This window comes from Scaptodrosophila lebanonensis, unplaced genomic scaffold (genome assembly GCF_003285725.1).
Source record: "Scaptodrosophila lebanonensis strain 11010-0011.00,11010-0021.00 unplaced genomic scaffold, SlebRS2 tig00000001-arrow-pilon, whole genome shotgun sequence".
In the NCBI taxonomy this organism is placed as follows: domain Eukaryota; kingdom Metazoa; phylum Arthropoda; class Insecta; order Diptera; family Drosophilidae; genus Scaptodrosophila; species Scaptodrosophila lebanonensis.
In genome coordinates this window covers 18,077,900-18,149,057 of record NW_022060529.1, presented here as the reverse complement: position 1 = coordinate 18,149,057, position 71,158 = coordinate 18,077,900, and the positions used below count along the sequence as shown (strand labels likewise).

At 38.0% G+C, this 71,158-nt stretch overlaps 8 protein-coding genes across 10 annotated transcripts in view; 5 read left to right on the top strand and 3 right to left on the bottom strand.

Annotated features, from left to right (window-relative positions):
* Window positions 1-7,394, bottom strand: part of LOC115620033 (uncharacterized transmembrane protein DDB_G0289901) — a 13,244-nt gene extending 5,850 nt beyond the window's left edge. Inside the window, exons 1-6 of one of the 3 annotated variants that reach the window (XM_030513139.1) lie at window positions 7,098-7,394; window positions 4,730-4,982; window positions 1,824-4,554; window positions 1,395-1,512; window positions 189-1,329; window positions 1-124 (exon numbers count right to left, since the gene is read on the bottom strand). The exon at window positions 1-124 is cut by the window's left edge and continues 987 nt beyond it. In XM_030513139.1, coding sequence (XP_030368999.1) covers window positions 1-124; window positions 189-1,329; window positions 1,395-1,512; window positions 1,824-4,554; window positions 4,730-4,982; window positions 7,098-7,148 — 4,418 coding nt within the window. In that variant the 5' untranslated portion in view covers window positions 7,149-7,394. Of the gene's footprint in view, window positions 125-188; window positions 1,330-1,394; window positions 1,513-1,804; window positions 4,555-4,729; window positions 4,983-5,181; window positions 5,435-7,097 lie in introns of those variants that run through there. The other 2 variants (XM_030513140.1, XM_030513141.1) reach the window with 2 other exon arrangements.
* A 7,265-nt stretch (window positions 7,395-14,659) lies between these two features.
* On the top strand, window positions 14,660-15,379 carry LOC115634197. The gene is made up of 3 exons (XM_030531785.1): window positions 14,660-14,725; window positions 14,793-14,945; window positions 15,001-15,379. The coding sequence occupies exons 1-3, from the start codon at window positions 14,660-14,662 to the stop codon at window positions 15,334-15,336; spliced, it is 555 nt and encodes a 184-aa protein (XP_030387645.1). The 3' UTR covers window positions 15,337-15,379.
* A 1,833-nt stretch (window positions 15,380-17,212) lies between these two features.
* Window positions 17,213-17,894, top strand: LOC115629009. Its single transcript, XM_030525338.1, has 3 exons — window positions 17,213-17,279; window positions 17,348-17,500; window positions 17,559-17,894. The coding sequence occupies exons 1-3, from the start codon at window positions 17,214-17,216 to the stop codon at window positions 17,892-17,894; spliced, it is 555 nt and encodes a 184-aa protein (XP_030381198.1). The 5' UTR covers window position 17,213.
* Window positions 17,895-20,314: 2,420 nt separating this feature from the next.
* On the top strand, window positions 20,315-21,030 carry LOC115628918. Its single transcript, XM_030525221.1, has 3 exons — window positions 20,315-20,385; window positions 20,450-20,602; window positions 20,695-21,030. Exons 1-3 carry the CDS (start codon window positions 20,317-20,319, stop codon window positions 21,028-21,030), a joined length of 558 nt encoding a protein of 185 aa, XP_030381081.1. The 5' UTR covers window positions 20,315-20,316.
* Window positions 21,031-27,549: 6,519 nt separating this feature from the next.
* LOC115634487 lies at window positions 27,550-28,275 on the top strand. Its single transcript, XM_030532243.1, has 3 exons — window positions 27,550-27,630; window positions 27,695-27,847; window positions 27,940-28,275. Exons 1-3 carry the CDS (start codon window positions 27,562-27,564, stop codon window positions 28,273-28,275), a joined length of 558 nt encoding a protein of 185 aa, XP_030388103.1. The 5' UTR covers window positions 27,550-27,561.
* Window positions 28,276-31,169: 2,894 nt separating this feature from the next.
* LOC115634192 (GSK3-beta interaction protein) lies at window positions 31,170-32,317 on the bottom strand. The gene has a single exon (XM_030531780.1). The coding sequence runs from the start codon at window positions 31,984-31,986 to the stop codon at window positions 31,666-31,668; it is 321 nt and encodes a 106-aa protein (XP_030387640.1). The 5' UTR covers window positions 31,987-32,317; the 3' UTR covers window positions 31,170-31,665.
* Window positions 32,318-39,133: 6,816 nt separating this feature from the next.
* On the top strand, window positions 39,134-39,776 carry LOC115634240 (HMG1/2-like protein). Its single transcript, XM_030531834.1, has one exon. It carries the CDS (start codon window positions 39,168-39,170, stop codon window positions 39,708-39,710), a length of 543 nt encoding a protein of 180 aa, XP_030387694.1. The 5' UTR covers window positions 39,134-39,167; the 3' UTR covers window positions 39,711-39,776.
* A 22,568-nt stretch (window positions 39,777-62,344) lies between these two features.
* Window positions 62,345-63,123, bottom strand: LOC115634385. The gene is made up of 3 exons (XM_030532070.1): window positions 63,011-63,123; window positions 62,788-62,940; window positions 62,345-62,726 (listed from the first exon to the last, which is right to left on the bottom strand). The coding sequence occupies exons 1-3, from the start codon at window positions 63,074-63,076 to the stop codon at window positions 62,391-62,393; spliced, it is 555 nt and encodes a 184-aa protein (XP_030387930.1). The 5' UTR covers window positions 63,077-63,123; the 3' UTR covers window positions 62,345-62,390.
* Between the last annotated feature and the right edge of the window lie 8,035 nt (window positions 63,124-71,158).

Below are 71,158 nucleotides of genomic sequence, written 5' to 3'. Positions count from 1 at the left end.
TGCGAATTGGGCGGCTGTTGTTGCTGCTGCTGCTGTTGTTGTTGTTGTTGCTGCTGCAGAGCAGCTGCCATTGACGTGGCCGCGGCACCATCGGGTGGGCCGAATCGCAAGACACCAGCTTTCACTACGAATCAAAGAAATGGAATTAGATGGAATTTCGAAAACATGTCTATTTAGTAACCACTTACATGCACTTTGCTGCAACAACGCTTGCTGCTGTTGCTCGGAGAGGAGCGTCGGTAGGCCAGTGGCGCCAACCAGACCGCCTAGCAGTTGCTGTTGTTGTTGCTGGGAAAGCGCCTGGCTGGAGATGCCGGCAGTTATGCTGCCACCAGCAACTGCTGCATGTGCTGGTGTTGGAGACGGCAGCACGACGCTCGGATTGGCTGCGCTGGGGGTCAGAAGCGCCTGTTGCGGCACTTGTGGCGCGGAGTTGGCCACCACTGTGCTCGGCATGCTCGGATGCGTGGCTGTGGTTGCAGAACTAACCACCGGAATGCCTTCCGTTGCTGGCTGACCGCCAGATGTGCTGTTGGGTCCAGTAGGTGGAGATGCTACTGTTGGGGCAACTGCTGTTGATACTCCTGCTGCCGTAGCCGATGTTGTGCTTGCGATCGCCGCCGTTGTTGGCTCGGCGGGGGGAACAGATGAGGCGCCAGCTGATGATGGTGTTGTGGGGACATTGCTGTTGCCATTTGTGGTAATAGCAGCGGCATTGGGGGTGCTGGGTGTGGAAGGCGCTGCTGCCGTGGGTACTGATGGCACCGGTGAGGGAGGCGTGGGTGGCTCCTCTGGCGCCTGCATGGAGTCCTCGTCCATGGAACCGGCACCGCCGTGCGCATGCGACTGGTGATAGCGCAACCCATTGGCATGCTTGTACTTCTTGCTGCAGTCCTGCTCCGGGCACTCGAGCAGCACCGGCGAGATCGCACAGGGTGAGGCAGTCTTACATTTCTTTGTGTTGATTTGCACATTTAGTCCGGTCACTGGGTTGAGCAGGCTCTGGGGCTGTGTGGCCAGGCCACCGCCGCTGGCCGAGATGGGTATCCCACTGGCGTTCACCATGCTCGTTGCGGCAGCATCTGACTCGCCATTGAGTGGCGATGGCGCCTCATCCTTGGACTTGCGCTTCTCTGGACGTGGCGGCAGAAATGCAGTTGGCGAGGTGCTGGGCGTGGCTCCGCCACCATTGCCCGAGGAGGAGCTGCTGTTGGTTGCAGCGTTGTTGCTGTTGTTATTGGAATTGCCAGAGGCGCTGCGCGTGGCGCCACGTCCTTTGGTCGCTCCATTGCGCAGCTTCGAGTGCACCTGAGCGTGTGAGAAGTAAATCTAAAAGCAGAGGGAACAAACACAGTAGAAGCAAGACCGTTTGGGGATGGTGGTTGATTACTCACAGAGCTTCTGGTCTCGGTGAAGTTGCTCAGGTCGGGTGTGAGACCAGCACTGCGTCCGCGCTTGCCGCGTCCCTTTGGAGTTCGAGAATCTAATTCTTCAGTTGGTGAATCACAGAATCTGAAAAGCATATACAATTTTTGTTTTATTTCCAAATCTGTGCATTGCTTTCTACCACAGACAAGGAGGAGGTAACTTTTCAAACTGTTTCCACACACGAGGAAACCAAACAAAAGAGCAAAAATCATAATGTTTAAAAGACAAATGTATTTATTGTTCATCAAATTCCGATATATCGCTATAATCTAGACTAATCTTGATAAACCACTAACTAAAAACTTGAACACGTGCGGTGAGGCTGACACATTTTTATTTGTACTTCGAAACAGTTTGAAAAGCCCCCGAAGCTGGACCCAATTTCTCTCACTCACCTTGGAGGAGCCCAATCGTGGCGCGTACAGTCAAGCAGGGTGCCCACGTAGGTCTTGCCGCGCCACGTCACATTGACGACCAGGACGCCGCCCTCAGTCTCGTGCCAAACGATGCCCTCAAGTGTGACCGAGGTGCCCGGCTCGCAGGGACCCAGACAGTCCGGCTCCGTGATGGTGCCGACGGAGGTGCCAATGCATATGTCGACCATCTCTTTGCCGGAACTGTTATTGTTGTTATTGTTATTATTGGCGCCATGCTCGCTATGCTTGGCACGTTTAGCTGGCGGGGATTTTGAGTCCGCATCGTCCGCTGAGGCTGCGCTACCGGCAGGCACGGAAATGGTGTGATGCATTGTCGCTGAGATCATGCCGGGGGCCATTAGTTTTGCCTGTGCAGCAGCGGCTGCTTTGCTGTCCGGCCCGCTGCCCGTGCTGTTGTTGCCGGAATTGTTGCTTACACTACCACCGGAACCACCGCTCTGGCCACTTGCATAGCTGGAGGCGGCCGCAGCGGCCAGTTGTGCGGCAATGTGTGAGGATATTTTGATGCCACTACCGGTCTCTTTGCCTGGTGGACCCGGCGCATTGGCACCACCCGTACCGCCGCTCGAGCCACTGTTACCGGACTGGGCGGCGGAGGCCACGCCAGCTACTGTTGTGGCTGCCAACAACGAGGCGGATACCATGGCCGCTGGTGAGCCCGCTGAAGGTGTAAAAACGCCCGGTGGTACTCCGGCTGACATGGCAGAGGCGGAGGATGCGTTGCCACTGCCGCTGCCACCACTGGAATTGGACATACGCTGCTGCAGGGATGCATGTTCGCTGGCGTTGGCGCGACGTATGCAGGCATGATGCGAACAGGGAGTCGCACCACTGGAACCACCACCCATGTCGCCATTGCACTGACAGCCACCACCAGCACCATTGCCAGTGGCACTCTTTTCCGGCGTATCTTTCTCTCCGGCCGCTGAGGCGGCAGACTTGTCCACAGACATGCGATTGGAATGTGCATTCTTATCCTTAGTCTTTTCACGTCGATGTCCGGAGCTACCCCGTTTGGTGCCCTGTGGCGTGGATTGCGTGCTGTTGCTGCTGGAACCGCTCCCGCCACCGCCACCGCTGCTTCCATGTGAATTATTTTGACTGCTGCTACTGTTGCTGCTATTGTTGCTGCCGGCACTCGAATTATTTAAGTGCTTCTTGCTGCTGGAACCACTGCCGCTCCCACCGCCGCCGCCACCACTGGAGGTATTGCCGGTTGCTGTTAACGAGCTGTTCGATGCGAGGGAAGACGCATTGGAGCTGCCATCCTCGATGGCAGAGTTTCCGATGGCACCATTTTGCTGATCGGTGGCTTTGACAATCTCATGCTTAGCCTCGGAACTTTTTGTGCCGGGCTTGGTGCGTTTGATCTTCATTTTAAGTCCTTTATCTAGCGTGGCTTGATGATCAATGGACATTTTTGCGCTCAATTTACCACTGGAGCTGCCGCCTTGCGAACTCTGGTTACTGGTGGTTCCTATGCCGCTACTGGCGCCGCTAGAACCACCCCCGCTGCTGCTACTGTTGTTGCTGTTGCTACTGTTGCCGCCGCTGCCGATGCCCGTTTGCGAGGACATGCCGCCAGCGGAAAATTTCGCTTGATGACCACCAGTGCCACCAGTGGACGTGCCGCTGCTGTTGCCACTACAGGCGCTGTTGGTTGCCTGTGCAGAGGAGCTGTTGTTGTTGCTGCTATTGTTTGACGAGGGGCAAGACGATACCAAATTGCCACCTTTAGAAAAGCCCGCAAATGTCGATGAGGACAAGGTGCTTCCAGTTGTCAGAGACGATGAGGCAGAACCAGAGCCTGCGGTTGCAGAGTTGCTTTTACTGCTGCTGCCACCGGCACTGACTGCGCTACTGCTTGTATTGCAGTTGCTGTTGCTGGTGCTGTTATTGTGCGTAGAATTTAGCCCCGGACTATTTAGCTGTGCCACCAGCGCCGATTTAAATCCCTTCGGGTTGTTGCTGCTGTTGGTGTTGCTACTGCTGGCCTGTGACGAGGCGTGATGATGATGGTGGTGATGGTGGTGCTTGCCCGAGGAGGAGCCTTTGTTTGTTGCCACAGCAATGTTGCTGCTGTTGTTGTTGTTGCTGCTGTTGTTGTTGTTGCTGCTGTTGCTGGAGGCTGACGAGCTGGATGAAGAGGAGTTCCCGCTGATGGCGTTGCTGGGGCCGATGGGTTGACGTGTGAACTTAATTGTGGTTGGCGACGTTGCCGACAAATTGCTGTGCAGTGTGGTTTTGTGCGATTTGTGGTGATGCGTTGAGATGCTGATGCTGCTCGTCACTGCCGACGTAGCGGCGACTTTGCTGGCTGATGACGTAGCTGCTGTTGTTGTTGTTGGTATTGATGAGTTATCTGATGCTGTTGCTGCTGGTGCTGTTGTTGTTGCTGCTGTGCTATTTGCCTGTTTAGCATTTATTGCTGTAGGTGTTGTTGTTGCTGTTGCTTGTTGGTTGCCACCACCCGAATTCGCAGTTGCCACTTGCTGCTGCGTTGAGGACTTTTCAATGTCCGCGTCTAAGTCGTCCAACAGCTCTGGTATGCCACCAATGTTCCACTCGTCCTCGTATTCAAAATTCGTATCCTTTGACTCGCTCGAATTAGAACTGCTCGACGATGACGAAGACGACGACGTTGAGTTTGTCGTTGTTGTATTTCCTGTCTTTGTCGAGCCAATTAATTCTGAAGCAGATATAATGCGGGTGGAAGGGTACATAAGAACAAAAACAAAATTAGAGACAATTAAGAAGCAGTTAGCTAGCTTAGCAATGAAGAAGAAAGGCCAGCAGCTGATGTTATAGATATACATATGTACATATGTATAGTGTATATGTAGATATTTATGTGGATCACTTACTTATATGCTTCTTAATCGCGTTCCCTTGCTGATTATTCGTTGCCACTACTGTTGTTGTTGTTGCCGACTGCTGCTGTTGCTGTAAGTTGGCCTTCAATTTATTATTGAAGTTCAACGCGTGATTCGTAGCCGTCGTTGTTGTTGCTGCCGTCCCTGCTGCTGTTACCGCCGCTTTCGATACACTTAAATTAGCTAACAGTTTATTATTCTTAATATTGCTTTCCGTTGCTACGTTGCTGCTATTCTGGGCCACCTGCAAATGATGTGCAAGGACATAGATAAGCAAAGGAGGATCATTTAGTAAAAAAAAAATAAATGTAGTTTACAGTAAAAATAATTTTTATCTTACATATGTATATGTACGTATGTATGTATGTACCATAGACTAATTACGAGCTGATCAAAAAATCGTTCTTGTCCTTTCCCCCTTCACATTTTTTTTCTTCAATTACCTTTTCAACTTTCTTTTCCATTCCATAACAATTGCTTTCAATAGAATTTGCCTCCCCTAGAGTGCAAACTACATAAATCAAGCGATTGAGTAATAAGTTTTGTATTTCACTTTTGCTTGCAAAATCATTATTAAAAATAAATCTAAATTGTACCAAATAATAATAATAAATGAAATTTATAAAATTGTACGCGTAAACTAACAAGCGGTCGGCGTCCTTTTTAATTTAGCAGCGCGGCGACGCAGATGAGACTGAAGAAAAGACGAAGAGCGAGCAACCACCTTTTTCGGCACACACACACACACATACACATGCGAGCCCGTATGTATGTAGAGAGTAAGAGAGCGGGAGATGCAGAGGCAGACAAATAAACAACAAGCCAGCTCTTCTCATTTTACAATGCAAATGGTGTTGGTAAACGCGCAAAAGAAGTTTTAACTAAAATAAAGTACAATTTGTTTGTTGTCGCGCAAAACATCAATTGTAGTGAGCGGCAAATGCAATAAATCAAATTTGAATGAATTTATAACCAGCAATGTTGTCATAAAAAAACAACAAAGACAACTAATTTTTTTAGCTTATCGGTTTTTGCTTCTTATCACGTTGCAAAGTCTAGTGGCCACTTGAAATTTATGAAAAAAAAAAATTTAAAACAGATGACAGTAAAACAATTATAGTCATAAATTGTTATGAATTAAGCTGCAATCGTACATTAATACGGCATGTGTATAACTGTATATCTGTATGTATATTCATGTTTATACATATATGTATGTATGTATATGTACATAAGATGTATGTATATTCTGCTGTACTCCACCACAAACAATAGAATAAATATGCCAAGGCCATTAATCTATGTATGTATGTATGTACATACACACATACATATGTGTGGATACATATACATGCATACATATTTATAAGGAATACTCTACAGATGACGAATCGAAAGAGTTATCTGTCTTGCTATGTTTAGTAACTTTCTCATTTATTATATTTGTTTCTCCAGATCTCTAGTAGGTTTGCATCAGTAAAATAATAAATGCACAATCTAAACAGATTGGCAGAATTTAGAATTAGGAAACATAGGATGAACCTTTTTCTCACTTCTCTACCCTCTCTACCTGCTAAAACAATATGCGCATGTATGTATGTATGTGTGTATTCATTCAAATGCGTATGAGACACACATACATACATACATACATATGTATGTACATGCATTACTTACATAACTACTATTTATTTTTAAAGAAACTAAAAAATAATAATTGTTTTAAGAACTTCAAAGAAAGTAGGCCCTTCGATCTTTCCTAGTAAATTATTGGAAGGTCTTTTGTCATTATTATGGATGTACATAGTATGTGCAACTGTATGAAAAATATAGACTGCTTTCTTATCAAATATGGAAAAAGTTTCATATGTGTATAGACATTTTAAAGAAGCCTATTTTGAGAAACTTAAGCGGACAGACAAAATCTGGCCAATGTAATGCCTCCTTTAATTTTAACCGGTACGACATAGTTCACATAAATGCACGCAAAATATTGGACAGTTATCTACATTATACTGAATAGTATAGTATATGTATGTAAGAATGTCGATGATAAGTGAAAAGCCGTAACATTACTACTAACATTATACTAAGTATTAATTAATGTCTTTATATTTGGCTCCCGCTCAAAACTACTTTAAGGCCAATTTTGATTAAATATATATAATTTCCAAACGTTAACAAAAATGTAACACAACTATTTTCAAGGTGGTTGACATATTTTAGAGAGGTTGGAGAGTGAGAATCTAATTTCTACTGTTAATCTCTTGAGTTCAAGTGCTCGTAGAATTTTGGGACACCTACTATAAGTTACACTAATATGTATAGTACATAATTGGGTGAAAATTTGATGCGTTACCTTATTCGGGTGGTGGCTAGTGTTCGCCTCGCTACGTCTCATTGACTCCATGCAGACGCAAACGATCGGGCCACCGCACTGCGCAGGCCCAAAGTGCTACTAATAGTGCCTAGGAACGTCGTTCTGCTGCTGGTTGGGATTCTTATTCTGGACGCAGCGTTGAAGGCGGTGATGTTCTTGTTTTTAATGTAGTTCTGGCAATTGTTGTAAATGCGTTGCTGGCCTGGTTGTCGACCTGTCGATGTACTTGTATCCAGGCAACGACGGCAAGAGACACAGGGCCTCGGCCCTCGGGCCAAACTGTTCATTTTCAAAACTGTAAGAGAGAGAGAGAGAGAGAGGGAAGAAAATAAACACAAGTTCTAATTAACATGCAATTGAAACTGAAGAATGTGGGACAAGTACGTGCTAAAAATAAATACAGAGTTTGCGACACTCGGAACAGAAATGCGTTCAAGTGGTGGTCTGGTCTGGCCCGGCCTGGCCTTTAGAGATTGCGTTCCATTATCGCTCAACGCATGGAATATTAGATGATGACGACAACGACACTCGAGCGCAATCGGCAATATTCCAATCAAATCAGAGAGCAAAAAAATGGGGAAAAAATTAAAAACTGCATGGCAGGCCACTTCACGTACATTAACGGCTTTATAATTGAAACGCTTTTGCAATTTAGCGATAGGGCGACAATGGTATGACCCACTGCAGTGAGTGAAAAATATGATTTACACAAACCACACACACATATATGTATGTATGTACATATGTATGTATGTCTGTACATAGGTATAGTCTTGTGCGTGTGTGTAAGCACGGTAGCAAATATGTACTGATAAGATATCATCGCAATTGCTACCGCGTAACGACGGACTCGCCTATTTCACAGACAATTCTACAGGTACACACATACATATATGTATGTACATACATATGCATAGTATGTATGTTTGTGCAGGTATTTGCCGCAGTCGCATTTACACAAATTGCCGTTGGCAAATGACGCATGACATCATCACCATCACCATCACCATCCCCCTAAACATCTTTATTAGGAGCAGCTGCCATCATCGCCATATCTTGCAGGTCAGGGTGCTGAGCTTGTTAGTTGAACCACAGACCCGCTGGCCGTAACATAATCAAGCCGTTTTGCCACATCAAACAATAATAAAGAATACATAAGTACATACATAATGTAAGTGTATGTGTGTATATTAACTTGCCTTTACATATAGTAATACTAAAGAAACAAATTTCTTAGCGGCTCATTATCATTTGGTTCTTGGCTTAATACGCTTTGCTTGGTATTTGCGAAACATTAATGCATGGCTTACAAGCACATTTAAATATAAGTAGTTATACACCACCAGACACTTAAATAGTTACAGCTCCAAACTAACTAGAATTACGTTTTTATAGTGAGTGAGCAGACAATGTTGAATTGAAATTTATTGGAAGGCAAATTTCAAACATCTGTTTATATTATACTACTTATCTTAATATTCCGCTATCAATTTTAGATGAAACTCAAGTTTGTATTAAGTATACATTTTAGATAAGAATCCTTGCTTTTTGTATGCAACGCATTTAAACGACGAGACAATTCGACAATGTTCTTCTTTTCTTCTAATTTTTCTTATCGATGGAAGTTTTTGTTCTTGTTGAAAATACATTTAAGTCTTGTCGCTTAAATAAATTAAAAGCTAATGCTGCAAAAAGAACTACCTAATCCTTAAATGATTAAGTTTCGATTTTTCGATCAATTGGTGGGCATATGTATTTAACTAATACTATAGTGTGAATCTATTTAAGTGCCTGCCACTGTTACGAGACGCATTATTGAAACATTTTTCCAGATATGATTAGATATACGAAAGCAGGAAAATAATTCGAAACATGTTCCTTGAATACCCAATTTTTTTCGCTACAGCTGCCAGTGCGCCTATTTTGAAAAATATAACAGATTGTTGCGAGGTACTATAGAACTTAAGATACATGTATCTTTTTTAGCAAAACAGTTGTTAATATTAAGCGTGATATCTGTGACGATCGTTCCAATGGCAGTTATATACATTTTTTTTTCTTTATTTAGACTTGTTATTAATTAAATAAATAGAAAACCACCTTCAAACCAATTTCAAGGATGGTGAATTTTAGAATCTATTAAATATTACAATTATATATTTTTGTTGCGTGGGAACTCTAGTCGACTTACTTGTAGTCCCAGATCTTTGCTGGAACCTACATTCCTCATAGATAGTTGTTTAGTGCGTGATTTGGAAAGATTTTTGCATGAAAATAAATATAAGAATTTACGTTGGAAATGCAAATTTATGGATATAATGATGTCGGGGATGTGGTCAACATTCTAAATTCATAAGAATAAGAATCTACGTTGAAATGCGATTTTATGCATCCAATTATGGTTCTTCTAAAGACAACATTAGTTTCCATTACAGCTGTTGAAAAAGCAAGCTTTCCGGAAATAAAGTCACAATAGGGGAACATTTAAGTTTTTGATTTTAAATTTGCGCGTGTTGTTTGGCATAAACGTAGTAATAGCTCCATAGTACATACATATCTCTGTAGGTGTGTTCAGCACAAACCGTGCATTAACATTAAATATGTATAGTATGTATGTATATAATGAGCATGTACATACATACATAATTGTTAATTGCTAGACAATTTTGTAGAGTGAGCCTCCTTCTCCTCCTCTTGGGTTATTTACGTTATTTAACAGCCGAAGCAACAAATACAACAATAACAACAACAACAACGACTACTGCTATAATATGTCAGCAGAAAAGCTTAATTGATGGATCTGTTGTGTGTATTTTGTTTGGTTGGTTGATTTTATTTTAATGCCCCAGCGGCTACAAAACTGTGGTGTGTGTGTGTGTGTGTGCGTCTGTGTGGAGCGATTTATGATAATTAAATGACAACCGCACATTTGCATGCAAACAAACCCACGCGTTTAAATATGTAAATGAGTATCGTGTGTGTGTGTATTGGTGTGTGGGCTGAATGCTGTCTTTTGTAAAATTTATCAATTCACGTTCATGTTTCAATATGGGGATTTAATTAATTGAGTTGTAGTTGTCGGCCTAACGAGCTTGCTCATTGTTTTACACATCGTGTTTAAATATAAATATCTACATATGTATGTACATATATATATATATATATATATATATATAAGGACATTGGTAAGTACATATACATACATACATATATGTATGTACATATGTACATTAATATATATCGCATGTGTATGTTTGTTTTTGTGCATATTTGTGTACATTTTAAATGCATATTATTGTTTATTGTCAATCAGCATCATTTATTTTTATTTCATTAATTTTTCAGTTTGTTTATTTGTTTTTGCTGCTTGGCTTTCGAAATGTATTTTTAATTTGCATGGCTAGCAAAAAATGTTATTTAAAAAGCACTTTTCATTTGGTGTACTTTTAAATAAACATTTATTTAAACATATTGCCCTGAGGGCGTGAACAACATACTTGTATGAGTGTGAAGATGAAAATGAGCGCTATAATTTAGACAAATCAATAAATTATAGTACGTACTAATAGTTGCCAGCATCGCACTTTTAGCAGAAAATTAAAGGGTGTCCGACAATTTGTTCGATAAACCCCATTCGGGACTGTTGAAAACAGCGAACAATAAATGGGTTTGAAAAACAGTTCCGCAGTTTTATTAACTGCTTAGAGTTCAATACATTCACCAATATTGTTTAAATAAACATAAAAAAATATTAATGGCATTTAAAAGTGGTCTTTATTTTTGTCTAAGAAGACACTAAGTATTTCTTGTTTTTTGAATTATTAGAGTAGAACAGGCAGATTACATTAAAGTTAAAGAAGCATTTTAACCATGTCGCCCGAGAAAAGAATAATTGAACAGGGTATTGGATCAATTAATATTGACAGACACTCTATAAGAACTTTAACACAAAATATTGCTGGACTTAAGAACTTATTCGATTAACTTTTCATTGCGTATTTTCACAAGAGATTTTCATCCTCTTGTTCAGTTGACGTAAGGAATAATACAGAGTACACTGAATTTATATTGAAACAACAGCAAGTGAGTGCCAGTTTATTTAATGACACCTTTGCCAGCATTAATCGCCAAAATTGTCGCACTTGAAGCTTAGCAGATCAAGGGGAATTACTTCAAAATGAAATCCATTGAAAAAGTGACACATTATTTGAATAATCCCATTAATGCATAACATAAATCGGACTTTTTGAAAGGAAATTGCCATATATGGATGTGTTTTAAAAAGCGGTTTAAAAAGCAAATCCTCGCCTTCTCTATGGATGAATGGTCCCCACACATCCTAAACTACTCGAAAATCAACATTAGCTGTTTTATGACTTTTGGGACACCCTTTACATAAAAAATGGCATCTCGGACTGAAGAGGTAAAACGAAAACAACAATACCAAGACTGAGAATATGCGAGCATTCACGGCTCTTTTTCCATTCAAGTAGGCGCTGTGTTGCCTGCTTTTAAATTGGGTTTATGGTCAGATATATCTTTAGAGCTTCACTTATGTGGTGGTTGCTGTTGCTGTTGTTATTGTTATTGGCTCTTGTTATGGTCGCCGCTCCATCCTCCCCTTGTTCGGCCTGTCCGCACGTACTAAACATCACAAGCAGCAGAAGAGCAGGGACGGCATCATTGAAAATAAGAGGAAGACAAGTTCAAGATTTACGACAATGCCGACATCGTCATCATCTTTGATGTTGTTGCTGTGTTGTAGTACAAGATCGATCCGTGCTCCTCTCTTGCCAAATGAACGCCTCTGGGGAGTTGCCAGCGCGCTGCTATTAGCGGTCGGGCGGCTGTCCAGACGTCCCCAGCTTGTTGGCTTGTCGCAACCACAACAAAGAGGCTGGCCAGGTCGGGCCCGCCAGCCAGGCAATGGCAGGCAGGCAGGCAGGCAGTCAGGCAATCAGAAGGAAGACTGCCAGTTGACTGTGAACCTCTTAAGCTCTGCCAACATCGCCTGCACCACCACCACCACCACCACCATCATCGTCATTGCCACTACCACTTAAATCCCACACATAAAATTGAGTTTCGCTAATAATTTTCAGTCCTTCCCCCCACATTTCAGTTTGATTTGCTTCGAGTCGCGATAATTTGATTTTCAGGCCGGACTTATCGTTATACAAACATACATACATAAATATGTATATATACAAGTATATACATATATATACATATGTATATGTATGCGTGTGTACTCGTATATAAATATGGGAGGTGTTACGGTGTGTGGTTGCGGTGGCGGTGGCGGTTTTGTTCACTCGTTGCCAGCGGCATTTTGGCATTTTGTGCGTTCAATTAAATTAAATGCAACCGTCCATTTGTAGAAATGTGTGTGCTAGCTGCTACGGATTTGAGTGCCGATCATGCCCACTCGCTTGCACTCACACACATACCCACAAAACACTCAGCGGGGCACAAACGAGCCACTTGAGCCACACTGGTCTGGCGTTTGTTGCGTCTGGCAATCACTCTCAGTCGACAAGTCATTCAATTTTGTATTCAATATCGATCATTGAATGGTTAAAGTGCCGCAATGGCAATCACCCTAGAAGTGCTGCCTGCGGGCAGCACCACCGCCACCGCCATCATCGCAGCCACCGCTGACACCGCTGCCGTTGGCAAAACTATTCATACGCATATACAGTAAATTTGTAGTATGATGAACTTTCCATCAAAGCGCTTTCAGATGCAATTTTTTACCACACATTTAACCATATGTAAGGCCAGCAAAAAATGTTAAAAACACTTTTAATTTGGTGTACTTTTAAATAAACATTTATTTAAACATATTCATACACATATACAGTAAATTTGTAGTATGATGAACTTTCCATCAAAGCGCTGTCATTTGCAATTTTTTACAATACTATATTTGCAAATAATTTATTTCAAAAACACTTTTAATTTGGTGTACTTTTAAATAAACATTTATTTAAAATGAAAATAAAAATGCGCGCTATAATTTAGGCAAATCAATAAATTATAGTATAGTATAGTATGTATTAATAGTTGCCAGTATCGATGCAATTTTTTACCATACTACATAAATTAAATTGGATATTATACTATTTACACCTGTTTTAAATTCAATTAATTTTGATATTAATGTGAGTTTTTTCTCAGGGCCTAAAAATCATATGATGGCCGCATATTAGTTAGGTTTAGCCCTTACATCTATTAGTTTAATCCCTGCTTATAAAGAGAGTTTGCAATTTCAAAAGATACGGTTCTATCTCTGGGGCATCCTTTCCTATGTATAAAGTCATGTGTGTTCTTTAATTTAATACTAATATGAATTACCGTTTCGTTTTTCAAATCGACAAAATAATCGAATGCTTAAAAATGTGATCTGCAAAATGTAACAATAAAGTATTTTGAAGGGAATTTATGAATATATTGAAAATTCGCAGACACACTCACTATTCAAGCAATCAAATATTTAAAATTGCTTTTAAGCAAATTCAGCTGCGGTTTTTAAAAATGTGCACAAATCACTGCACGTTTTGAATGTGGAATTTAAATCGCATTGAAACCATTTCATTCTTTTTAAAGATTTTTATGAATGCAATTTGTTGCCCTAAGTTTTACTATAAAATATATAAAATAAAATTCACTCACAAGCAGTTTATTTGATTAAATGCATGTATTTGTGAAATGTGTTTTATGTACAATTTCACGTTCTCAGAATCCGAATTCACCAATTTTTTTGGGTGATTTGTGAAAATGCAACTTACCTCAGGTTTTTTATAGAGTATTTTAACTGTAAATCAGAGCACGATACTCTTGTGCTTTGTCGGGTTGCCTTTTCTAGCGACCTATTCAATTGATAATGCATAAATTTATGACTTGATTTTCTCCCATACGCTTCATTTTTCTTGTTGTTGTGATTGTTGCTCCGCTATTATTTATTGTATATAATTTGTCGTTGTCATTGCTGTCGCGGTCGTTGTAGAGGGGGAAGTAAGTACGTTGGAACTCCCGCTACTTACACATGTTGAACATTTCAGCTCATGCTCGACTGATTTGTTGTTGCGGCCACAACGAGCGGAGCCGCAGCAATTAATTTCATATTCAAGTTTCGGCTGCTTGAGTGGTGCTCGATTGTGATTTCGATTTGATTGAAATGTAAACTTGTCGAATCACAAATAAAAAGCAAGACAATGGGAAACAACTACAACTAATCGCAATTCACGTGAGCGATATTCGTGCAGAAAGAGTACATATAAATTCATAAGTATAAAAGCTATTGTATAGCATGTTGTTGTAATTAGTTTGCAAACTGATCGTTGAGGACATGTTAAAAATGTAGGTTTTTATTTGTGTAGATCAACAAATATGTAGGAGAGATGTTAACAAGCTCAATTAGATCAAAAATGTGGTCATAATCTACATCGGGAAACAAACGTTACTTTGTATAAAAACAAAGGCTATCCAGTGTTTTAGAGCAGTACGTGTTTATCATAGCTTTTTGTGAGCATTTCTAAATGTATCCCTCTTTAGTTTCTCTCGGCATAGCTGTCCTGCTGTTGTGTGTCCTTTCTGCAGCAGAAGTGAGTAGAAAGTATATGCAATATTCAAAATAGTGCTCTACATCTCGTTTTTTTTTTCGATGCACAGCGCAATTGGGAATACGAACCTAAGTCCATAACTTCGACCTCAGCAGATGAAGAGAAAGTGAAGTTACATTTTCAAATTGATCGAGTAAATCGGGGCGAATATGCCTTAACGGGGAACATTGAGTGGAAATATGATACCAGTGATGATACAATGGTAAGGAATTCGCTTGCTTCTTAGATACAAAGGTATAGAAACAATTTTTTTTTAGGTTGAAATATTGATCTATCGCAGTCCGACAGGTAGCAGTTACGATTATCAGCTAATGCCCTGGTCTATACCCAATCAAAAGTTCTACGAATATCTCAATACCTTCTACAAGGAAGTAATAAATAATTTCGCAAATTGTTCAAATCTGCCGATATATAAGGAAAAATTCGAACCGCCATGGCCCAAGAATAAATATGAATTTAAACGTTGCGAAGTTGCGGGCGAGGGATTGCCAGAAGTTGCGCCCGAGGGATTCTATAAAATAGTTGTCACATTTTCCGGTGAGGTGGTCTGGACCGTCACAACAATTGCTAAAGTTACGACAAAAATGACTTGAATTGTTCAGTTAAATAAAGTGTGCACTAACGCGGGTGACAGGATTCGGATTTGTAGTTTTATATAGGATACGGGGCGTGATAAAAGCGGACTTCCAGGAATTATTGCAGGTAAAAACATTGACAAGCTGCCAGCTGCAACTGAACTTCAGTTTAACCCGCAATCGAGAAGAGATCGAGTGTGAATGTTTGAAATTATTTGGTTAAAAAGTGTTAAGAGACACCAAGCAGACAAAGTAGCAGTCGGCCAGGAGCGGTAAAAATGTCGACGTTATTTGCAATTCGAGTTTCATTACGAAGTGAAAATGCGTGAAACAAGCACCAGGGTAGAGGGGGATAAGACTTGGCTGCTAATTTATCGCGAATTGTTAAAGCAACTGTGCAATGTTGTAGTTGCCACTGCAATTATTGTTGTTGTTGTTGTTGCCATGGCTTTTACTGCTGTTGCTGGTGGCTGTCACTTAATGGCAGCGCCAGTGTCCGTCTGTCAGTCAGTCAGTCAGTCTATCTGTCGCCTTTTTTCTCTCCTACAAACACACACATAATATGCATGCCGACGGTTAATGCAATTTTTATGCGCACCCATTTGGTCTCCACTCGAGTGGACGGCATTCGCAATTTGTATGGCCAACACGCACATGCCACGAAGGCACGGTCGGGACCGGGCCCCAACTTAGCATATTCCTTTTTATCGCAGTGACAATATCAAATTGATAAATCGCATAAAATAATTACCGACAGTCAGCTCTCGCCTTCTCGACTGCTCGAAATCGTTGGCCATTGGCAGGCGCGATTTCATTTCATTTGAGGCCACATTACTTCACACCATTGCAAGAGCTAATTAACCAAAAACGCAGCCAATTAGCTTGGCCTAACACCAAGAAATGAAACGAGCAACAACACGCACTGACAACTGGGCAGTCGGGCTGGCAGGCAAACTTAAATAATTGACTAGTCCAAAGTTTTCTTCAGCTTCTGAGCTGAGATTATTAGTTTTCTTAAACCTTCCCTTCCGCTTCATCCGAACAATACAAGTAGTTTTCTTTTTTTACTCTTAGCAGCAGTCGGTCGCATTGCTTTATCAATTATTGACGTATTTTTTCGTCAATCCAAGCATAGTTAAAAACAAAGAAAGAAAAGACATAGAATTCTGATCAAGGATACATCTACTTTGTGAGGTCTGTCTCCCCTTCTTCTATGTGTTACATACATTCTCCATTTAGAGGTTCCTTCCTTTATATTTCCAATGCTCTGACGCAGCAGAAAATCTATCTATATCAGACAGAAGGAAGCATCTCCGACCCCATAAAGTATATTTATTCTAAATCAGTATGACAAGAGAAATCGATCTAGAGATGTCAGTCCGTCCGTCTGTGTGGATGAACGCCTTGATTTCGGAAACGGTTGAGCGTACATTAACCAAACTTGGTAGTCGTAGTCTATACGAGTTTATTTTATTTTATTTTTTTTTTTCCCCTTTCCTCCCCAGTCTACAGAATTTCGGAAATACTGACCTACATGAACAAAACTTTGCACACATCATCTATATGCACTTACTACTACTTTTGTTATAAATGTATAACTTACTGATCGAAGTTTGGCTGGCTACAGGGAATTTCACTGTCGTGCTTGCCCGATTGTAGCGTTCTCTCTTGTTTCAACTAGGAGTTACAAAACTGATTTTTATATTTGTTTGCTAACTTGGCTGGAATTTATAGCTATTTAGTTGTAGATGCAGATGATATTATGTTTACACTTCAATTAAATTGAATGGCATCCATAATTAAATAGCAAAACCCACAATAACCAACGATACTCCAACATATAAAATAAGCTTGTTTAGGCTTAAGTTCAACACATACCGTGTATAGAGCTAAACATGTTTTCGCACCTTCTGGTGGCATCGGCTCCTGCCCTCATAACACTCTTCAGATTTTGTGCAGCCGTAAGTAAAATACTATACAACATACTAATTGCATTAAGAAATCAAAAACGATGATTTTCCTGTTGAAGCGTTCTTGGGATTATGAGCCAAAATCTGTGACGGTAAGCTCCTCCGACGAACAGAAACTGAGAATATCTTTTCGGGTGGATCGAATTAACCGCGGTGAATATGCCCTGTCCGGTGAAATCGACTGGAAGTACGATGTCCAAGATGATACTATGGTAAGATCTGAACAAGCCACATAAAAAAGATCTCAACCCATACATTTTGTTATAACAGATTGAGATCCTGTGTTATCGAAGTAATTCAGGCGGTAACGATTGGAAAATAATGCCGTGGTCGATACCCTACCAAAAATATGAAGATTTTGTTAACACGTTCTATAAAGAAATGGTTACAAAAAGCATTGGACATTGTACAAATATGCCTCAATACGAGAAAAAATATCAGCCCCCATGGCCGAAAAAGCTTTATGTGTTTGATCACTGTGTGGTTAACGGTGATGGTTTCCCTGAGCATATGGTTGAGGGTTATTACAAAGTAATTATCAATATTACCGGTGAGGTTCATTGGGTACTTACATTTGTGCTCAAGGTGACATCAAAATTGTTTTAATGCCAGTCTTTGTCTGGAACTAATTTCACAAGCAATTTAATAAATGCTTTAAAGCAAATAAGCAAAACCTATATATCATAATATGGTACCAATTATATTGTAAAATAAGTGGCTGGATAGAGTAAAACAGAATCGATTTTACACATCAATATATGTATTTATATAGTCCGAAAGATCTGCTCCATCCTTTATGTTGGAAATTATATTTATACGTACATGAATATACATGAAATAATGTACAAGAGTATATTAGGTTTGCGGGAGGTGAAAAATGTAACAGGCAGAAGGCAGACCCCACAAAGTGTATATATTCTTGATCAGCGTGACAAGACAAGTCGATCTAGCCCTGTCTGTCTGTCCGTCTGTCAGTCTGCCCGTCCGTATGAACACCTGGGTCTCAGAGACTATAAGAGCTAGAGATACAAAATTTTGAACAAAGATGCCTTGTGTGTACGCTGTGCAAGATTGTTTTATTTTTTTAATTTCCCCCCACTTCCCCCCTATGGAGGATTTCCCGATTTTCCGTTCGTATAATTTCTTATATCTCGGAGACTATAAGACCTAGGGACACAAAATCCCAGATGCCTAATGTGAATACGCAGAAAATGTGTATTTTGGAATTTCCCTCCATCCGACTTTAGCTTCTCTATTTGTTGCTTCTGCTAGAGGCGCATATAATAGAGTGCCGGAAGTTTGGCTAGGTACAGGGTATTGTCGAGCTTACTCGACTGTAGCGTTCTCTCTTGTTATAGCCTGTACTAAAAGGGTAAAAGGCTATACTAGTTTTGTGCAAATGTATGTAAAACACAGAAGGAGGCGTGGCAGACCCCACAAAGTATATATATTATTGATGAGGATGGCAAGAAGAGTCGTCTGTCCGTCCGTTTGTATGAACGCAAGGATCTCAGAATGTATAAGAACTAGAATAACCAAATTTGGTATCTAGATTCTTTAGTTGAGCATGCTCGACATCGGCAAAAGCTATGAAGCTTTTGGGCTCAAGGATCCTATCATAGTGAAGGTGCCCATTAAGAAGGGATTTTGGAAAATTCGAGCTCCAAAGGGGGAAAAGAGCTCCAAAGTTTGTTTCAAAATTCTGCATTTCTGCACCGATCAACTTTAAATTTGATTTTGATAATATATAAAATACAAACAAAACTGCATACTTAGATTTTCGAAAACAAAATGTGAGACACTAATGTGTGAATACATACATATGTACAAATCTATGTACATGCACACATCTATGTATATATGTATGCTCATTCGTCTTGCACTGACAGAGCAAGAAATGTTTATTAATTAAAAATTATTTAACATTTTTAAAAGTAATTTTTTCTTTGTTTACTACATTTGGCATTACGGTTTTCATTAGTATCAACATACATATGTACATATGTATGCCTGTGTACGTACATACTTATGTTACTAGTACATGTTTGTATATGATTTGTTCTAATTGATCTCAATAAATTATAAGATGTTATTATTTAAATTTTCTGTTAATTGCATTCAAACTTCGATGGAATTATTGATTGTATCGACGGATTCAACTATCGATAGTTTTGATGCTCCAACACATAGAGCATCCGACACATGCCCACCTCTGGCATCTCAGCTGATCGCATATTTACAGCGACTTACCGTTTTAGTGTTAGCTAACAACGCTACAAATATACTCTGAACAAATCTAAGAGTCATTTATCGTTAAGCCTATTTTGTGAGTTTATTCATGCGATATACAAAAGCAGAAACACACCTTTTACATTCACAACAATCATATTTGGAATTTGGAAAATTTAATACATACTTATATATGTATGTATGTATATAGGCGGATAACGCCTGCATGAAAAATTTAAATGTATGTACATATCAGCGTTGCCGAACGCTCCAATTTTGGCGGGACGTCCCGATTTATAAATCAAAATTAAATGTCCAGCGTCGGACTTTTCGGGGATAACTCGACCGTGAACTCTTTAAAAAACTTTAGAGTGCGTCGAAAGAAGAATATCATATAGTAATTAAACTTATAATTTTAAGCACATTCTACTTAGCCCAGCAAAGACGGGCAAGACCTGCTAGTATTCTATATTTAATTAATTAATTTAATTTTTTTAAATAATTTTTTTTTATTTTCCTTTTTTTTTGTAGAGTATTTTACTGTCGGGCGTTCTATCTTGTTGAATAGTATGTAGTTACAAAACTGATCATTAAAATTGACATTAGTTTAAGCGACTGGACATGACTATAATTTACAGCTATTTAGTTGTAGATGCAGATGATATTATGTTTACACTTCAATTAAATTGAATGGCACCAATAATTAAATAGCAAAACCCACAATAACCAACGCTACTCCAGCATATAAAAGAAACTATTTCTGGGTTAGGTTGAACACATACCCTAGATAGGCTTAAACATGTTTTCGCACCTTCTGGTGGCATCGGGTGCTGCCCTCATCGTACTTTGCGGAATTTGTGCAGCAGAAGTAAGTTAAATACAATACACTACTTGCATTGGGAAATCAAAAATTTATGATTTTCTAAATAAAGCGCTCTTGGGAATATGAGCCAAAATCTGTGACGGGAAGCTCCTCCGACGAAGAGAAATTGAAATTATCGTTTCGGGTGGATCGAATCAAACGTGGTGAATACGCCATGTCCGGTGAAATCGACTGGAATTACGATGTCGGAGATGACACTATGGTAAGTTGAAGGAGACACACTCCGGCTGCAAAAATGTCGATCTGAACAAACCACATAAAAAATATCTTAACCCATCAATTTCGTTATAATAGATTGAAGTACTGTGCTATCGAAGTTATACAGGCGGTAACGATTGGAAAATAATGCCGTGGTCGATGCCCTACCAAAAATTTGAAAATTTCGTTAACACGTTCTACAAAGATATAGTTATAAAAAACTTTGGACATTGCACAAATTTGCCTCGATACGAGAAAAAATATCAGCCTCCATGGCCGAAGAAGCTTTATGTGTTTGATCGCTGTGTGATGAATGGTGATGGTTTTCCTGATCATGTGCTTGAGGGTTATTACAAAGTAATTGTCAATTTTACCGGTGAGGTTCATTGGGTACTCACAGCTGTGGCCAAAGTGACAACAAAATTGTATTAATGTCAGTCTTTGTCTGGAACTAATTAAGCAAGAAATTTAATTAATTCAACGTTAGAAAGAAAAAAATATATATCAGATTAAGCTGCCAATCATATTGGAAAATAGGTGGCTGGATAGAGCAAAATAGAAAGTACTATAAAGAAGATAAAAGCATTTTCCACAACTCCCATAGTTCTTTGAATTTAAATTTGGTAATTCCATCCAGTTAGAGATGTGTCTATGTGCCAAGTTTCATCATGATAGGTCAATTTGAAAAGAAGTTATAGCTTAAATGTAATCTCTGCCCGCAGCTGTTGTTGTTGCTGCTGCTTTGACTTAATTGTGTAGTGCACACATATACGCACACAAACACGCATGGACACGAATCTGATGTGAATGAATGCTGTTGAAACTGTACATTAACACTTATGTATGCATGTTAGGAATATTTTTATTTAATTTAATTTTATTATTATTATTATTATTATGTGGCATGAACAACCCTATTGGGTGTCTTCAGTCTTCAGTCACTTGGTCCTTCCAACATATGGAATTTCTTCTTCCATCCTAGCCATCGAAGTCTCATCGTATTCATACACCTGACTCGTCAGTGTCACCGAACAGCTCATACACCTCATCGTTCCATCTAATACGGTATGTATGGCCAACGCAAATAGGACCGAAGATCTTGAGGAGAATTTTCCTCTCGAACACCCCAAGAACAGCTGTATCTGATTGTAGATATAAGATATAAGAGCACCGGAAGGATTAGTGTCTTGTAGAATGCTATTTTCGTCAGAGAGCTCTACTGTTCAATTGCCTACCACCTGTTAGCAACGATTATTCGCCGGTTAAAACCCAGGCTAATCATTTGATTTAATTTGATTAATTTACTTATTTTTATACCCTGTACCCAAAGGGTAAAAAGGGTATATTAGTTTTGTGCGAGTGTAAATGTAACACACAGAAGGAGGCATGGCAGACCCCACAAAGTATATATATTCTTGATCAGCATGACAAGCCGAGTCGATATAGCCATGTCCGTCTGTCTGTATGAACGCAAGGATCTCAGAAACTATAAGAGCTAGAATAACCAAATTTGGTATACAGATTCTCCTGAGCCCGAGAAAGGACGAGTTTGTTCATTTTTCCCGATGCACCCCCCCCACTCACCCCCTATTAACGATTTTCTATAACTCCCGTAATTCTTGGATTTTAAACTAAAATTCAGTTAGAAATTATATATCCGTATACCAAGTTTCATTATGATAGGTTGATCAGAAAGAAAGTTATAGCCACATAACCATGCCCAATGCACACGTACATACATATGTATAATTACACAAACACGCATAGGTACGATTCTGATGTAAATATAAATATATGTATGCATGTATGGAATTTTTTAATTAATTTATGAAATTAATTAATTAATTAAATTTAATTAATTAATTAAATTTAATTTATTTATTTTTTGTGGGGTGGTACAGGGTATTTAAGAGTTGAGCCTGCTCGACTTTAGCATTCCTTTCTTGTTCTTTTTAAATTAATTAAAAATTAAAACAAAATTTTTTATTTTTTGTGGGAGGATATTTAAGAGTTGAGTCCGCTCGACTCTAGCATTATATTATTGTTCCACTTATATTCATATTACATTCAATTTTTCAATTCAATATATTCACTTTTCTTTAAACACTATGATTTCACAAGTGAGTTAGAGATATCTTAATGTTAAGAGTACAGACAGCTTAGCCTTTTTTACTTATTTAAACAAAATGGAGAAATATAAAAAGTAAAACAACAATTGACATTGTAAAGCGGGAGAAACTATAAAAAAAAAACAAGAGACCAATCTCGACAGTGAAATATCCTGTACCCAGACAAACACCGGACTCTGAGTTACATATATGGGAATCTAGCAGATGCAAAAGAAGATGAAGAGCGAACTTGAAGCTGCAGTTTGCAGGCGTAGTACTGGAGAGAAATTATTTCGCTAATTCCAAGAAAAAAGTTAAAATTTAACGGCTCGGATGAAACAAAAGTAGATAATTGCATATAGATTATGTTTGCAAAGTTTGGTTTATGTAGATTGTCAAATGTAGACAGTAATGAAAAAAAGAGAAGACGGGGAGAAGACGTATAGACTAGGGAATAAGAGTACAGCGTACACAAATTTATCGGAAGCTATTCTTTTGGATCTAAAGTACCACTACTTTGAAGTAATTCAATTCATTATATTCAAGTTAGCTAAGAAAGCAATTTTTGAACACTTCACCGGATAAAATACCCTAGAGATCCTCAATTGGATTAAGGTCCGGACTCATTGCTGGCCACTTTAAAACTGGAATATTTTTCTCGTTAAAATATTCGGTGGTCAGCTTGGCACTATGTATTGGCGCATTATCCTGTTGAAATGTCCACTCATCGCCGTATAACTGGTCGCCAAACTCCAGCAAGTCCTCGTCCAATAAGTCAACATACATTTTGGCATTCATTCTTGTGGATATGTGGAAGTCCAATGTGTTTGGACTCTTTCCTTTGTAGCAAAACGCAGCCCATACCATTACCGTCCCACCACCATGACCATGACGCTTATAACAAGTGCGCCGATCCTGTCGCATATCGCGCCAATATTTTTTGCAACTATCAAGACCGTCCAGATTAAACTTTTTTCCAGAATTGGTATCTGTGTGCGAACTCAATACGTGCCTTCATATGGCGAGATAAAAGCTTAGGTTAAGATACCATGATAGTATGTTTAAGACTCGGATTTTCATGGATTATTTGAATAATTCTACTCCTTGTTACATTGAGTCCCAATTGAGCCTTAATCTGTGCACTGCTCATTAAATCCACGGCTTCAAGTCGCTGGATTTGACGTTTGCATCGGGTGTCCATATCAGTTGTTTAATGTTCACTCGGATTTTTGAGGAGATTACTAATAGTATTTTTATGATGATTGCGTTTTTTTAGCTATTTCACCATTTTTGGAACCGCTTTCATGCATTCCAATGATTAATCCTTGCTCATACTCCGAAAGGTTATTTCCACGAGGCATTTTGTACAGTCTAATTCACCAATACTTGTATTTAAGCAAATGCATTTTATAACATACATACTTATATGTTTACTCACGTTTAAATTAAGAATAAATAATTCTTGCAATTAAACCTTTTAAAACCAATTAACGAAGCGGAGCAGCGAGCGAATTGTAAAAGACACATACAATTTTTTATAACCAAATGGCAAAGGCAAGCGTACTTTTTCAGCTAACGGTAAACCATTCTCAAAAATAAAGTGCCGTTACCTAATACGCAGAACACAGCAAAAATAGTTTGTCACATATAATCATTTTACTGAGGCATGTATGTATGTACATATGTACATTATGTACGAAAATTAAGGTTATAAAATCGGTGTTTACAAGTAGTTTATTAGCAGCTTTTTATTGGTGGTTACAAATTGATCAATAAAATTGATATTCGAGTTTACGCTAACTTGGCTGAAATTTACAGCCATTTAGTTGTAAATGCTACTGATATTATATTTACACTTCAATTAAATTGAAAACAAGTAAAAAAGCTAAAGTCGGGTGTCCCGACTTTGAAATACTCTGTACATATGTTTACAATAATTATAGAAAATAAAAAAAATTAAGAAAATAAAAAAAAAAAATTTGATCGATTTTACCTCTCTCGGTATTCGAACTCACGTAAAGGGTGTATAATTGCACATTTACATAGCAATTGCGTCTGTGTGAGTGTATGTATGCCTATGCGCATCAATTCGTGTCTGTGTAAGCATTTTCGCAGTCAACCAAACAGCAACATCAACAACAGCCACGGGCAGCGCTTGAGCAGCGCTGCATCAGCAAATATATTTATGGCTATAACTTCTTGTTTAATCGGTCTATCATAATGAAATTTGGCATACAGACACATAATAACTAACTGGGGGTATTTCCAAAATTTTAGTTCGAAATTCCAAGAATTACGGGAGTTACGATTTGCGGGGGAGAGGGGGGAGGGAGGGGAATTCCAAAATATACATTTTCTGCGTATTCACATAAGGCATCTGGGACTAAAATTTGGTGTTCCTAGGTCTTATAGTCTCCGAGATATAGGCGATTATACGAATGGAAAATCGGGAAAACCCCCATAGGGGGGAAGTGGGGGGGAAAATCAAAAAAATAAAACAAACTCGTATAGAATACACGCATAACGCATCTTCGTGCAAAATTTGGTGTCTCTATCTCTTATAGTCTCTGAGATCCAGGTGTTCATACGGACGGACAGACGGACAGACAGACAGACAGGGCTAGATCGACTCGTCTCGTCATGCTGATCAAGAATATATATACTTTGTGGGGTCTGCCACGCCTCCTTCTGCCTGTTACATTTTTCAGCTCCCGCAAACCTAATATACTCTTGTACATTTCATGTACAGAGTATAATGAGTCCATAATTAACCAGAAAGCCCCCCAATAGCCAACGCTACTTCAACATTTAAAATGAGTTCAACACATACCGTGTATAGAGCTAAACATGATTTCGCACCTTCTGCTGGCATCGGGTGCTGCCCTCATCGTACTTTGCGGAATTTGTGCAGCCGAAGTAAGTTAAATACAATACACTACTTGCATTGGGAAATCAAAAATTTATGATTTTCTAAATAAAGCGCTCTTGGGAATATGAGCCAAAATCTGTGACGGGAAGCTCCACCAACGAAGAGAAACTGAAATTATCGTTTCGGGTGGATCGAATCAAACGAGGTGAATACGCCATGTCCGGTGAAATCGACTGGAATTACGATGTCGGAGATGACACTATGGTAAGTTGAAGGAGACACACTCCGGCTGCAAAAATGTCGATCTGAACAAACCACATAAAAAATATCTTAACCCATAAATTTCGTTATGATAGATTGAAGTACTGTGCTATCGAAGTTATACAGGCGGTAACGATTGGAAAATAATGCCGTGGTCGATGCCCTACCAAAAATTTGAAAATTTCGTTAACACGTTCTACAAAGATATAGTTATAAAAAACTTTGGACATTGCACAAATTTGCCTCGATACGAGAAAAAATATCAGCCCCCATGGCCGAAGAAGCAATATAAGTTTGATCGCTGTGTGATTAATGGTGAAGGTTTCCCTGAACATGCGCCTGACGGTTTTTACAAAGTAGTTGCCAATATTACCGGTGAGGTTCAATGGTTACTTACATTTGTGGTCAAACTGACATCAAAATTGAATTAATGTCAGTCTTTGTTTGGAACTAATTTAGCAAGTAATTTAATAAATGCTATATAGCAAACAAATAAAAACTATACTATATATCTGATTAAAGTGCCAAATCGTATTGGAAATCAAGTGGAGAAGCTAAAGTAGGGTTTCCCGACTTAGAAATACTCTTTACATAGGTGTAGAATAAGTAAACAAATTAAAAGAATTAAGAAAGTTAAAAGAAAAGTAAAAAAAATTAATAAATTTTACCTCCTTTGGTATTCGAACTCACGTAAAGCGTGATTAAGTTCACACTAACATGCAAATGCGTGTCTATACATGTTTGTGTTTGTCTGTTTGTGCATCGTGTGTCTGTGCAAAGAAGCAACAACAACAACAGCTGAGGGTAGGGTACAAATATATACATACATATAGGGCTATAACCCTGTTAAATCAGCCTATCATGATAATACTTAGCATATGGACTCATAATTACTAACTGGACGTATTTGCCGAAAAATACAAAAATGGCAAAATACAAATTCCAAGAATTACGGCAGTTATGGAAAATCACGGATTGCGTTTGAGAGGGGGTGGAGTACACATTTTATTCGTATTATTCGCATATTGCATAGTGCGTATTTACATAGGTGATTATACGAACGGCGTTTCGGAAAAGTCCCATTATCTGGGGAGTGGGGGGAAAATCAAAAAATTTCAACGAACTTGCACAGCGTACAAAAATTTGGTGTCTCCAGCTCTCATAATTTCTGAGATAAAGGTGTTCATGACTCGTCTTGTCATTCTGATCAAGAATATACATAATTTGGGGCGTCTGCCACGCCTCCTTCTGCCAGCTCGTGCAAACATAATATAAGTATTTTTGTACAATTCATACCAAAGTATATAAATTTACCGTGAGCTCTTCTTTTGGATCTAAAGTACAAATAACTTTGAAGTAATTCAACTCTTTATATTCATGTTAGGCATGAAAGCTTAATTTTTGAGATCATTCCTGAACGAATATCAAAGAGTTGTCGATAGACGTGCACATATGTATGTGTGTACGTAAATTCAGGTTATAAAATCGGTGTTTATAATTAGTAGTTACAAAACTGATTATTAAAATTGACATTAGTTTATGATAATATGGCTTGAATTTACAGCTATTTAGTTGTAGATGCAGATGATATTATGTTTACACTTCAATTAAATTGAACGACATCCATAATTAACCAGCAAAACCCACAATCACGAACGCTACTCCAGCATATAAAAGAAGCTATTTCAGGGTTAAGTTGAACACATACCCTTGATAGGCTTAAACATGTTTTCCCACCTTCTGGTGGCATCGGGTGCTGCCTTCATCGTACTTTGCGGAATTTGTGCAGCCGAAGTAAGTTAAATACAATACACTACTTGCATTGGGAAATCAAAAATTTATGATTTTCTAAATAAAGCGCTCTTGGGAATATGAGCCAAAATCTGTGACGGGAACCTCCTCCGACGAAGAGAAACTGAAATTATCGTTTCGGGTGGATCGAGTCAGCCGCGGTGAATACGCCGTGTCCGGTGAAATAAACTGGAATTATGATGTCCATGACGACACTATGGTAAGTTGAAGGTGACACACTCCGGCTGCAAAAATGTCGATCTGAACAAAGCACATAAAAAAAATTCTGAACCTGTAATTTTGTTATAATAGATTGAGGCGCTGTGTTATCGAAGCAATACTGGTGGTAACGATTATAAACTAACGCCATGGTCTATTCCCTATCAAAAACTTGATGATTTCCTTGAAAAGTTCTACGAAAATTTGATCGTAAAAAACGTTGGACATTGCTCAAATATTCCGAAATTTGGGAAAAAATATACGCCCCCATGGCCGAAGAATCGATATATATTTGATCGCTGTGTGATTAATGGTGATGGTTTCCCTGAAACAGCGCCTGACGGTTTTTACAAAGTAGTTGCCAATATTACCGGTGAGGTTCAATGGGTACTTACATTTGTGGTCAAAGTGACAACAAAATTGTTTTAATGCCAGCCTTTGTCTGGATATAATTTAGCAAGCAATTTAATAAATGCAAGAGCAAAAAAAAAAAAAAATTTCTTATAATAGCCCCTATTATCTTGGAAAATAAATAGCTAGAGCCATCCTTCATGTTGGGAACAACTTAAATTTTTAAAGCCTGTACCCAAAACAAATGGGTAAAAGGCTATACTAGTTAGTATCTAGATTCCCCTAAGTCCTAGGCAGGTCGAGTTTTTTTTTTATTCTGATACACCCCTCCACTCCCCGCTATTAGTGATTTTGCAAAACTCCCGTTATTGTAATTGTAATTGCAATTTTTTAAGTCAAATTTGGCAATTTGGCGTTAGTGATTATGTGTCCGTATGCCAAGTTTCATCGTGATAGGTCAATTCGAATGAAAGTTATAGCCATAAATATAATCTCTGCCCCAGCTCTGCTCTCTGTTGTAGCTGCTTTCATTTTTTTCCGTACAGCATACGTACACGCATGGACAGGATTCTGATGTAAATGTATGCTGTTGAAACTGTTGAAACATATGTCTCCATTTATGTATGTATGCATTGAAACTTCTTTTAAAATTTAGTTAAATAATTTAATTTATTTAATTTTAATTATTTTTTAAAATATATTTTTTTTAATTTTTTTTTGTGGAAGCTTGCTTGACTTTAGCTTTCCTTTCATGTTTTCTATTCGAAAAGCCGGTAAAAAGTTCGTAATTATTCAAATTAAACTTATATTTTAAATTTGTAAAAGGTTAACATTTAATTCATGCCAGATTCCTTCACATATTTATCTATATTCATATCACAAAGTATAATGTTGAACTTCGTGTTAATTCAAAGGTAATCCAAAATTGAAAATGCCACAAAAAGCTTGGAAAAAACTTGCTAAAAAGAGTCTGAAATGCAATATTGTTTGCCATTGCAAACGTATGTATTATCTTCAGATGAAAGCATTTTAATGGATGAAACATGGAAGCAAGGCATGAACGAAATAGCTGCAACATGTTACCAAATACACAGCACAGCAGCCAGCGGCCAGGAAGGTAGGGCCTAATAAACAACCGACAACAGAATGCAAAGCTTGTTAAAATTCATGTAATGCATTAACAGAGAACAAGAACCACAAATTACACACAAACATATGGATATATACTCGCACACACACACACACACACACACAAAGGTGCAGAGTAGAGGGTTCACTGTTGCAATGAAAAGGCAATTAAAGTGCCGCCCCAGTCGAGGCTCCGATGTGGCCAACGCAGAGTTGGGAGCACCAATTCACAGACAGTCCAAGACGTAGCCGTAGCCGTAGCTCAGGTCCAAGATTTCTGTCTTTATTGTTGTTGCTGTTAGTGGGCTCTGCTTGCTGCTGCTGCTGCTGTTGTTGTTGTTTTTGTTGTTGATTGTCTCTGTGTGTTTGCAGCAATCAATTGCATGCTTCAATGGACAAATATATAGACAGAGCCAGATAGACAAGCCTGATATGACTCTGCCTTCATTTGAGTGTATTTGTGTTTGTGTGTAAATATCTGTCAAGCATTCGTCGCTGTCACTGTCGTTGTCTTTGTCTTTGTCAGACGGACAAATGGACATCTCTGATGAACGCAACTAGATAAAGCCTTAGCACCATCAAGCAATGTTTGTCCTGCCGCATTTGGCAGCAGACCTCGCCCGAACCCGAGGCTCAGTCATGCTCCATACTCCATACTCCGGCCAGCAATGCGCCTTCTTCATCTGAAGCATTCAAGCGTTATGTTGTGCAAAAAAAAAAAAAAAAAAAAAAAAAAAAAAAAAAAAAAAAAAAAAAACTTGTTAACTTTTTCTTCAAAAGATCTAAGCCATAAAGCCCTCTACTTGTACGCTAGTGCATAAACATAAATGCACTGCAGGAAAAAATATAACATTTTATCAAGAGGAACAATTCCATAGAGCTTGACCATTTTCGTAAAACTAAAGATATTCGGTTATTTAACTTCATTAAAGTTAAGATCTGATTAGTTAACTTTGTATGTATATTTGTTTTAGAATACGAACGACTACTACTGTCTGTTCTTCCCGTTGAGGAGATGCTTTCTTTGCAGAAATTAGATCCTTTCGTGGTATGTTTGGTTCTTCCCATCACTAAGTTTATTTTATTTATTTAATATAGAAGTAGAAAAAGAAACAATCTAAATATAATAATAACAATAAGAAATTAAAGAAACTTATAAATATAAAAAGAATTTAATGACAATCATTTCTTATATACGCGTATTTGCTTTATAGGATTAGTGCGTTTATATTTCAGCATCTGATTTATTTGATTTTTTTTTTTGACATCAACTTCAATATTTCATCTGTCTATGAAACTTCTTCATCTTTCAATCAGACTTTTGTGAGGACCATCCATGTTCTAAGTAATTCCTCAGCCTTAATGTTTTTGCTTAATTAAGGCTGAGTTGACTGCTGATTTCAGTAGTGAGCTTTATCGCCTAAAAAATCGGAGATCGCTATTTTATTCTCGTAGTGCACTTTATAGAGACATTGCTTCTTGTGCGTTAAGTCAATCAAGTTGTTCTAACACATATTGCGACAATTAAACAAACAGAGCCGGCAAATGTTCATTGCATTTACTTAATTACTTATTTTGTAAGCAATTTTGAAGCTCTGGACTAGCATGAATGGCTGCTTTTCGACAATTTCATTCGTTTCACGAAAGAGCTGCTTTATTTATATTTTAAATAGAACTTATTTATTCATAAATACCAATAAAAGATACACTGCCTAAGGTAAATAATAATAGCAGCAGCAGTGAAGTAAAGCTTTGTTTGTGGTTTGCCGAGTCTTTCAATGTATTTGCTCCCAACTTACAAATCTTACAAATACTATATGTTTGTAATAATGATCGAATGCGAATTTGAGGCAGCAATGACACTTTAATAGTTCGTTTTCAACGCTAGAAAATTTCCGGTAATGATGTACTCCTGGAGCTGGTGGTCTGTCTTTCGGAGCCATAATCATCGGCAAATAAAGCTTAATTATTGCAATCAAGCCATTTAACTAGCCAGCTCCTTGGCGTCTTCGGCACATAAGAAATCGTTTAATTATCACTTGGCGACAATTAACAAATTTCTAAAAGGCACAACTACCACTGCCTCAGGTTGCATGAATGTGTGTTTGCTTGTTTGCCGGCCACACCCAAAGCTGCGCAAAGCTCCACACAATCTCGCAGCCCCGCAGCCCCACAGCCTCCATACTCTCCTCCAGCGAGGCATGTTCGCTGACCAAAAGTAATTGCCATAAAATTCTTGCTATGAGCACACGCAAGCAAATGGCTGGCAGCTCGGTTGGCTGCCTGCTTGCTCGCTCGGTCGCACAGTGGAGCATCGTTATTGTTATTGTTTAGTTTTTGCTAGGAGCTTCCCCTCTCGTTGTTGCCATAATAGTTGTCATTATCAGGACGTCGTTGAATCTCACTCAGCTTGGCACAAAGGCTTTCGCCGAAGGCCACCACATAACTGGGACTGATTTCGGTGAGGAGCGCTTCGGGAGATTCAAAAGATAGATCTATGAATCCATCGTCTATCTTGTCACTGTCTATTGTGTCGTATTCGAAAGAGACTATTCTATATCCATTGGATGTGACTTCCACACAGTAGGTTTTTTGTTCGATGGTGGTGAGATTTAAATAGGCTTCATAGGAGCCACATGGCAGGACCTTAGACATGAACATGTCACTAACGAACTCCCGCAACTCCTTGATAACAATTTCAGCTGTTTCGGCAGCATGAAAAAACTGCTCCACTGATTTGGACTCCGCCAGTTTGAAATTGAATGTAACTATAATTTAGTAAGTTGTTTCATTTGTTGATTGAATGCCAAACGTTTGCCTACTACGTTACCAACTCGACCCGTGACAATGTGCAGATCGAGCCAGAACCGACCCAAAGCTGGAGCAAGACCAAGACCAAGACTCAGAGAACGACCAAAGACCGGATGAAGAGTGACTTGGTTTCGCTTGCAGCTATAAACGGCAGCCAGGGCCATAAACAACAAATAATGCGGAGCCCATTCCCCGTTCCTTGCTCCTCCAATACTCCGCTCACTCAACAACATTGCAATCTTGTGGCCCCCCTTCGCTGCATTTGCCAGTTGCCTTTTCATTCCAAGACATTTTTCACAGCGCTCCGTTGCGGCGCTTTCCACTCTTTTACAGTTCAAGTGCTGTGTGCGTCCTCCGGGCCTTTTCACTTTACTTGCCGACGTTGCTGCCGTCACCGCCCTTTGCAGCAGCAACCATCAAATGAAAAAAAAAGAAAAAAAAAAAGGGGGAAGACTTAAGACTTGCTTGCCATAAAAATGCACAGCAATGCCAAGACTGTGGCGGCGGCTCAGATGGCGGCAAAAATGCTTCAACAATTCGCGTTTTGCAGCATTGCGCCTCGCTTCTCCAGTTGATGAAGTTGAACAATTTCAGATACGAGTGGGGACTGAAAACGAGCGAGGCGGGTAGACGATGCGTCGAGCAAGCGGACTATGGGGCAAGTTGAAAGACAGCGGGAGCAAGAATTTAAATTATCTTTGCGGTGAATGGATCAAGTCTCTATAAGGTCTGCGAAATAAGTCACCTTATCAGCATATTTTTCCTAATTAAAATAAAAATCTTTGATATGTTGAAATGATAGTCATGTTTCTTTATGAATTTTTAAAATGATAGTTTAAATTCAGTTTATAAATATTTAAGAAAATTATAAGAAACTCTTTTTATATTAAGTGAAAATTTTAGTTTATAAATATTTAAGAAAATTATAAGCAACTTTTTTTATATTAAGTGAAAATTTTAAGTTATCAATATTTAAGAAAATTATAAAAAACTTTTTTTATATGAAGTGAAAATTTTAGTTTATAAATATTTAAGAAAATTATAAGAAATTTTTTTTTATATTAACTGAAGATTTTAGTTTGTTTCCAATGCCTATACATACATTTCCAATGTACAAATGTTATCATTGAATAGTTTTAGACTAAAACAAATTAACGCGACTACCAATGATGTACAGATTAGGATTACTTGTAATATCGATGCTTTTTAGATTAAATTATTATGATACAGATATTCTCAATTAAAATTTGTGAATATTTTATATTATATTTTCGATGCTGAAAAACGATCAGGTACTGCCAAGTATTGTGGCTATTAAGAGTTTTCAATTGCTATTTTTAACATAAAATTTTCACAAACAAAAAAAACAAAAATTTGTCTGGTAAAGCATAATAAAGTGAAGGGTGGGGTAGAAAATATTACTAAAAATATGTTGTTAAAAGAAAAACACCTAAAGATTTATGCGAGTGTAGTTTTCAACAATTTGCCCCATTGTGGTTGCAATGCAAGGATAGACATCCCGTCGAGCGCTCATTTAGTTGCTTGGCATGACAGCTACTAGATTCCCTCGCCAGCACAACAACGGTGGCAACTTTTGCATGGCTGAGGTAATCAAGATCTGTGCGCATTGAGTGAAAAACTTTTAGCACCAAAACTTTCCACCAACAAAGCAACTTGGCTGTCTGGCAGTTGTTGCGCCCGCGCATCTTAAGGAAATTGCATTTTACATATACGAGCCCATACATAAATACATACTATAGTATGTACACTTTGCATAAATGTTTTCGCAAGCCAAATACTACTGCATTCGACTATCTATATTTGATGAGTTATGCGACATGCCACAACATTTTGTTACCCGCCACAAGTTTGGTGCACAGAAATGGAATTGCTTGGCGCCCGTAGTCGTCCGTCGTCGTCATTGCAATTATTTTTAATTATGCACAGTAGTTTAACCATTTTTTTGGGGTCTGTGTGTGTGTGTAGCGTGGCCAGTTAGCAAAAGGGCCGGAACGAGTCGTTTTGCATTTCAATTTGGCAGTTGCTGTTTCTCTTTTTTCGATTTTTTTTTTTTTTTACGCTAACCATAAATAAAAATTACCAAGCGCAACAACCAACAGAAGGGAATAAAATGCAGTTATCCACTTGGCTGTGAGTAGTGAGGGATTGTAATAGTTGTCTGCAATCAAGAGATGAACAGACAGAGGGCTGGGAGGTGGAGGTTGAGGAACGGACGAAACCACACGGTTTCGGACGCTGAGCAATCAGGCTCTTTCACTTTGCCAGCCTCTGCCTGTCTGCCCATCTGTCTGTCTGTCTGCCTGTCTGTCTGTCTGGTTTGCCTTTCTTTTCGAAAAGATTTATGAGCGCCTCTCGCGCATTAAATTGAATTCAATATTTTGCGCGTTTCGTGTTGCCGTTAAAATGTTTACTGTTAAGCATTTTCACGTTGCGCCAAAATAACCATCCAACGAATGTGTACAAGCTGGCGCAACATGTTGCCAGCAACAGCCACAACACCAACAACGCAACCAGCAGCAACAACTGCAACAACAAATTGTAAACAACGGATTTTTGTTGACAGATGCATTTTATGTTTGTGCATTTTTCTTTTGCTTCTTTCTGTTGCTGTTGCCGTTGCCGTTGCTGTTGCGGTTGTTACTGTTTGCTGTTTGCTGTTTTGTGGTCAGACGACTGTGCCTTGGGGAGCAAATTGATTTTTCCTTTTACCTTTTGCTTGTGTGTGGGCGTTGGTTGCCGTTGAAAGTTTATTTGTTTGAATGCACAAAGGCTGGTGCAGCAACAACAATAAATGAAGCCGTCGCAGCGACCAAATTGGCAATGAATGTGGCACAAACACTCACCTGCAACGATAGAGGAAGAAAGGAAAAAATTCAAATAGGTTTCAGTTATAAAATCCAACAAAAATATAAATAGTGGGGCACAAGTTTCGAGCGAGTAAGTCGACATCGAAAAAGTGTTTAAATTTAGTAATAATTTTAGACTAATTGCCTACAAGTTGAGTGTATCATAGCTTTATCCACATTCGAAATCCAGACCTATAAATAAGGATGACAAACAAACGGATGGACATGGCTGCTTCGACTCAGTCCATAAGACTGCATAAGAATGTACACCTAATTCTGTTTTTACACGGTAGATTGGTTCCAGAAACAACCGTGTAAAAAAAGATATTGATCATATGTAAAAAAAAGGTGATTGGTTCCTTATCTCTAAAGAAATATATATGCATTTTTTTATTTTCAAACCGCGTTTTATCAAAATCGTGTAAAAAAAGACCGTGTAAAAACAGAATTAGGTGTACATAAATTGTACTTCTTCTTTACCAACCCGTAAGAATTTTGAGCCACCAATATGTTGCAAGTTTCGCTCGAACAGTCAAAAGTTTTGATCGAATCATCTGATTATGACTGTAAGGCATAAATTAATTATTTTATAGCCCTGAGTGCATGTTGGCCAACCAGTTGGGTTGGTTGGAAATTTGTTGAACCATATCTTCACACTTCAGAAGGTTTAATGTGTGCCATTAATCATTATATGCCAAGTTATGTTGCTCTAGAAACCATACTTTTCAAAATGCAGGCGTTCACACACAGGTCACACATGAAGACAAAAGACTGCATGGGAAAATAGAAACGACTAATTGAAATCGTCTTACTTTATTCATATTTATATTTTATACTTTTTCTCTAACATAAACAATTCATTTAAAAATTTAGAATTCTATGTAGCTTCGTCGTTTGATTGCTGGATATTTAAAGCACTCAGGTTTTCAGACGCGGTGGCTTAGCTGAAAATTTGACTGACAGACATGCCTTCATCTGTCCAAGCCTCCATATTTCGATTCAGACCATATTTACCAAATGTTGCCGCTCTAGATTATAGAATTTTCGAACTGCAGGCGTTCAGACGAGCTAACAAACATGGCTAGCTCGACCCGTCTCATGTTACTCATCAAAGATACGGTTCTGCCACGCTTCCTTTTGCGTGTTACATATTCATAATAACATTTTCTACATAACAATGGGGAATGAAACAGTTTGACAAGGTATGGCTCGTTTGATTCAGTTGTTAGTCAGTGAGTCCGTCAATCATGCAGGCAGTCAGCCAAGCAAGTTAGCGAAAGGTGGCGCATCTCGCTGAAAATGTTTTTATTTTTTTCATTCGAGTGCACAAGAGTTGTTCGTGTTGTAGATGTTGTTGTTGTTGTTGTTGCACACCCGGCACTACATGGTTTTTTTTACATACAATTTAGTTTTTGCATTTTTTCGTTGCTTTTATTCATGGTTGTTGTTGTTGTTTTTTTTTTTGTTTCGCCAGTCAATTCAATTTGAAGCCATTTAGCATCAATTTGCAGTAATTTGACGTATAAATTATGTCAAATTGCCGAGCAGCTTGTCATTGGGTGTATTTTGTAGCTGTTGCCACAGCTTGTAGTTGTTGTTCCCACTCGCTTGTATCGCTTTTGTATTGTTGTTGTTGCTGTTGCTGTTGTTGCTTTTTGCACCTTTTCATTTCGGTTGAACGAGCAACGACGTCGTCGTCGTTGTCGTCGTCGCTGGCAGATTTGGCCCGCCAGGTATAAACCGAGTCGAACATCGTTCATTGTGTACGATTTTTTCCTTCATTTCTTCCTTGTTTTTTTTTATTATCGTTTTGTTCACCTCCTCCTTGTTTTTTGGCATCATGAGTGTGTGAATTTTATTTTCGGCTGTCGACACAAAAGAATTTCACTTAACAGCCAAACACACACACACACACATACAAAGACCGACGGACAGATAGATATAACGACAGACAGCCAGACAGACATTCACACTTACAGAGGCGCTCACAGAGCTCTTGGCATTGAGTAGAAGAAAAAAAAAAAGGGTCCAAAGAGCTGGCTGGTCGGCGAACCAATACAATTATGTCCATCTGTACGATCTGTCCAATGCGTATAGCGTACTAGCAGTCGACACTAAAAGTGCCCATAAAGCCGATTTATACAGGCAGGGGGGCTGGAGGCAACAACAGAAAAGGGCAGGGGCACGGATGTGTGGCGGGGTGCGCAACAATTTTTACGCTTTTGTGAATTTTAACATTTAATGATATCATCGAAAAGTTCGCTGGAAACATAAAACCTGCGCAACACTAACAACAACTACAACACCAATACACACGAAGAAGTTGTTGGCAGCGCGCTTCTGTAGCTCCAGAGAGATGTAAAGATACTTGTACGTGGAGTGGATTGTCGGCTCAAGCTCTTCCGAACCAATAAAATGCGCAGCAGCTACAATCTGCGCTGCTGACTGTGTGCCATTCCCATTCCCATTACCATTCCCCTCCAGAACAATTTCAGCAGACACGACGATGTGTTAAAGTTTTCTTGTTTTTCTTTCTTTTTTTAAGCTGCCTGTTCCCTTCCTCCAGTCTTCTGCCATCCCCCCCTATCGCTATCCGGATGAGTGCGCGTATCGTAAACTCAGTAGCAAATCAGAGGCGCTACTTTGTCTTTCTCTCTGTATTTAGGAACAACAACAACAACAAGAGTTCAAAACTTCCGCATGCGCCTGTGGGGAAGCATTGAGAAGGAAACATGTCATCATCATTGCCGTCATCCATTTGCCCAACCATCCGACCCCCCTCCACACACAACATGCTCCTTTGCTCCCCACCCTAAATGGCAACAAGACCAAAAAAATTTATGAAGGCATACCAAAATTTCTCCTCTCCGTCTCTTCTCCTCTCCGTCTCTTCTGCTCTCCCCTGATCCACTCACACCAACCGTTTGAGTCTGCAGTACGAATGTGTTTTGTCTGTTTATTTGTTTGTTTTGCTCGCTCGCTTGCCTGCTGCTTGCTTGCTCGCCGAGTTATTTGAAGAATTTCCATTTGCATTTTAATTAAGTGAGAGCGCGTGTGGGGTGGGCAGCTTGTTTTTGGGTGGAAAGGCCGCAAAAGTTTGCCTTTGCGTCTGTGTGTCTGTATGTAGGTGTGTGTGTGTGTGTGCCAATGTGCATTATGATTTTGGGGTAGGCGGCTGGCCGATGGGGCAATGCAGAGCTCTATTCCCTGACCGCTCATCTGTAGTCAACGGAGTAAGTATTTTGATATTAAACTCAAAAACTCTGTTCGCAAACTGAAGCAACGATGGACTATGTGGACTCTAATTCAGAAACAAAGCGTACCAACAACAAACCATTACACTTTGTTAGCAAAATGTTTCTTAGGTATTTTGCTAACAAAGTGTGAGTGTTTGTACATGGATTTATATTTCTTTTGTGGGTTTCCTTCAATTGGGTATGTGTCATATAGAAAATGTAATAATAATTTTTTAGTCAGATAATTGTAATAATATTCTTGTATATCTTGTGAAAAACGTAAGGCATTGGCAGCCCCAAATTCGTGGTCAGAGTTTTCTGGACACAATTTTAAGAAATATTTCCTTAAGCTTAATGTAGAGCATAGCTGAGCAGCTAAACATATTATGGTTTAAGGTCATCTTTTACATTAAAATAATGTTCGGTAGTTAACCCTTAATTGCACAACAACTGCCGGTCAAGTTTCTCAGCTTAGAGACTCATATACATATATACATATGTAGTGCACTTTTATTGTACAAATGTACTTGGCATGTCTAAAGTTAACATTTGTATATTCGAGTGAGTGTTTAAAAACAAAAGCTTAGCATAATGATTCGCAGTTTCCCAATTACCACTTTTATGTGCCAATTTGTCTATATTTAGTTGCAATATTTATACATTTATCTAAAAACTGTTGACAGAATGAAATTAGAACTATTTAAAATTGGCTTTGTCTTTTTCATTAAAATTTAGTGCTGAACACAAAATTGTGAAAGTTTTTGAGATAAGTTTTTTGAAACTAAGGTACGCAGCGTCACTAAAGAGTTGGCACTGCCATATTAGAGGGTTGACAGTTTTGAAATTATTCCCATTGTTGACAGTTTTTAAAATATTACAGTTTGAGAAATTTAAGTACGTATAAAAAATTTTGTTTTTGTTCGTTTTAATGGCTCGTTGTGGTGCAGTTCGTAAAAAAGGCCCTTCTTGCAGTTCTACTAAGAAGGCCACGTGCCAAAGATGCAGCAAAAGTAGTTCTATAAGTTCGTTTAAGGGACGCAATCCTTTTATACTCTTCCTTCACGAGTTTCGCAAGCAGCAGAAGGCTAAAAACTGTGATTTGTCAGCTCCGGAACTAGCCGAGATGGCAGGTCGGAAGTGGCGGTGCATGTCACGAGCTGAAAGACTGCCCTACATTAATGCCGCTAGCAGGAACAATTACATATACAGGTCCAGATGCAAGCAAGTGAATTGGGGCGTCGATTTGCTACGCGAAGCTGTGGGCGGTACGAATACTAAGTTGGAGTTCTTGTACGCACTATCAGAGGGTATTATGCGAATGCGGGACAGTGTGGAGGAAAAGCTGCTAAAAATTAAAGATAAAAATGATGAAGAAGAAGAGGAGGAGGAAAACGAGCGTATATGTGAAAAGATGGACATTGAAAATGAAGAGCAGCCGTGCACAGCAAATGTGAAAATCAAACAGGAGTAAAATTAATATCTGTAAATCATTTCATTTCAAAGTGCAATAAAAATGAGCAGTTTTGTCAGCGATACATTTGTAAGAATTGTTTTAATAGGGGATGCAGTCGTGCTAATAAACTATACTTATGGCATCTAGTGTTACAGTATAAAACATAAATAAACGCGGCTACCAGACCAGGCCGCGATGGTTGTCTGCGTCAACGACGAGTCGACTTTATTATCTGGCAGCAATTATGCATATCATAAAACACTTTAAGCATTAATGAGCGTCAGCAGCAACACGCCAACGTGCCGGCAAGAGGCTGATCTGAACAGCCAGCCGTTCCGAGCGCCACGACACCGCCCAGGCCCAGCCCCAAGCTATAGTCATTTATTCATTCATTCAGTCACTCAGTCACTCACTACCGTCTGCCTGCCTGCCAGCCACTGGGACTGCTTCAGTTTGCCGCGGACCAAGTTGGCGAAGTCAGCATGTTGCCACTTTATTGCCTGCTTTACATTTCTGTTAGCTTAGGCCGCGTCGCCGGCGCACCCCCAACCACTCGCCCAGCCACTACACTATAATGTGGAGATACAAGCTGTGCACATTAGTGTGTGAGTGTGTTTGTGTGCAATCGTGTTATGCTTTGCGGCCAAATTAAAATTCGACTTAATCGTTTAAACATTAAAAAGCAAGCAGAGAGCCAGCCAGCAGCCAAGAGGCAGCTATGGAGTTATAGTCGCCATAGTCTAGGTAAAGCCAACACTACTCTCAACGTCCAATTTGCCCCACAGCCGTTGTCGTTTTCCCTCTTTTATTCATTTTGTTGTTGTGTTTTTTGCATGCGCAGAGCAGCATGCGCACCACCAACAACAACCATCTAGCAATGCCTGGCATATCGCCCTCTCCCTTCCACACCATAAACAAACATGGCTGCTGCTCTTTGGCTTCCCAACTCCAACTTCGCTGGGTGTGTATACATGTACATACATATACGTGAATGTGTATGTATGTGTGTGTGTGTGTTCGTTCATTTCGTTCCGTTGCCTTTTGGCTGCTCGCTGATATTTCCCTACACAACACTAAACTGCAGATAGAGAAAACACACGGAATAAATTTAGCAAAAACGTGCTTCAAATAAATTGATGAGCATCTGCTGAGTTCAAAAATGCCGGATGTTGAAGAAGCTTTAAATTTCGCATCGCTAAGTGTGTGCCAAATGAAAATTTCTTCATTAAAAATTCTTCTGCACCTTTCTGGAAAATGAGAGGACATAAGTGTGAAGAACGTACAAAATATATAAATACTCATTAGAAGAATCCAAATAACAATTCCCTGTCTTTTATTTCAGTCACAAATCTTCCCACTTATCCTCTATCCACTGCAATACTTAAGTTAAAATGTCGAGCTCAACCAAGACAGACCACTATACCATATAGCTGTCAGGGAAACTATATGTTCTTGTATGTAATCTAATTGTCGATTGATGACCAAATATGCTTTTGAGATGTAATAAAACGGATAATGTTGGGTATACGATTCTCTTTAGTAAAACGATGTAGATTTAACTTATTTTTAACTTTTTGCGATTAAGATTTAACTTTTGTTTTTGTAAAAATTGTAATTTCGACCCCTCGAAAAAATTTTAATAATTCAATTTCTAAAAGTTGTCCTCTTTGTCAAAATAAGCCTTGTTGGAGGCGATAAGTAATTTCAAGATTTAATAAAAAATATAAACTTTAAAGAAGAGCTCTTTCATAAAGCTTGTAGGCATTGCAAAAAAGCCTTTCAAGCTTCAAAGAAAGTAAAAAATATAAGTGTGCATTCATGTCCATGATACATGGTATCTCTAAAGTAAGCTTTTTACAAAACGAAACAATCCCATTAAGAGAAATACCTATAGTATAGGGAGATTTTATATAAATAACTATGAATCCAGTGTTCAATCAATTATAGTTTTATAACGCGCATATAAACGTCATAAAATTTAGCCTTATCTGACAATCTGCTTGGTTCATCTTAGTTTTAATATAAAGCACCCCTTTTGAAATACACTTACTATGAAATTATTTAACCGATTTTAAACATGTAATCAAGTTTCTTTCAGTGTATGCTAAGTTAGTCAGTGGAGTCTTCTGCAACTATTTTGCCTGCTCAGATTTGTGAAGCAGTTTTGCTTCACTTCGTAGCCCCAAGGGCGGCACAATTCAAATGTTAATTAAAATTTAAAAGCTTAAACTGTGCAAAATTGTTGCAAAAGTGGCGAAGTGAGCAAGCAAGTGGGGCACAGAAGCCGCCACTGCCACTGTTCGTTGCCAAGGCGAAATGTTGCCCCTCATTCTTCATTTGGCTCTTGGTGGTTGTGGCCGACTACTGATTTATGTGCAACTTCGACGGAGGTTGTTTCTGTTATTCTTGCCTGGGATTTTAATGAAATTAATACGTTTTCCAATTTTCGCCCCATCTGTGGGTTGGCGTTTCCTGTACTTTCAGTTTCGCTCAAGCACTTGCCATTCGTCTTTTATTTAACAAATTAATTGCATTGCTGATTGCTCAAGTGCGAAGTTGAGAAGTGAGATTGGAGTTGGAGCTGAAACTCAAACTGAACCTGAAGTTGGGGCGGACTTGTATTTGTCCTCAGACTGACAACAGACAGCAGTCAGTCAGGCAGTCGTTTAATCATTTAGTCTGTTAGCCACTTGTGTGTAATGGCAAAGCCACAGCCCGCCTTTACAAAGGTGTTGGGTAAATATTTGGCGAGCTATTAAGTGTGCATTTGTTTAAGGGATTTACAAATGCAAGCACTTGTAAAAGTGTAGGGAGCGAAAACAAAAATAAATAAAGCAAGTCGTACATTTTGCAATTAGCTTTGTTACGACTGCGACAAAGCTCAGCCCCTTGTAAATACAATGTGACACAACAGTTCAGGTATGCAAATAAGCTGTGGTTCAATTTGTGAAAAGTACATATGCAAGTCTTCGTAATTCTCCAGCTGATATTAATAATAATTTATATATGTGTATTAATGCATGCAGTGGGTTTCGTAACTAAAGACTACTTGATAGGGTCGATAACTTAGGAACAACGCATATTTAATTTGCTGCAAATAAAATATTTCTTCAAATATCAGAGTTTTCAAATTATAGTGCGTTTCTTGTTCTGCTTAAGGCAAGACTATCCAGAAGTTAAAACCTTATTCTCGATTCCAATTTTCTTATAAATGCAATTTCAATTATTTATAGCCGAATAACTCAAAGCATTGGAATTCAAGCAAATGGTTGTCGTTTTAATAGTTTCGAGTTGATTTTGGAATAAAACTAAAAACTGATCTTTAGATTTTTCAAATTGATGGCATGTTTTGAGCATTGTTTTCTTTTTAATATACGATTCAGAATAAGTTACTTATTCTTTTATTAAAAGGTGTTTGGAAATACTATATGCGCATTAAAATATCAGCTTATGTAAAATAATTGCTTAAACGCAACTCCAGAGTCTTTGTTCTTCGATGTGACAAACAAATAAATAAATTTTGAAAGCCACTTCCACATCTCTTCCGTTGTCAGTTCTATAGTATTCCATGTTTGCAGATCGTATTCTGAGTATTTAATACATTTTTTTTTATCAAAAAAAAAAAAGAATTTCCTACGACAATAATATGGTACTGGCGTTTATTGTAGCAGAGCAATGTTTAGAGTTGCAAGGCCAGTGCGATGTCGTATAATTAAAGCAGTTAGTAATAAAAATTGTTAAGTATTCAACAATAATAAAAACGCAATTTGCGGCATTGTACGTGCTAAAAATTGTAAACTAAACTGCGACCAATAAATGTTAAAAACAATTATTAGCACCATTTTTTGTTCTCCTATTTTTTAGTTGCATTGCACAGAGACAGACAGTCGGACGAACAGATAGACAGACACACACATCTATACTATAGTATGTATGTGTACGTGTATTTAGGTACAGAGTGGCGTAATCAAGCGGCAGCGTCAACGACACAGCCACATTTAACACAAAAGTAATAAACTGTCAACAATATGACCATAAACAGTTGCCTTTGCCGTTGCTGTTGATGTTGGCTTTGCTGCCACTGCCAGCTTCAATCGGGCAGGCAGGCAGGCAGGCAAGCCGGCAAGCCAGCAAGCAGGCAAGCAGTCATTCAGTCAGTTAGTCAACGTGTTTCCATTTCAATTACGGCCTGTGCATGGCCTCTGTTTGCGTTTCGGCTTCAGTGGCAGTCACTTGGCCCGTTCCAAATTCGACGCGCAACGTCACAAAAATTAACGGCTGTGACTGCGACTCCGACGACTACTGCCGTTGCTGTTGCTGTTTCTGTTTCTGTTTCAGTTAATGTTTCTGTTTCTGCCGCAATAAACCGGCCAAATGGCCCGCAAAATACAAAATGCCAATGAAATCAGCAATACAAATTTATTATTTTTATGTGATTTTCGTAAACGTCGACTGCCTGCGAGGCAGCCCACCTGCTGTCACAATGATTAGTTGAACTCTGCTTCCTCGTAGCTCATGTGCGTGTGTGTGTGTGGCATCTTCTCCCCCATTGCAGCTGTTTTGCCAATCACATAATAATTACCCTTATATTGCGCCCGCTCTTGCCAAATTGCAATTGTGTGTTAACATTTTGCATGCTCGCAAAAATGATGAAAACTAATGCGAGGGGCGTGTCGTCGCGCAACACTGGCTGGCAGTGGCAGTGGCGTGCGCGGCACGTTTAGTTCCGACCGTCTGATTTATGCAGATGCGAGGCGAATCGATCATGCCCCGGCACGTTGCACATTGCGAAGCCACGCGGGCACAAGTTGAACAGGTGGGATGAGGTCGGGTAGAGTGGAGTGGCACTGTAAGTTGTCAGCACTAGAGAGTATTCGGCGTCTGTTTTCGCTTTCAATTCCATTTACATTTCGATTTAGCAATTATTATCCATTTTTTTCATTTCATTTCATAATTTTGTTTTATTTTCTGCTTTTATGTCTGTAAGTCATGCAATATGTCGCCGCAAGGCGTCATGGCTACGTTATTGTGATTTTCTCTGCATAATCTATTGTGACATTATCAATCGCTCTATATCAGGCTGTAACCCCCAGAAGAAGGGCACACACACACACATAGACAATATTCAAAAGTAGTTGTGAGACATGGTCCAATTAAAAGATTATGGGATTCTATTTGAATTGTTTATGGCGAAAAAAGTTAAAAAAAAAAACAACACTGTTTCAGTCAATTTTTTTTTTCAATGTATTAGGAATCTCGCAATATTGAAGAATTTAAATTTATATTGTAATGAGAGAAACAACACTTTATAAAGTCTCGAAAGATTGAAGAAATGTTACTTTCTTTATATAGAAATTTTACACTTTATAAAGTATGTTTCAGTCCCTATTTTTATTGCAAATTATTTGAAATCTCGAAAAATTGATGAAATATTATTTTCTTTATAAAGAAACGTTACACTTTATAAAGTCTCTTCACACTATTTTTATTTCATCGTATTAGGAATCTCGAAAGATTGAAGAACTTTTCTGAACTTTTCTTTTATAGTTTCACATCAAATTCTATATCGTTTTCAAATTCAAACATCTTTTCTTCCTTGAGAATGAAATATTATTTTTATTATTGGCATATTTTACAAAATATTGAATAATATTTATATTTAAGCAATAATCAAAGTTATATTTTCCATTTCAATGGATTTCATGGATATTGCAGCTTTTATTATGAAATTTGTGCATTTTTCAATAGAAAATTAATGATCTTTATACTGAAAAGTCGATTGTGAACAATTCAATTATCTTTTACAATTTATAATCAAATTATTTTTACGTTTTTTTATATTGATTTGAATTGACAACAATTCAATTTAAAAAGCAACGAAGCTTTTTTCATTGGTATTTCAAGTACAGAAGAAAAACTTTGCATTAACAAAGTATTTTTTGTTTGCTTTTACTAAAATGTTGGAGGCCAATTATTGTCAATCATTGCCAATTAGTTTCTTTGCATTTAACAAGCAAAAAACAAAAACCAAAAATTATCCACAATTTGCGGAGTGATTTCAATTAATTTCTGTGTTGGCTAAATTGATGGAAAAAAAATATATTTTGGAGTAACATTTAACAAATTGAATTTCGAAACTGGCATTTTTCCCACTTCGACATGAGCAAGTTTTCAAATTTAATTCAATAAATAGAATTATCATTGAGTTCCAAAGAGCTCTTCAGCAGGTCCTGGAAACAATTAATTTAATTAGTAATTTGTAGTTGTGGCAATAAAAAATTTAGAGTAGCATTCGTGTATTGCTTGCAATTTAAAATTTATTAAGAGACCATAGGTGTCAGTTTTCAATTTCTAAATTAATGCAACCCGATTAATGTTTTGTATTTACGTAATTTATAGAAGATTTTGCATTTTCATTTTTATTGAAAATAGTTGGTATTTTGTTTGTCTATTTAAAGTTACACAATTTAGGCAAAATATCTGCAACTTATAGATGCCTTTGCGTAATAAGTAGTTATAAAATAAATAATTCTTTTGAAGCATTTTTAAGAAAAAGTACTCGTTTTTTTTTTTAAATTATGAGGTACTCATAGATTTGGCAGTTGATGGCATGGCACTCACGCACTTTCACGCACGACACTATCAAACTGTTATGCATACACATCTTTTTGTTGGTTGAGTGCTTTCCCAGCAAAAGAAAGATGCCCTTATAACCCATTTTTATGAGAGCAGAATATATACAAAAGAATTCTAATTACAGCCAGTCGAGCCCAACCCAAGGAAGGGGCAGTGGCGACATCATCAGCAACGGCAGCAGCAGCAGCAGCAGCGAAATGTTGTTGATAGCAATCAACATCAATTAAAGCAGCTGTCTTTCTGTCTGTCTGTCTGTTGTTGCTGCCGCCGCTGCTGCCGTTGATGATATTGCTGTTGTAGTTGTTGTATTTGCTGCATGCAGTTGTAATTATATTTCATGTTGTTGGTGTTGCTACAGAGGCCGTCGCGTAAATGCATTTTGCGCCTTTATACATACATACATACATACATACATATCACGCTATATACATGCATACATATGTACACATGTCTGTCTTCTGATGGTAGCTCTATGCCACCATCATCATCATCATTATCGTCATCATCGTCATCGTCGTCTTGCCGTTGTCGCAGTTGCTCACTCAACCATTGCGAATGGTGCGCGAGTGAAGCCAACAACAAGTTGCCGCCGTCTCAGCAACAACAGCAACAGCAACAACAACTACAAGTACATCAGTCCCCTTGCCTTGCCGCTCCCGTTCAATGCGACGGCCACTGATGGCAACTGTTGATAATTATAATCCGCTTGTGGTTAAAATGGTGTTGCCTACCTTTTGCGATAAGCGCGCATGAATAATTATGTTGCCAAGTCGCTGTTGCTGTTGTTGTTGTTGGCTTTGCTGTTGCCAATACAAAGCGACAGCGGCAACTCATGAATAATTAATGCAATGCCGCTTTGCTATCGTTTATGTTTACGACAAGCCTCGCTAGCCTTCCGAGCGAGCCACATGGATCTCGTCCGCCCAAACGGGCCCATCTTGTCGACTAAGGTGGGCATAAATATTTTTCAATTATCGCAGGAAATTGAGAATTATGTACAGCTTTTTCCATGCGACAATGTCGGCACAATTGCTTGTGCGTGTGTCAAGAGCAAGGGCAGGCTGAAAAGTCGTCTCTGCATTGCAATCAAATGATTTTAAGTGGCAATAAAAGTGTATTTATATACGCATACAGTATATACACACATATATACGAGTATATACATATGTATGTATTTATATTGCGGACACTATTGCGTGCGCTTTTCATGACGCGTTCAAAGCTGCTGCTGCTGCTGTTGTTATTATTTTGATTAAACCTGACAGCCGCAACGCGTCAACAATGAAAGGCGCTGAGCAAATATTTAATAAATACTCGCACACACACAACGACGTCACATACAGAGAGACACACTGAGGCGGCGCTTTTGAGTAAAATGGAAAAAAAAAAAAAAAAACGGGAAGAAAATATAGGCAGGTAAGGAGGTATAGGCAATTGAATCTCCAATTGACTGGCCGTATGCAGCATCCGCCGGCACCCTGGCAGGCGTTTGACAACAATTAACACTCGTTGCAAAAAAAAAAGGCACACAAAAGGAAAGCGGCGGCAACAACAGCAACAACAAAAGCAACTACAATGCTGCCATTTTTCATGCACAGACAAACACAAAGGAGAAGTGCCACACAATAAGCATTCAAGACTATTATCAACTTAATTTGAATACAATTTATGCAGCACGTTGTTGCTGATGTTGCTGCCACTACTCGTGACAGCAACACTGAAATTCCCACCTTAAATTAAATAAGCGATGAGTTTGTCTAAACGTCCAAAGACGACAATAACGACACAGAGCCAAAAAAAAAAGGGTCAGAAGCCTGAGCCGCACAATTGCCTCTTGAGAGGGGAATCAAGATACAAAGGCAATAAATGCAGCGGCAACAGAAACGGCAACAGCAACGGCAACAGCAACTGCGCAACAACAACAAACAAGCCAAACAAGTTTCTTCTTCTTTGGTGTACAAGTAGCTGCAGCAAAGCAGATAAAAGGCATCTTAGCGCTTACAAAAGGGCAGGCACAGGCACAGGCATAGTAAAGGAGGCGAGCGAGTACAGAGACTGCAACCAGAAACCAAGACTGGGATGCGTGCGTCTCATTGGCATGCTGCCTGGGAATTGAATTCCATTCAAAAGACGCTGAGCTCGCCAACTAGCCAAGAAGTATCTACGACTCCCTGTGTGTGTGTTTTTGTAGAAAAACTTCGTTTTGCTTTTCTTCGTAGTGGCAGTGGCACAACATTTTAACCCATTAAAGGCTGATGTTCCACTCTTCGGACACTGCAATTTTAACTGCCAAGCTGCGAGCTGTTTTCAGCTGTTTGTTTTTTCAAAAATTTAAATTATAGTATTAAGTTGCAAATGAATAAATAAAACGAAACAAAAAGATGCAATGACTTTACATAATTGTTTAAAAATACTCCAAAAGTATGCATTTTTAAATAAATGTGTGCGCTAATTGTATTTCTCAAATGCTCAATAGTTTAAAAAATAAATAAAATAAATAAATAAATTAAATCATGAAGCAACTAAATATTTTAATCGCTCTATATTTCATATAGTTTGTAAATAATAGTATAAACATATTTGTTGCAATTTTTAATTCATTTTCGATTCATTGTAAAGCGCAAAAGGTTTGAAAGCTGTTTGTAATCGTTTTATTGAAAGTACTTTATTATTACAGAGATGAGTTGAAAACAGTAGAAAACAATAAAAAAAAAAAAAATAATAATAATAAAACAAACTGGTATAGCGAACACACATGAGGCAGCTTTGTGCAAAATTTTGTGTCTCTAGCTCTTACAGTATCTGAGATCCAGGTGTTCATACGGACAGACCGACGGACGGACTGACAGGCGGACAGACAGGGCTAGATCGACGCGGCTTGTCATGCTCATCAAGAATATATATACCTTCTGCCTGTTACATTTTTCACCCCATGTACAGAGTATAATGATGTATTCAGACTATGTTTTTCTACTGGATACTTTTCCACTTCCGGGACATAGTATGGTATAAATATTTACCTGTTAAATCAAAGTCTGGCATTCCTACACAACTTCAAGACTATTTACCCATGAGCGAGCCCTTTTGTGTTGGTATTTCAAGTTAATAGCATGAAAAAGAAGGGATTTTGGACGCTGTTTCCCTTTCCTACAATTAATTTACAATGCGCTATAGACCTGGGCAAAATTTTGGCTAAAAAGCAGCATTTGTCTTATGAGTGCTGGACATTATGGATCAGCGAGGGGAGCAGGCAGGAAGGTAGACGGACGGGCGTGCTGAGGTGTTCTGCGATTACATCTTGCATACAATTACGGTGGCCAAGGCGGCAGGCATCACCACCACAAGCTATCTTGGTGGCAGCACTTCAATGAATGCCTGCTTGGCCCAATGCTTGGACGTTGCCGACGAAGCCAAAGCCGCCACCGTTGCTGTTGCTTTTACTGCCTTCAGTCGATGCTGTCGCACTGATAGCCTCAAAATTGTTGGCAGTTGCAATTTGCTGTTTGGAATTTTAAGCGAGTCAAACAAAAAACGTAGTTGTGGCAGTTGAAGAAGAAGAAGAAGAAGAAGAGGAGAAGGGACCAGACAAGGAGGCAGTATCTAAAGAATGGCCGGCAGTAAAACACCAACTAACCAACCAAGCATCATTCTCATGCTCATCAGCAGCAGCTACATTGCTGAAAAGCAACAACAACAGCAACAGCAATGGCATCGAAGATAAAGCCAAGCTGTTGCCTTTGTTGCCCAGCTCACGTCTTCTGGGCGCTTAAGCTGACTACAGTCTCCAATATGTGCAAGAGCAGAGAGTCCAACTTGTCCACATCGTCCTCGTCATCGTCGTTGCCTTCTTTTGCATTTTGTTTCGGGTTTTCATTTAGTTTTTTTCTTTTTTCTCTCTGTGCCTTTTGGCTTTGGCTTGAATTCATGTCCGATTTGTACACCCTTCACTTGAAATGGAAAGGTATATAATATTGCATTTGTAATGCACAGAAAGAGGCCTTAAATTGTACATACATAGGTAAGACGAAACGATGCAAGAAATGTTGCTAAAATAATTCTACAAACGATACTGGACAGATGTCCGTCTGTTTGTCAGCCTGTCTGTCTGTATGACTGCAAATATTTAAAAAAGTATACGAGTTAGAGTTGCCAAACGTAGAACCTGAGTTCTTCTAAACGCAATACATGGAACTTTTGTATTAGCCTAGGCATATGTCTAGTATTTTGGACTTTTATAACCAAATGCAATAATTAACATTATAAGAAATCACTTCCCAATCGCACTTTTTGTGGATGATAGTTAGTTAATGGGTATGCTGTTTGTCTGTATGACTGCAAATATTTTAAAAAGTATACGAGCTAGAGTTGCCAAACGTAGAATCTGAGTTCTTCTAAGCGCAATAAATATAGCATATTTTTGTTTTCTTATTTCTGTCTGATATTGTCTGTCTGTATGACTGCAAATATTTTGGAAAGTATACGAGCTAAAGTTGTCAAACGTGGTACTTGAGTTCTTTTAAACGCAATAAATGTAACTTTTGTATTTTACTTTGGATATGTCTAGCTTCTTGTGCTTCCATAAATAAATATGTACAATAATTAACATTATAAGAAATCTCTTTCGAATCGCAGTTTTTGCGAACGATAGTTAGTTAAAGTAAAGTTTGTCTGTCTGTATGAATGCAAATATTTTAAAAAGTATACATTGCAACATTTGAAAACTTTTTATTTTCATTTTTTACTGCCATGCTTTTTGTCTGTCTGTATGACTGTAAATATTTTGGAAAGTATACGAGCCAGAGTTGCCAAACGTGGCACTTGAATTCTTCTAAACGCAATAAATGTAACTTTTGTATTTTACTTTGGATATGTCTAGCATCTTGTGCTTCCATAAATAAATATGTACAATAATTAACATTATAAGCAATCACTTTCGAATCCACTTTTTGTGAACGATAGTTAGTTAAAGGGTATGCTGGTTCGGTTGCAGCTACAGATAACATTTGAATACTTTTTAGTTTCGTTTTTTTACTGCCACTTTTGCATAAACGCGAACTTCATTTTAGCGAAAAACGGCAACACATGAAACAAATGCCGTGCAAAATTCGAAATAAGATACACCACGCTCAGCAGCAGCCGCCACTACCGCACGATTTATGTTAATCAAACGATAGCAAAGGCAGAGACAGTGGAGACGGCGGCGATGGCAGCGCCAGCAGTTGCATTCAATCATCTTTTATCTTGCATCTCCAGCTGGTTATTATGTATCTCTCAGTGGAGCTTAGACCACAGAGCCACGACGAATGGCGCACTTTCGGATTTGTTTTGCTGGTTGCTGTAGAGACGTGGCATTGTGGCACCCCCGCCCGTTTCCACTTATCCAACCAACCGCCTTTCCTCTCTATCTCTATAGCATTTCCAGATTTGTGTTTTGTGTGTTGCCAACTTTATTGGAATTTGTTTGCGGCTTATATAGCGGCGCCCACTTTGCTCTCTTTCTCTATGGAGATTTCAATTTGATTCGTTATCGATTTGATTTCAATTTGCCAAAATTTGCTGGGCTATTTACTTTCTGTTTGTTACTGGGTGAAAGTCTGTGAATTTGTAAATTTGTAATCGGAAAGTACTTATTCGAAAGTCGATTTGTGGTAATTTTTATTTAACGCTACACTAGAGACATTGGATGAAGATACTGCTTGTGCCATTAATGTAACTGGTTGAAATCGATTTCGAATCAGATGAACAGACCATAATCCATAGAGTCGAATACGCTTAACTGTTTATTTTAATTGCAATCTGATGAACTGATGTGCCAAAGATAATTTGGTCTAAGTTGCTTAGAGAGGGAAACACTGCTGATAGATTGCTATATGTAAGAAAAGTCATTGAATACTTTATAATTTAAACATGGCATTAAAATATATAAAATACATCTTGAAGGGCTATTTAAATAAAATAAATATGATGTTCTTTATAAAGGCTGTCATACTTGTATGACAGAAAGACCATTTATTTCTTGATATCTCATGCTACAAGATATATAAATACCTTTCAGCAAGGAAATTAAAAATTTGTTTAGCGCATTATTTGCATTTCTGACTAAACTCTTTTGCGTTTTCCTGAACTCCTGATCGCTCTTTTTAATACAGCCCTTTGCCACAACTTAGCACATTTTAATTACTATGCGAAAATGCCACAGGGAGCTTTCCCTTTGTTTCCTTCATTTGGTTTAACAATATTAAATTATTTGGTAATTCATGAAATTTGCATATTTGCACATGCAACTACTTCTTCATTCAGTTTGTGCAACGAACTATGGCGAGTTATGATTACAATTTACGGTATTTATGTTAACCTTTGTACGAGGGTATTATTCAATAAATATATACTCGTATATATGTTTATAAAATGTGCAACTGCCCATTATGTGGGCGTCATTAACTTACGGCTGGGCGCGACCAAAATGTTGTTGAACAATTACCTGTAAAGAGAGTAAAGAACAATAATAAATTAATTTGAAATTAATACTTGCATTTCTCTGCAAATTATATTCCAGATAAATGATTTGTTTGCATTCGATTTACAATTGAAATTTCGTATCTATTATTTATTTACTATTTATTATTAATGGAATTTTTGCCATTTTACAAATTTATGTAGATGGGATTGAATTAATGTGTACAATAAAGGAGTATATTATTTTTATTGGGAAATGTAATCAACGTAATTCAATGGCCGTTAAATAACATAAAATTGAGAAAAAAAAGGAATTCAAAAATAATACTGTTTTAATTAAAACTACGACTGAAGACTCAAAAAGCGACCTAAAGGGGGCGGCAAAACCCTCTTCCAAGGCACACTAGGATGCTGGCGGATTTCCAAATTAATCTAAAAAACTAAACTTCAACGCCTGGTTATATATTAAGGACGATTTTGCAAGCAGAAAAAAAATTGTGCTCTCATGTTTGCAAAAACGCGTGTTCTTTCCGTTTTCAAAATGGACCCAAATTTGTGGGTGAAAGTAAAAATAACAACAGTCGACTGTTTTCATTCCCAGACTTATGTATGTATATCGTTGCATCCTTATGATATTTTTAAAGGGAAACAGCCCCTAAAAAGATGAGTTTTTATATGGGAGCAGAGCAAAAGTAAAATTATAACTTTTCTTAGAATTCACCGATTTGGATGAATTTTAAAATGGAGGTAGGGGAGACTTATTTGTAATTTACGTATGCAAAGTTAAGTTGACAAGCAGGAGACAATGGAAAAAATTGAAACAAACTTGTGTTGTGTAGTAACTAGGAGAGTCTTCATACCAAGATTGGTCCAAGTGGGCTCAGCCATTTCGGAAATCCAGGCGCTCATCCAGACAGACAGACGGACGGACAATTTTTCTCATCCTGCTGATTAAGAAAATATATATGTTATGGACTCGGCGAGGGTACCTTTGGCCTGTTACATATTTTGCACCCTTTTTAGCCTTCGAGTACAATTAACGTTCAATTGTTTCTCGATAGTCGTTTACTTTTTAGGGTTCCTTTAGGTGTAGTGAAGTGGGAGCAGGGCCGGAGAAGGAAATTCATATTTCATTATTTCAAACTTGAGTGAAAAGAGCGAATTATTATTTCGTACAACTTACTACTAAAGAAAAAAATTTGCATTTACGCCTAAAAGCTAGTAAAAATTTTCTCAACTTGGTTAAGATTTTATATTAAAATATTTAAATAGTTGTATAATGAATTAATCAATTATATTCGCCAATATCAATATCAGAGCTTTAGAATTAATTTTAATTTTTTCATATAATATTGAGGATAACATGCGATGAAATCTTTAAACGCCTACATCAGACATAAAGAAATATTGAAAATAATATAAAAATGCCAGTTAGCAGCTTGTTCAAACAACTTAACTTGTCTTATTAAATATTAACACGACAATTTTCAGATTACAATCACAATGTAAGGAATGAGTGTTTGCGTTGTCTGTTCAAAATACTAATGCTGAAATGAATTGAATTAAGTATGCAAATGAATTCAATTATTTTTATTCACATGACATGACACTGATTACTGCTTTCGAAGCAAACGACGTTGTGGGCTGTGTCGTCAGGCTGTCTGGGAACAAAGCCATCGATGATTAAATGGTCAGCAACGAAATGCCACTTGAATGTTAAACGATCGATGGTGTTCGCTTTGAATAACAACTATTGGGGCTTAGGAATGAAAGTGTTAAAAATGCAAATATTTAAATATTTAAAACAAAAGCCTTCAACAGACCGGAAGAAGAGCACTCACATACATACACACATACATACATACATGCAGACACGTAAGTGGAACTAGAACGGCAACCGCATAAAATATTTTGTTTATTTCACTGTTTGGCATTGCATGCAAAATATGTAAATGTGTGTAGAGACGCAGGCACCCTACAAATATTAGGGTGTGTCGCTTGAATTTCAATGCTTTGAAGAGAGGCAGAACACTGAGGCACCCTAATGAAAAGTGGCAAGTACGCGAGGCACAAAGGCGGTCGACGGACCGACAGACCGACGGACTGACTGCATCGAGAAACAGAAGCAACAGAAACTGTTGTGCCATTTTACGCTTTTCATGCACTTTTTGCGCCGGATGTGCTGCATAAAAAATCGCGCACACACACACACACACACACAACCATTCCATAAAGTGATAGAAAGAGCGAGAGAGAGAGAGAGAGAGAGAGGGAGAACAACATGCACACACTCGCACAGAAAATGTCAAAAAGCAGGGAAAAGACAGAGAAAGAAAGAAAGAAAATTGTAATTTCAACAAAGCAAGAAAATGGCATCAACAACCAAAAAAAAAATAAAAAGAAAAAAACAGCACAAGAGTTTTTCTTTTATGTTTTCGACAAATGCGCCAAAACTTTTATCCGAATCACTGAGCGGGAAGGGGGGGGTGGGGGGCTGGACAAAATGTGTTTTTGATGCTGCCTTCAACAGCTTGGAAGCTCCTCCCTCCCCCCCTGCCGGACACATTGTGTGGGCGTTCGTCTATTTGCATGTTTTGGCATTTTGCCCTTGCACTTTTCATTAAGCCGGAAAGTTGAAGCTGCAAACTTTAAGCAGCTCTTAGCCTGTTCGCCCCTCCCCTCTGGGCCAATTATGTGTTACCTTCTTGCATGCAAATAGCGCGCATAACGACACAAACACTGAGTGCGCTTCATAAAAATACAAAAAATACAAACAAAAAAAAAAAAAAAAAAAAAACAAAGTTGAAGCAACTTTAGCAATTACTTTCTGCACAAACAAAACAAATGTGTGCGAGTCACGCAATCGAAGCAAAAACTTTTACTCAAATGGGTAGCAACAACAATTACCCACTATTGTTCATGCAACAATAAAAACAACAACAACAACAACACTAGTAGCAGCAGCAGTAGCAGCAGTCTTAATGATGATTATAACCATAATGACTACAACGAGGCAACGTGTGGCCGCAGGGGCTAAGTCGGACACGACAAATAATGTACATATGTATGTATATAGTAGAGTGTTGGCAGACACTCACTACTCGTACGACAATATGCAGAGCTACAATTTGTTGTTTCTAACGCTTTGCTTTTATTATTTAGCAATTTTCGACCAGAGCGTTTCGCATCAATTTATCGCATATTCAAGTCAATTCCATTCAAGCCAGTTGCTGTGAGGGAGGCCATGGAATTTCTGACTGCTAACAAGTATCTCAAGGTTTAGCATAAACAGACGCACTCGTATCTTATAAGTTGCATTGAGTACGCAAACATAAACCAGTACAGGTCATAACAATTCCACTAACAGTCTATACTCGTATGTATTTGATAGAAGATATATATTCAATGATGAATATTTCTTATATAGAGTGGCTTACTAAGTCGACAGTGTTACCAAGGTTCGAATGAATATTCTACGTTTGGGTTTCAAAATAAATCTCGATGTGAACTCTTGAAGGTTTGCGTTAAAAAAAAAAGAACCCTAATACGGTATTTATTGTTCAATTAATAATCTTTAGATAAACACCAGGTATATATTCAACATTTTATTCCTTCCACAATTATTCGTGGGCACTTCTACCCCATCTGCTCAATATTCCAATAAGCCTGCTGCAGATCTGCAGTATCGGAGGATAGATAAAAAAAAGGTTCATAGTTCCAAGTACACTCTCACCAGAATCTCCGATAAGCCATATTGGCTCAAAATATTGGTTCCAAAAATTAACTTTTCATAGAAAATGCGACCGCCTAACAAAACATGAAAAACGTTGATGATGAAAACAAAATGCTTGTGTCCTTTATGTATAGCTCCTTCTTCCAAAAATTAAATATAATTGCAATCAAATACATTCAGGTTATTATTCGATCAAATCTTGCTCCAGCAGACTGGCATTTCAATTGAATAGAAATGTCTCTTAATATAATATAGGCTGTAATGCTCTCATAGTTGAAATCTTTGTTGATCAGTATCAGCATACATTGAATATGGAATATAATGCAATATAGTTTTGATCTAAATGGAAACATTGATATAAAAAGATATAATTGGGAGATAAAACAAACATAAAAACATTACAACCTTTAAATAAATCAGCGTAATTTGTTCTTTGTTTTTAAAATATATACACCTTATTCTCTTATTCTTAAGCTCCTTTTGTAATTTAAAAACATACTTAATATATGTTGATTTGGTGACAAAACAAAATCGACATGTATCAGTAATTAAAATGATTATATGTATTTACAAATTCAATAGCAATTATAAAAATTGCATAGAATAGTTTATGCCACAAAATTATAATTAAATGCTTTATTCTGTTTATTAACAGCTCAAGGTAGTCTGGAACGTTTTTAAAAATGCATTCTGGTTTTACCTTTATTTTGTTTGCTTAAAATATAACTGTTTTCAATGAAGTTCTCATTTTGTAGTTGTCGTCAATATTTTAATCTAATTTAAAACAAATAAATCAGATTATGCAGGAACTTGTTGCCTCTCTATTATTTTCGTTTGTTTTTTCCAACAAAATAATTTACATTGAATCTCTTTACTACCCAAAGGTTTCACATCACAGTGCCGCTTAAAGTTAAGAGTGAAGACGCTTTCTGCTGCCAATTCAAGCCATGCAGCTTTATCATGTGCGATTTATCATGGCCAGAATCATCTTTCTCGAATCAAATTTATTATCAGAATCCCAATAGCGACCAACAACTGTAGGTATTTCAAATCCATTTGCAAATCACATGTGCAAACAAGTAAAATGGGAGAACATACAATCATCTTCCATTATACATAAATATATGTATATCTACTTATAGATGCGAATGCTGATATAGATGTAGAATATACATACACATACACATATATATATATATATATACGTGTATAGAGTATTTTTGTGTGCATGTGCTGTTGCCCCTTGTGGCATGCTACAATTTTATTATTACGTTTATTTGACTTCATATGCATACGTAAGCAGTTTGGCTGGCGTTGACTGCACAACACAGCAGAAAGTGGCGGCGGTTGCAACAACAACAACAACAACAACAACAAGTCATAGCAATTTGCATTGAAGTGCTGCTGTTGTGGCAGTCATTGTCATTGCTGTTGCTGTTGTTGTTGTTGTTGTGGTTTCTGTTTATGTGCGTTCGCTCGTAAATCTTTGCATAGCATGCCCCACAAGGCACATGCAGACACATGCCAAGCAAACCTTAACCACACACGCACGCAGAGACCCACCCACAACAAGCCCACAACACACTCACACATATAAGGATAGAGAGAGAGAGAGAGAGAGGGAGACAATGTCTGCCATGCTCCCTTCTACACATCTGCAACAGCAAAATTTCAACTGAACGCAATTCTATTAAATTATCATTACACTGGGATAAACGTGCCCATCCATGTGTGTGGCATGTGCATGTCTATGTGTGTGGCAAATTACATTATACAATTCACGTTGAATTGTTTGAGCTGCCGCACAACAGCAACAGCAACAGCCAGAGCAGAAGCAGCAGCAGTGCCAGTGCCAGTGGCAGCAGCGTGGAGACACATTTACCGTTTACAGACACTTCTGCAACATCCTCTGCGGTGGCCACTTCATGACACGAACGAACGGGACACTACCTTCAATTATATACACATATACTTGTATTTATTTATATATATATATAATATTATGGGTGTGTGTGTGTGTGTGTGTGTGTTTGCGGTTAGTCTCTGTGGGTGGTCAGTTGTGGCTAGGTTGCAGACTCGAATTGAATAATTCAATTATGTGCTGCGTTTAATGTGTCGTGCGTCTGTTCATGTATCGCAATATACTTGTACGAGTATTATGTGTTTCCAACCAAACTAATTTCAATTTTCATAATTTGACAAAGCGTCGTCCCCTTCCTCTTGCCAGCTCCCCTCTTGCCCCATTTGTTTGTAATGAATTTTGCAGGCAAGCTAAAATTGCATTTGTCTGCTTGCAACGTACTCTGCTATCCTGGCTTGCGACTGAAGTTGAAGCTGCAGCTTGTGTTCGTAATGCGTTGCACTGTTTTGCAATTCAAATGCTATTTGTGCTTGATATGCCACCCCGCTCCCCAGCAACTTCTAGTTGGTGAGGGGAGGGGGAGGAAGGGAAAGCGTGCAGACTAGCAACAATCCAGTCACGTACGTTGCACGACGATGAAGTGGCAAGCAGCAGGCACGAGGCTCTAGCCAGCCAGCCAGCATTTGTGATTGTCTGCAAAGCTCGTGCACAAAATACACATTTCATGGAAGGTTGTTCGCGCATTTTACCAATACACACACTCACATTCTATGCATCCTTTGCTTCTGTCCACATCTTCGGTGCACATTCATGCAACGCGTGCCACTTGGCATCAACGTGATTTGGCGCTCTAGTGACTAAAATCCAACACCAACACCAACACCAACGCCAACGCTCTGCCGTTGCAGTTGCAGTTGCCACCACTGGCTGTCGTTGCCTGTCAGGGGATATTGGGGATTTTCAGTGTTGCTCGCTTTTATCTGTCTGTCCGTTTAGTTTACCAGTTGTGCCAAGTGTCCTAAAAAAATGGCCATCAAAACATAAGCCAACACCCGCTGACTAAATTGCATTTAAAGTGGGTTAGCAGGGTTGCGGAAGTTTATTAAACTAACTATTTAAAATAGTCGTAATAGACTTATATCGCTGTAGAGTGATTGGTTGTTGAAAAATATGCTAGCATATTTATATATATATATATATATATATGTTCCTATAAAGGACACCTTTAACGTGAAAGATATGTTAATACGATGAGCAATGCTGCATTGGATATTTGTGGCGAAAAAAACCAAAGAATTTCCGAATTTTGTTGCTTTATTTTGCAACTTGAAGTAAAAGGAATGAATGTCCTTAAAATGGGAAATCCCCCACTGGTTAAATGAAGTCTAGGCTGTAGACTACATATTATTTACTTTAAGTAAAACGAATTAATGCCCTTCAAATGGGAAATCCCTGACTGGTTAAATGAAGTCTAAACTTTATACCTTATTGCTATAGTTCTTTAGAAATAGGTATGTACTCGTATATTGCCAATAAATATACACATCTTTGTATTGTGTCTGCGAGTTGTTGAAGCCGTTCTTATTCCGGTTAAATAATTTAAACTGAATTACCAACCTGTGTTATCTTACACGACTGCTTCTTCAGGGAGTGCGTTTTACAAACATTTAAAAAACAATTGAAGAAGTAAAGTCGGGGTTCCACAAATTCTCTAAACCTATGTGTAGAGTAATTACTTATGTACATCTATATATTTAACAAAATTTAATACAAATAAAGAAAAATATGCAAAATTCTAAATCGATTTCAAAGAAATCGAATAGAAACTAATGCCTCTGACTGATTGATGAACACTCAACGCATTTGAGTTAATATGCAAATAATTTGTTGTTTCCATAAATAGAAATGCTGAAAAACGTTGTTTTTTTATTGAATATAGAATAAGAGTTCAAATTAAGAATGAACAGTTGAAATATTCAATTATGTATTAAAATACAGAGCATACCTTTAATTTGAATACGAATTAACAAAAATAACAATTAATATTAAACCGAAAGTTAAAATACGAATGAATCTTGATAAGAAAGTACTCTGAAACTTTTTAATTACAAGTACTTTTGTCAAGAATTAAGGATGAAGAAAATGGAAAGATACAATTATTTCTTTCCTTTTAGAACAAAGGTATGTTTACCTATAATTGTATAATTTCCCTGGGCAATAAAGAGGGGCTCTTTTAAAGATTTACTTTAATGATAATATTAAGTTAAAACTAGCCTGATTTGGCATTGAATTAATTAACTTCCAGCACATATGTATTTATAATCGGATTCAATCGTTTTCTCGATAATAAGTGCCAAAGTAATTCGACTTCTTATAAGTCGCACAACATTTAAATCGGCAATTGCAATATTTCATACGTCTACACTCATTGAAAATAAATAATATACTATTTAGCAAAAATTTCATTTAAACAGCACTTTTTTAAAAGCTATGCCTCAAGCTGGCTGGCTGCATGCTTTTTTGCTGACCGTGTGGCAGAAAAATGAGTTGTTTTTGTTGTTGTTGCTGTCATTCAACACCCACGCCCTCGCTAACCGAGTTCAATGTCTTTGAGCCAAAATGTTCAAATTAATGACAACAACAAACTCCATTCACCTTCAAAAATAAAAAACTCAGCGCAAATTGATTGAATTGTATGCAAACTTGATGAGTTTTAAATTTAAATTAATTGCTCGCGCGAATAAAAAAAAAATAAGAGAGAACGCTAATGTCGGGCCAGCTCGACAGTGCAATACCCTGTACCCAGCCATATTTCAAACCTCAGATAATTCGTTTTTATTACGTTCAAAGCCCTAATGATAAGAAGAGATTAAAGAGGAGTTTCTTTTTAACCGATTTTTCAATGTAAGGATATGCTAGTTTGTGAATTTAGGTATAGATTTTCTGCTGCGTCAGAGCATTGGGAATATAAAGGAAGGAGCCTCTAAGGGGTAAAAGGGTATACTAATTTAGTGAGAATGCATGTAACACATAGAAGAAGCGAAGACAGACCTCACAAAGTAGATGTATTCTTGATCAGAATTTTTTGTCATTTTTGTTAGATTTCCATTCTTTAACTGCAAAGATCAACCAAATTATGAACGGTAATTATCGATCAGAATCGTTTTTAACTATATACTATAGTATTTGGATTCATTTAGAAAGTCGTTATTAATTGATAAAATTCCGAAAAATAGAATAGAGAATCTGGATACCAACTTTGGTTATTCCAGCTTTTATAGTTTCTGAGATCCTCGCGTTCATCCAGACGGACAGACGGACGGACATGTCTAGATCGATTTCTCTCGTCATGCTCATTCAGAATATATATACTTTATGGGGTCGGAGATGCTTCCTTCTGCATGTTACATACTTTGCACAAACCTAATATACCCTTTTTACCCTACGGGTACAGGGTATAAAAAGAAAACTATTGTTCAGATTAAAAGAAGGGGAAGGCTTGAGAAAAGTTATAATCTCAGGTCGGAAACTGTAGAAAACTTTGGACAATTCAAATGCCAGTTAAGTGACAGCCACCAGCAACAGCAGTAAAAGCCATGGCAACAACAACAATAATTGCAGTGGCAACTACAACATTGCACAGTTGCTTTAACAATTCGCGATAAATTAGCAGCCAAGTCTTATCCCCCTCTACCCTGGTGTTTGTTTCACGCATTTTCACTTCGTAATGAAACTCGAATTGCAAATAACGTCGACATTTATACCGCTCCTGGCCGACTGCTACTTTGTCTGCTTGGTGTCTCTTAACACTTTTTAACCAAACAATTTCAAACATTCACACTCGATCTCTTCTCGATTGCGGGTTAAACTGAAGTTCAGTTGCAGCTGGCAGCTTGTCAATTTTTTTACCTGCAATAATTCCTGGAAGTCCGCTTTTATCACGCCCCGTATAGAAAACAACAAATCTTAATCCTTTCACCCGCGTTAGTGCACACTTTATTTAACTGAACAGTCAAGTCATTTTTGTTGTAATTTTAAGTATTATTGTGAGGCCCCAGTCCACCTCACCGGACATTGCGGCAACTAATTTATAGAAACCCTCGGGCAAAACTTCCGGCAATCCCGCGCCCGCAACTTCGCAACGTTTAAATTCATATTTATTCTTGGGCCATGGTGGTTTGAAATTGTCCTTATATACCGGCAGATTTGAACAGTTTGAGAAATTCTTTACGAATTCCTTGTACAATGTGTTTATATAATCGTGGTACTTTTGTTTGGGTACAGACCAGGGCGTTAGTCTATAGTCGTAGTTGCTACCTGTCGGACTACGATAGATAAATACCTCAATCTATACAAAAAAAAAAGTGGTTTATATATCTCTGTATCTAGGAAGAAAGCGAATTCCTTACCATTGTATCATCACTGGTATCATATTTCCACTCAATGTTCCCCGTTAAGGCATATTCGCCTCGATTTACTCGATCAATTTGAAAATGTAACTTCACTTTCTCTTCATCTGCTGAGGTCGAAGTTATGGACTTAGGTTCGTACTCCCAATTGCGCTGTGCATCAAAAAAAATAAAAACGAGGTGTATAGCACTATTTTGAATATTGCATATACTTTCTACTCACTTCTGCTGCAGAAAGGACACATAGCAGCAGGACAGCTATGCCGAGAGAAACCAAAGAGAGACGCATTTAGGAAATGTTTTAATAAGCAATGATACGAGTACACTGATGTAAAACACTGGATCACCTTTACTTTATATACAAAGTAACTTTTGATTCCCTTTATAGATTATGACCACATTTTTGAACTAATTAATATTGTTGCGGTTGTTATTGCCACATATTTGTAGATCTACACAAATTAAAAACTTACATGGAACAGCATGTCCTCAACGATCAGTTTGCGAACTATCAACATGTTATGTAAACGAAAGCTATTATACTTATTTATATAAATGAATGTAGTTATAAATTCAATTTGTATAAAATGAAACCCCCTGATTTGATGTAGAATTTCCCGTTCTCAGAAACCGAATTCAGCAATTTATTTGCGGATTTGTGAAAATGCAACTTACGCCAAGTTTTTTAAAGAGAATTTAAACTATTTAATTTTAACAGAGCAGGTCGCCTTTTTGAGCGGTCTGTGCAATTGATAATACATACATTTATGACTATATTTGCTCGATATGCTTCATTTTTATATCCTGTACCCGTATGGTAAAAAAAAGTTATTTTAGTTTTGTGCAAAGTATGTAACAGACAGAAGGAAGCATATGTATATATTCTTAATCAGCAGGACGAGAGAAATCGAACTTGATATGTCCGTCCGTCCCTCCGTCTGTCCGTCTGTCTGGATGAACGCAAGGATCTCAGAAACTATAAAAGCTGGAATAACCAAAGTTGGCATTCAGATTCTCCTAGGTCCGAGAAAGGACGAGTTTATTTTCCACCGCTACAGAATTTCGTAACGTTCTCTCTTGTTCTTCTTGTTGTTGTTGTGATTGTTTACAACAATTTGTATTCAAATGATTAGCGAATTAAATTGTATTCCGACATCAGAGAATGCGAAGTCGACAACGTTGTCTCATCGAATTGGTGTGAAATCAACATATGAGTAGACAAGTAGTGTACAAATTTATGTGTGGGTGTGCGTGTGTGTAGAATTGAGCCCATTTAAGACAGCTAATAAAGCAAATAAGACATAACCTGCAGTTCATTGTCTGCATTGCGTTTTCACACTTGCATTTAAGGCAGTCAGGGAGGTAGGCAGCCAGTCAGCCAGTCAGCCAGTCAGCCAGGTAATAAATAATGCAAATTAATTAATGTGCAATTCATTTTGAGGCAACGACAAATCGCGTGCGCCCACACAAAACCAGAAGCTACAGCAACGGCAACAGCAACAATAATATTATCAACAACAACAACAACAACAATAACAACCACCAGCAAAGTGGCATAGAGAAACATTTATTAGAGGCTTGTCGAGTAGCACCGTCGATGCCGCCTGCAATTTGCGCCAAATGCCGGCTAATTTAATTCAAAGTGGCCCCGGGGCCCCAACCACAGGCACACTAATGCCATAAAACATACAATGCGATTTTCATACACATATACATATTTACGAGTATGTATGTACTCCCCTGTATGTATTTACAGAGACTAGTCCACATGCATTTAACATTCTATGAGGCTCTGCCGCCGTGAGTTTGTTTTGTACTTGTACATACAACTACGTACAGCACTTGGCACGTTCCGTGCCGGCGAAAAATTCTCATAATAATTAAACGAAAACGCGTTGATTGCATGCAATTTGCATTTTACGACTGCAGCGATGACTACGACTCTACGTAGACGACCACGACGACGACGACGACGACGACGCCGATGGGGAGGGGATGGGTTGGGTTGGGTTGGGATGATGACTATGGGGACGATGATGGGGACTATGCGGACGCATCGTTGATGGCAGGCCACAAATACGACCTGCTAAATGGGCACAGTGCGCTCGTTTGCTTGGGCGCTATAAAATCGCATATCTGCAAGATACGCACACATAAATGCACACACGCTGCCTACATAGCTGCAGACATGTGCACACGTAAGTATGCCAGCTACATACACTTGGCGAAATAGTGTAGCACTCGCTGCGTAGCTAGACTTCAAAGATCACAAATGCATTTCAGCTCTTTATTTTACAACTTGAAAAGTTACTTCCATCAACTAATATACCAGACTTTCTTTTGATAACAAATTTTATCGTCTTAATGATAAATATTAATCTCTGTACCTGAGCGGTATATTAAGTATGTTATACAAGTAGGCAAGAAAAATCACTTCGGACCCCACAAAGTATGTAGTTATATTCCTAGCAGACTTTCGTCTGTCTGGATGAACGCCTGAATTTTGAAAACGACTGTGGATATATTGAACAAACTCGTTCTATAGACTCTACTAATCACTAGGCAACTGGAGTAGAGGTGAAGAACTATCGATGGCACTATCGATAGTTTTAGATAATCTTTCTTGAAAGCTTTATTAACAACTAACAAAGGGCGCACAATATAATTATAGCTCGCAGCATGTATATAACTTTGTAAAACAATTTATTAATATTTATTATAAAATCAAATGCACTATCGATAGTTTTTCTTGTAAGCTTTACCAACAACTAACAAAGGGCACATAATATAATTAAAAAGCTTTCACCCAGGCTGAATCACTGTAGTAACAGATCCCAGTCCATCAAATTCAAACCGAACGCTTGTTCGTTGTAGGTATGAAAAATATTAATTTGTTGCTCTTTTAAAATAAGAACCCATGGCTTATATCAAAATATGTTTATACAAGTAATTCTGTGTATGAATCCATATTTTCTACATTAATAACAACGAAATATTAAATTTGTTGTTGAATTTTAGTTTTCTATTTAATGTAAACGCATATTTGTATATATTTGTAAACATATTTGTTTAAATCACTATTGGTGTTCTGAAAACTATCGATGGTTTTCTGAATATTATTGTTGACTATCGATTGTACCGACTATCAATATTTCTCCACCACTAAACTGAAGTATAATTACTTTTTTATTATTTTTCCTCCCCTTCCCCGTCAAAGAATTTCATTAGTACAAAATTTCACAGCTGCATAAACTAAGCTTTGTTTTTGTAAAATAGAATATTTCACTGTCGGGTTCTGACTCTACTATAACGTATCACGTTCCAGACAGTTTTGAGCTTCCAAATATCGTCATATCTAATTATTTATAAGTGACTGTATCAATTACCGTTTCATAGCTGTTTTATTAGATTTGATTTCGTATTTCAACTCTTTTGGCAAACAATTTAGATATTTTAGAAAATTTTATCAATCAAAATGGCTCCATAATTCTACAGATTCGTAAAACAGCAACAATTAGCCGTAAAGAGAACCGTAAACGAGTGCTAAATTTGTTTTAATTTAAACATAAGCTCTTCTGCTTGATAACTAGAAAATCAGCTAGTATTTAAGATTTTTCAAAACTTTAAAAAAGAAGCGAGATAGTATGCCCCTTTTCTTAAGAGAAATAATGGAATTAAATTTCAATACATTATTAAATTAATGAAGTAAACTTAACCAGCTCGATTCCACCTCAAAATAAAAAGAGATGTTAGTTTGGTTTTTTTTTTTAGATTTTGGCCCATATTTAAGAAAATGTTAATTAATTTGTATTAAAGCAAACTGAAGACAAAGCACAAGTGCTTAGAAGAGAATAGGAGAATAAACAATTAACAAAGGAAACAATGCTGTAAATGGGAACCAATTTAGATAAGGGCAGAACATTATTGTGAAAAGGATGTAATTCTTGCTTTCTCTGAGTGCAGATGTGCCTGAAAGCCATTGTCGTTGGCTTAGGTGAGCCATTTTGGATGTTAAGCTCGGCTCGGTCTTGCTTAATTGCATTGTGCGCCCCTAGGGCGATGAAAAGGACAAGCTGCTTTACCTGAATCATTGTCACTGTCATTCAAATGCCAATTTGCATGCACACCAATCCAATGCCAATCCTGCGCTCATGCCACCTTACTGCCGAGCGAGTCAGGCGTGTATAATTGAAACTCAATAACTGAGCAGTGTTCGTTCCATTATGCCGATGTCCGCCAACACCTCGCACGTCAATTCTCGACAATAGACGTGTCGTTAACGGCTGCGGCTTTCCCAGGCTGGCGACATCGCCGCCGCCGACATTGTTGATTAGCTCGATTAAACAAATTAGCCGTGCATATGAATGCGTGTGCAAGAGGACCCGACCCCTAATGATAATAATAATAATGATGACAGAGAGCTAGTTAGTCAATGTGTTCGAGTTAATCTAATTGCACACACAAGTATATATATATACAGATATGAATGTATATCAGAATGAATCAAACATTTTAGGGATGTACTATAAATCGAAGAAAAAACATCGATGTTGATGTATCTTTATAAAAAATCGATGCATCGATGTTCTAAAATATTAACTACTAAATATTATGATGACAGAGAGCTAGTTAGTCAATGTGTTCGAGTTAATCTAATTGCACACACAAGTATATATATAGTACATATATGAATGTATATCAGAATGAATCAAACATTTTAGGGATGTACTATAAATCGAAGAAAAAACATCGATGTTGATGTATCTTTATAAAAAATCGATGCATCGATGTTCTAAAATATTAACTACTAAATATTATGATGACAGAGAGCTAGTTAGTCAATGTGTTCGAGTTAATCTAATTGCACACACAAGTATATATATATAGTACATATATGAATGTATATAATAATGAATCCAACATTTTAGGGATGTACTATAAATCGAAGAAAAAACATCGATGTTGATGTATCTTTATAAAAAATCGATGCATCGATGTTCTAAAATATTAACTACTAAATATTATGATGTCAGAGAGCTAGTTAGTCAATGTGTTCCAGTTAATCTAATTGCACACACAAGTATATATATATATATACAGATATGAATGTATATAAGAATGAATCCAACATTTTAGGGATGTACTATAAATCGAAGAAAAAACATCGATGTTGATGTATCTTTATAAAAAATCGATGCATCGATGTTCTAAAATATTAACTTTGCATAGAAAAAAAGCTAATATTAAGGAGAAAATCAACAGAAATGTTTGAAATGAAAAATGTTTATATATCAAGAGATTTTCTTAATCAATAAAGTACTCGTAATATTGACTTTTGACGAACTTGTATGGCTTACTTAAAAAAAAGAAAATATATTATACAGTTTGAAAAACAACGAGGCGTTTTAGCTACGCCTTTAATTAGATGTGACATTATATACGAAAAAATGAAGATCAAATGCTTAACAATCTAAAATGTATATTACAAAATGCACATTTTAATGAAAACATCAAATAATTTATAATACAAATATATCTTCTCCGTTAAACCACACAGAGAAATGTGACCGCCCAACAAAACATGAATAATGTTCGATGTTTGGACAAACATCGATGCATCGCCGATGCTTGGTAAAAACATCGTCGATGTTTTTTTACATCCCTACTATAGTTATGGCAGAGCAGCTCGTTGACATGCAGCATTTAAAATTGAGCTTATCAATTAGCTTAAGTGCTTAGCCGTATTGTGGGCTAAACATTTTCTGTTCGAAAATGCCAACAAACACAAATATTTAAGAGTGTTTCCGTTGCGCATAATTCATAGTTTTATAGTGCGATAAATAAATTAAATAAACAAACAAGCAAACACATACTGTACGCTTGTGTGTATATATTCTGCAATTTATAGTTTGGACTTTATTTCCCAGCTCGTAGCAAGCAAAAATGAAAAACATAGAATAAATAAAAATAGCAGCCATTGCCAACAAGGGCAACGTTCGCGTTATTTTGATTTCGATTTGAAAAGTTTTTCAATCAGCTAACGCAGCGTTTATTTTTATTATCATTTTCATTTCCATTTTATTTGTACAGAGCTGGCACCCACCTCGCCTTGTCGAGATCAAAGGAGTTTCGCAGTTTGGATTTGTGTGTGAAAAGTGAAAAGAAAACACACACAAAAAACCAACAGCAACCTGCAGGGCAGAAAAATAAATCGATGAAAATAAAACAAATCGCGCGCACAAGCCACAAACATACTACATATATACATATGCATGTACATGCATGTAAATACAAATCTAGCTGCTTAATACGCATTTAGCTTATGGCCGGCAGAGAGTGGACTGTCGGCCTGAGAAGTGGACGGGTGGAACCCCTCTGGTCCATTGCCAATTTGAATATTTGGCATATGGGGCGTTCAACGCCAACGGAAGAATCTCGACCAAGATTTATGCCATCGCCACAAATTATTCAACGTAAAATTATTGAAAATCTTCTCTTGGCTTTTGGCATTGGCACGTCATCAGCACCACCATCACCATCAGCATCAGCATCGGCATTCGAATCGCCAGGATGATCGAGTGCAATAATTTTCTAGTATTTTGTAAAACTCAAAGTGGTTCATTATTTGTCGTTGCGGTTTGCTCGACCACTTTAAATGAATTATCGTTTGTATTTGCTTAAAGAAATGAAGGCCATAGATTTTATTTTCTAGCAATTAGCTGAATGAGGCACATTGTTAAGCATTAGAATTGCCGATATTTTTAGAACATTTTCATTTCCCAACAAATTGGGCAAGAGCTCTTAAAAGTGGAAACATTTCGAAAACATTTTGCACCACAAGCACGTGAAGTGCGATGGGGAAACCTTATCTATCGCTGGGTAATAAAAGCATATTGAGAAATGTGCAGATCTTTAATAAGTAATCCAAGTTCAATAAACGTAGCAATGTGGAAGAAGACCTTCCCAAACACATATAGTAAGTAGTACAAAGTGTTTTTCAATGATAAGTACAGCCCCAAGTTTTTGCATTCAAATTTAAGTCAAAATGTTATGAGTTGTTTTCTAATTTTTAAATTCATTTCCATTTAAGTGAGTGAGTGGAACCAAGAAAGAAAAATTAAAAAGAATGACTGGCATTGTTTGAAAATTATTTGAATTTCAATTCAATTTAGTAGGAATCTTTAACAATTTATTTAAGTTAAGTATTAAAAGGAAATATGTAGAAGTAGCGTAATTTAAGTTCAATTTTGGAGAAACTATTTTAAATTCTAGACCAATTTCCATTGGCAGCTATAATATATTTGTTGGTTAATTTACAAAATTCTTTTAATGGAATTTGCTTTCGCTATTTAGAATGCACTTAGCTTCATTATTTAATTTATTGACAATTATGCAACAGCACACACACACACTTATATGTATGTATGTGGTGTTAATTAATGCCAAACATTTTAATAAACAATTGCGGACAGCGCTGCCGGCAGATTGTGTCTGTTCAATTGTTTTTATATTTTCGCTGCAAATTGAAATTTATTTAATTTTTTTTTGTTGCCTCCTTTGTCATTTTTCATTTCAATATTTTATTTACATATTTGCGCGGCATTTTTTGCCCATTAGTGCCGCCGCCGTCAGCCAGACAGTCAGACAGCCGGCCAGCAGTTGGCAGCTTTGCTGTTTTGCGGCCATTTTCATGCTTCGTCATGCGTGAAATGCAACAACAAAATTGTATAAATGAAAAGACTGCAATTCAATTCAAGTAGCCACGATTATTGTTGTTTTTGTCGTTACAGTATTTATATACACACAGCCATTAATACTCGTATGCGATGGCAAACACGACTGAATTATTATTGTGCATAAAATATGTCAAACAATTGAAATTGAATTTAAAATTGAAGCAAACTTTTATGCATTACGGCCACACGGGCTTTTTTTAAAGCCACAACAACACAAACAACAACAACAATTGCATGCATGTTGGTCATTCTGATCAACTCAAATTGCTGGCTGCTGCATGTACCACGAGTATATAGACATTTGTATTTGTGTGTGTGTGTGTGTGTGTGTGTGTGTGTGTGGCTGCGTGTGCCGAGCCTCAAATAATTTCCATGTGGCTTTCGTTGCGTGCCAAAGTTACCGCCTGGACATATCCTGCTGTGACAGCAAAAACCAGACAACAGTGGTCGACAACCAGCAGCGAGCGAACGAACTACAGTACACCCCATATAAGACGAATTCGAATTCAAGGAACCATCCCCAGCTATAGGAAGTATACAAATATTTTGAAGCTTTGCAGAAGATGGAATGGCATCAAGATTTGTCACTATCGGAAGCACCCGCTTGATTGCAGGGTCACATTTCCTGAAATATT

Coding starts and splice junctions, on each gene's coding strand:
- LOC115634197 (XM_030531785.1), top strand. CDS start 14,660: ATGTATCCCTCTTTAGTTTCTCTCGGCATAGCTGTCCTGCTGTTGTGT. Junction 14,726..14,792: donor GTGTCCTTTCTGCAGCAGAA/GTGAGTAGAAAG, acceptor TTCGATGCACAG/CGCAATTGGGAATACGAACC. Junction 14,946..15,000: donor ATACCAGTGATGATACAATG/GTAAGGAATTCG, acceptor ATTTTTTTTTAG/GTTGAAATATTGATCTATCG.
- LOC115629009 (XM_030525338.1), top strand. CDS start 17,214: ATGTTTTCGCACCTTCTGGTGGCATCGGCTCCTGCCCTCATAACACTC. Junction 17,280..17,347: donor TCTTCAGATTTTGTGCAGCC/GTAAGTAAAATA, acceptor TTCCTGTTGAAG/CGTTCTTGGGATTATGAGCC. Junction 17,501..17,558: donor ATGTCCAAGATGATACTATG/GTAAGATCTGAA, acceptor TTGTTATAACAG/ATTGAGATCCTGTGTTATCG.
- LOC115628918 (XM_030525221.1), top strand. CDS start 20,317: ATGTTTTCGCACCTTCTGGTGGCATCGGGTGCTGCCCTCATCGTACTT. Junction 20,386..20,449: donor GCGGAATTTGTGCAGCAGAA/GTAAGTTAAATA, acceptor TTCTAAATAAAG/CGCTCTTGGGAATATGAGCC. Junction 20,603..20,694: donor ATGTCGGAGATGACACTATG/GTAAGTTGAAGG, acceptor TCGTTATAATAG/ATTGAAGTACTGTGCTATCG.
- LOC115634487 (XM_030532243.1), top strand. CDS start 27,562: ATGTTTTCCCACCTTCTGGTGGCATCGGGTGCTGCCTTCATCGTACTT. Junction 27,631..27,694: donor GCGGAATTTGTGCAGCCGAA/GTAAGTTAAATA, acceptor TTCTAAATAAAG/CGCTCTTGGGAATATGAGCC. Junction 27,848..27,939: donor ATGTCCATGACGACACTATG/GTAAGTTGAAGG, acceptor TTGTTATAATAG/ATTGAGGCGCTGTGTTATCG.
- LOC115634192 (XM_030531780.1), bottom strand. CDS start 31,986: ATGTTCATGTCTAAGGTCCTGCCATGTGGCTCCTATGAAGCCTATTTA.
- LOC115634240 (XM_030531834.1), top strand. CDS start 39,168: ATGGCTCGTTGTGGTGCAGTTCGTAAAAAAGGCCCTTCTTGCAGTTCT.
- LOC115634385 (XM_030532070.1), bottom strand. CDS start 63,076: ATGCGTCTCTCTTTGGTTTCTCTCGGCATAGCTGTCCTGCTGCTATGT. Junction 62,941..63,010: donor GTGTCCTTTCTGCAGCAGAA/GTGAGTAGAAAG, acceptor TTTGATGCACAG/CGCAATTGGGAGTACGAACC. Junction 62,727..62,787: donor ATACCAGTGATGATACAATG/GTAAGGAATTCG, acceptor TTTTTTGTATAG/ATTGAGGTATTTATCTATCG.